Source organism: Dendrobium catenatum, unplaced genomic scaffold (genome assembly GCF_001605985.2).
Source record: "Dendrobium catenatum unplaced genomic scaffold, ASM160598v2 fragScaff_scaffold_672, whole genome shotgun sequence".
Classification (NCBI taxonomy): domain Eukaryota; kingdom Viridiplantae; phylum Streptophyta; class Magnoliopsida; order Asparagales; family Orchidaceae; genus Dendrobium; species Dendrobium catenatum.
The window spans coordinates 33,129-105,217 of NW_021319134.1; the positions used below are offsets into that span (position 1 = coordinate 33,129).

The following is a 72,089-nucleotide window of genomic DNA, read 5'->3' on the forward strand; positions in this document are numbered from 1 at the left end:
TAATTAATAAATATCATATAGATCATATGTATTCTTTATATACTTCTTTAACCTGGCATAAATCCAAATTGATTTTAAGAAATATTAGTATCACATCATAACCTATGCTCAATTATTCTCTCACATAATTTTAATGTATGACACTTTAACTTAATTCTTCTATAATTCATACACTTGTGCATCACCTTTATTATTAAAAATAGAAACCAATACACTCCACTCACCTAGCATCTTTTTAGTTTTCAAAATAATATTAAAAAATTCATTCATCTCTTAAGCATGTCCGCTTCTCTATTGGAATATCATGAGGTTCAAATATTTTTTTTGCACTTCATTTTCTTTAAAGCCTCTCTAACTTCAATTTATTAATACGTCAATAAAAATTAAAAAAGCTCTATTTTCATTTAGGGTGATAAGGTTACTAAAGTCAATTGTCTTTTTATAATATTCATTGAAAAACTTATTGAAAAATCTTATCCACATATGTTGAATATCCTCTTTTGAAAAAAAAAAAGAACTTTTTGGTCTTTATCCTTAATGCATTTCACTTGAACTAAATCCTTACTTCTTCTATCTCTTTCCTTGGCTAACTTATAAATACCTCTTTCTCCCTCCTTAATTATATAAATTGTTAAAAGCTAATTTTTTTCATCGAATATTACTTTATTAGACTCCTTAAGGCACCTTTATATCTTTCCAAAATTTTGAACTTTTACATCTAAACTAATTTTTATAATAAAACTTTTTATTTTTAATCTTTTTTTTTTTTTTGCTCATTTGATCCAACTTCTAACTATTTTTAATATTATGAGCTTTTTTTATATACTCCAAGTATATTTTTATAATATTCTTAATAAAATCAGCTATTTTTTTATAAAATATTAGCTTCCTCATGCACAATCAAAATCTTAAGATCCTAAATCTTACTCTCAAATAGATTTTTAATAGTATTTTTTTAAATACCACCATCTAATCCTATGATATTGTTTTAGTTTATTTTTCTTATTCTATTCATTTATTTTAAAATCTAAAATTAATTAGCGAAGCTGAATACATAACATTTCACTTGTAATGATTTTATAATCTTTATAATCTAAATGATCTATTTTTCTTATAAAAAAATAACTATCATCAAAGAAGTTTAAGCTTCAAAACTTTCGTATGTGATGTGTGGATAAATTTATTTTAATTGGCTCAAAAAAAAAAAAATACAGAAAAACATAAACTACAAATAAAATCTAAATTAAAGATATGTGAACTAAAATAATTTTATACAAATAATTAAGAGACTAATTTAAATTCTCTCTCAATAAAGTTATAGTTTATGATAAAACTCCAGTCCAAATCATTCTCCATACATCTTTCATATGCATTTTTTTAGTTTAGCTCAATTAAAATTCCATTGCCTCAAACTATATAAATAGCACACAACTTAGCTTAGCTTGTTGGATGAAAACTTAGGCTTCCAACTAATAGGTCTTGTGTCCGAGTCTTTGTGTATGAGTTTACCTTAAATGGTCAAATATCAAATAAATAAATAGACTTAAAAAAAAAAAACCTATATCCACACTCAAATTCCCCACAACACATTATTAACATTACCCACCATCCTCTATATTTTTAGATTATGATCCTTCTTCAAATGCCATAAAGAAGTCTTCCTATGTTCATTTAAAAGCTCCATTTACCTTAAAATTATAAGCATATGTCAAAATATCTACTCCAAACTGCATAATCCACATTGTTTAGCCTCCACTGTTAATTTTGTCGTCCATGCTCCAAAAAAGTTTATAACAAAAAAAAAAACTTCTTGACCAAATCTTTATACTGTAGAAAAGAGCTAGCTCTTCACTTAAGCTTCATTTAGAACAATTTTTTTATTATTTCTTAAAATAACTTTTAATATAAAAATTAAAACTTTTGTACTTAAAAATCATCCCGAACAAAGCCTTACAAAAAAAATTTCTACTTTGTTTCCGATATATTTAAATTCAGAAATTCAATAAGGAGACCAATATCCGACTTCAAATCACAACGCAAGCACTTCATACAATAAATCAAAGAAGCACATTTACTGACCAGTATTTTTGCAAAGCCTGAAAGTACATTTACGATTTCAATACTCAGAAGCAGTTGGTTTGCCTTACGGGGAAACAAAGTCCCTCATAAACTCCCAACTCGACGTTAATATCCCAAAGCTTCCATAAAACAAATATAAGACAACTTATAATCTTTCTCACAAGTAATTATCACCACATCATATGCGCCACCTCACCACTGAAACCCACCTTCGGAGAATTCTCTTAAAATGTCAGGTTCTAGATCACCAAGATTCATGTTTTCCAGCGCATCCAGCTTTGCAGTATAGTTATTGTTACTTATACAGGAGTTACTACTTTTGGAAGGAGGCTTCGAAGTGTCGCTCGTAGTAGGGATCATTCCCTTCACATCAGTGGATGTCTCATCTGTGCTGATTTCTGTTCCAATCCTCCCTGGTCCTGTGATCTTAGTTGCTGTAACAGGACCAGAACAACCAACTACATCAGCTGTAACATTACCGTTAACAACAGGTGTGTTCAAGGCCGGCTGTGGAGTTCCTTTGTTCATCATTTCTTGCAGAAGTTGCTGTATCATATGCTGTTGCAAGTGTTGGTTTGCTTGGGACGAAGTTTGGTTTTTGTTGATCTGACACAGATTTGTTGGCAAAGCTTGTTGCTGCGGGTTGTGAAAGCTTTGGCCAGGTGCGCTTGAAGCACCGTTGCCCTGAAATGGTACAGTTGGTGCCTGGTTGAGAAGAGCAAATGAGGCATCGGAGCGCAGATGATTCTGGTCTAAGTTAGCAGAGTTTCTCGATAAATATTGGTAACTATTTAATGGCATTGTAGCCTGCGAAGTGTTGTTTAAGAAGCGGGTTGTTGGGTGAGTATTTCCTGAGTGGTTACCAAACCCAGGACGCCCAGATATGAGTTTATCCTTGTTCTGGTCAATTGGGAGGTTCTGAGCGGCAGCAATTTGTTCTGCCTCATTCATGTTCTGGGATTGGAGCTTAGATGCTGCATGAGAAAAGTTCTTCAGGCTATCTGCAAATGAAAATCTAATATGATTATTGATGCAATGAGATAATAATCAAATAACAATGAGCTTAAATAAGAGAATACAAAGGCTGAATAGGAGATATAGCTTTAATTCTTCCATTTAGAGCTGCATGACATATTCACTTTGCACAACATCTAATCCTGTTATTTTGGTTCACTCATTCCCTTACTAATCCTTTCATTAATTCATTTTACCCATCTAATTGAAATATCTTTTAAACTTATTGCATAATGGAGAAAAAGGATATATGTAGCCGACCGCACATAGTGGAATAAAATCTTGATGTTGTTGTTGTTGTACATTTCCAAACTAACTGAATTATTTTTTAGTCTTCTTCATAGGTTTGATTATATCATATGCCATGCTAACCTTCATAGTTCACCAAACGGTTATCTTAACATTCTCACTTTTTTTAACACTAAAATCAGCCATCAACAACTTTATTACCTAATAGTTAGATCATATAGTATATTCACTCTAATTATAGTATTACAAAAATTATTTATGCCTCATGGCATTCACTTTTGCACCATACTTGGGATGCACTCCATGTAATTATCCAATTTTAACTCTGAAAGTTGTCTTCTGCACATTTAGGTTCAAAATACCGAAAAGCATCAAACTTAGGCTTCGTTTGGGATGACTTTCTTACTGCTTCTTAAAGCAACTTTCTAGTAAAAAAATTAATTTTTTTCTACTACAAAGATGCTTTAAAGCAATAAGAAAGCCGACCCAAACGAAGCCTTGAACATCAATTGATCTCCCAATAACATCAGTTTGCAATTATTAATTTCATATCACCAAATTACAATATACCCTCACGGATATCTCCATTCTTTTACAAGTATAAGCATATCCATGCATAGATGCCTCGTGAAGCAAGAAAGCATGCGAGCAATAACCAAAAAAATATCACCAGCTAAATATTGTAGACATCTGAATAAGGACCAAACCTATGGGTCCCATCTTCTGTGCTTGACTGAAATTAATCAAGTCTTTCATGCTGTTAACAACTTCGGATATCTGCAGATTCCAATGGAAATGTATCAACACCATGTCAAAATAAGTTCAAAATTAATTGACAGTTATGGTAATCATCGGATATGCAATCATGTTTAAAATTTAGTGATAGCTCATCCAAAGAGTTACCTTGTATATTTTCCAACGAAAGATCATAGAAATAACTTAGGCTTCATTTGGGAATGCTTTCTTACTACTTAAAACAGCTTTTTAGTACAAAAATTAAAATTTTTTACTAGAAAGCTTCTTTCCCAAACAAGGCTTTAATCTTGAGCCACCAAAAAATATAAATTTAATAAAAAAAAAAAAAACTGGATGGCTGATGCACCAGTCATACCTGCAAGCATCTAACATATCTTTTGGAAAAGCCTAGATCATTTAGTGATTGCAGTTCAAGATTTCTTGCAAGTTGCCAGCCTGCCGCCACAAACCTAAAGAAAAAGAAATGCCACCATGTACATTAGTCAACCATACTTAAGCAACCACTAGCACTGAAGTTTCTTTTGAGACGGCTATTTTACTGTTTTTTAAAGCAGTTTTTTAATACATAAATTTTAATTTTTTACTATAAAGATGTTTTTAGAAGCACGAAAAAAGTTGTCCCAAACGAAGCCCGAGTCATTAGCATCACTAAGATGTAGAAAGCAATCATTATCATCGTTAGATATAAAAAGCACAACATAATAAGGCAAGGAGTATACACGAGGTTGGTACACTTGCACAATTTGTATTTATGCAACATAATGTGCAAAGCAGCCACAAACAAAATGAGCAATCCAAGTTTCTTGATCGATTTACTAAGCACCAAAGAAACCTGATGCAAAACTCAAGATCTACTTCGTTGAAAACACAAAAAATGTGTCTTACTGTTCATTCTGAAATTCAAATTTTAAAATTTAAATTTGTAACGTTAGTTGTAATTTGTTGGCTGAACCAGCACCTATATTACTACAATGAACGCAATTTCCACGGCAAGATTTGGGTCTTAGATTCAGTTCTATTCAATAGGTTAGTATCAATTATAAGGTTTAAATAGACGTTCATTTGGATGGGTAATACATTATTCTTCTTCTAAGATTCTAATAAAATTAGGCCAAAAACATTATAATTTGAATTAATAGCACGCTTTAAGCAATTTTTTTTTCTTATATAAAAGATGTTGCAAATAGCATAATACTACATCGCATACTTAGATCTACATCAAAAACCCAAGGCCCGGAAATTGCTTTTATCAAAAGAGCTCTAAAAGAAATATCATAGAAGAGAATGTCGAGAAAGAAAGTAAAAATAAAAGCAATTAAAATTTGTTAGACGCATCCAACTGTTGAGGCGGAACAAGTTTCGGCCTTCTTAGGTGGAACATGCTTCCACGTGTTTCCTCTCCATTAAAAAGTTTTGTGGTGTCTTCTTCACAATTTTCCATTACGGTTCCCAAATTTGGTTGAAAAAAACACCTACTTCCTATCAATTTGGATGTGAGAGCCCCTACTTATCAAATTAGTATCAAAGCAATTTCTTGGACGGAAATAGAAGTTTTCCTAGTTGATTTCTGTTGTTTCCTCTCCGATTGTATTGTTTTTGCAGTTTGGAGACCAGATTAGCATCAAAGCTGTTATTTTTGTTATTGGAGCCTAAATCCGAGTACCTATATCAAGAAGAAAGGTAGAGAGTATTGGAATGGGAGATCAGACAAATGAAAATGAAATTTCATCTCTAAACTCAACTTTCATATTTGAAAAGTCAAATTTCAGTCATCAATGAGAAGATGGATGGAAATTTTTCCATCCTTGAGGAGATGTTGAAGAAATTGCTCGAGGGTCAACCCAAAACGGCATCGTTGGAGGAGAGGGAAGCCTCCGACAACAAAGGAAGTGGGACAAACCATAATCATATAAGGCGAAGGGAAGATCATGTGGTAGAGATTCAAGAGGGAGAAGATAGAATGACACCCCCAGATCCTATTCCTAGGGATAAAAGCCAAGTAGAGGGTATGGTGAGAGGCGTGAGGAGGTCGGGCATGAACAAAGCAGTGCTTAATTTCATAGGAGAGATGGAGTTTGAAAGGGGAAAGGCTAATTATGACCAAAGGGGTACTGAATTTGAAAGGAGAGGGATTGATTATGATCCAAGGGGTGCTGAATTTGAAAGGAGAATGTGCGAATTTGATGAAAGGTTTGTATACGAGCATAGAATAGATGATTGAGAAAATTGGGAGAAACCACCTCCTTGGGAAATGAAAAATTATAGAGGAAACAGGGGGAATGCAGGAGATCCGAGGGTTAGGAAGCTAAAGATACCTATTTTTGAAGGAGATGATGCCCGTGGACTTAGAGGGAGTTTAAAGACTGATTATTGGAATGTTTCCGAACCAGCAGAAAAGAGGACTTCTATGAGAAATTCTTCGCCGTGACGTAGGAGGGGATAGTAGTGGAATACCGGGAGTAGTTTGAGCACTTGGCCAGCTGACTTGACTGGCTTACAGAGATTATACTAGAGGAAAACTTTATGAAATGGCTCAAATCAAATATTTTGGCGGCAATTAGATTGATGAGGCCTCGTGATTTGGGAGAGGCTATGGAGCTAGCCTAATTAATGGGAGGATAAGAGGCACCTGGAGAGAGGGGCTAGATGTAGCAACCCAGGAGGTTTATACAGGATGATCATCACCTTTTTGGCATCAAAAGAGCCAACACCGAGTACTCTTTAAGGAGACCTTGAAAGATAAGACTAAGAAAAAGACCTGGGAAAAACTTCAAGAGACTCGCAAAGACGGAGCTACAAAAATAGAGGGCAAAGGGATTCTGAGTAGAGGAATAAACCGGGGCACATATGTAAGAACCGAACTCTTCAATTTCTCACCGTTTGTGATGACGAGGGCGTTGAGTAAAGAGCCATATTTTCACCTTGATACCCTTGGGAGGGGAGTATTGTTAGATGCTTCTGCTAGTTTAATTGGGGGTGGGGCCCATCAGTCCAACAACAAGTAAGAGGAAATTGAAGAGGGGATTAGGAGAGAAATTCAACTTAGGAGGTCTGTTTTGGCATTAACTATATTTTATATATTTTAAATATATAGTTGACCCTAAGGTTAGGTTTTATCTTGTGTTTGCTAAAATTTGGAGAGTTCTTAGGATTTGTTTGGGCTCTAGCCGTCGGCTAAAGATTGGGAGAGTCAGATCCTCCTCTCCAATTGAGGATCCAACTGTATCTTGTCATTTTCTTTCGAATTTCTTGCAATAAAAAGTTTTGTTGTCTTCTTTCCAATTTTCCATAACGATTCGCTGATTTGGTTGAAAAAAGCACCTACTTCCTATCAAAATTATATAAGTTTGCAAGTATATGAAGCAATAACGTGTACTGCTTAATCAAAAGGGGCAAAGACAGGGTCAATGTTGAACGGAGTTGAAACACAACTTCTGATTTTTAGTTGCGGCAGTAACAAACACAATTTTTTGGTTGAAATGAGGCCAAATTTTCCTTTTTTTTTTCTTCAGTACCAGATCCATTATAATCAATAAAGTTTAACTCAGAAATGCATTAGCATGAGATGTCTCACTCACATGTTGCAACTGGCCTGCAGATCTTGAACAGAAAGCCCTGAAGTACCACTTTCATTTACAGCAGCTTGATATTTTTGTGCAACATGCAGCAACTGGTTCACCTGTGGGAATAGCATGACGTGTGATAAGGTACTCATAGATTATTTCTTTCCAGATACTGCAAGTTAAAGGTAATCTGAGCATACCATCTAAAGAAAAGCAATGTCACCTAAAAGTAAAGCCCGAGTGTGAGTAACTATGCAATGAAATTTGCAGATAGAACAAAGCAGTCATGAGGTTTCAATATCATCTCATAGATACACGAATATGTTGAGAGCAAGCAGATACAAAACAAGAGAACCAAGATAATATTAACTGTGATTCAGATAAAATACAAGGATTAAACCACAAAGCAGAACAAAACCAATAAGCATAAGTCATTGACAAAGGAAAAGTAAGAAAAAACACTAACAAGAAGCAATAACTCTACTTAGAATAGTTGTGGAATTCATGCATTGTTGACATTAATAAAAAATAAAGAGACAATCAAAGATGACACAAAGATAAACACTAAACAAAGGATAATAACAGAATTAAAAAAAAATTGAGAACAAAAAACATAGTAAAGGTGCTTCATCAGAAATTCAACGTGAACACTTCACATAAAGTTAACAACAGAAAAATATATAAATAAAAAAATAAATTGAGAACAAAAAACATAGCAAAGAGTTTCAACAGAAATTCAACGTGAACACTTCACATAAAGTGAGAGATAAAAATCAGAAGAAATCTCATCCAGCTATGTGAAAATAAGGAATAAACTAAAATTGTATTCCAGTATATTTACTTTGGGCATATACAGAGGATATAAGAAGATTTGCCCATAACAAGGTAGAAGTATCAATGTTAAAGGCATGGGACGAAAGAATAAAAAAAATTGACAAAATATCCCATTTCAATGAGTTGTGACTTAAATATTCGCAGACCAAAGTTAAGAAAGCATGCAACACCCAACAAAAGTTCATAAAATGTCCCAAATAGACGGAACATGGTTAATGATGATAATGATTCTCTTGAGACTATCATAGATCATTTAATAATTTTGTAAAAATCATTATCATATTTGGCTGTTGTCATGATTAAATAGAGAACAAATTATATCTAGGCCAATGCATAGTTTCTTAGACTTGGAAAAAAAAATAGCCTAGTGCGATGGAAAAGCCCCTTTCAAAATGGCAGCAAATTGTAGATCTAGATTAAAGAACCCTCAACCACCTACATTTTGATAAGAAAGATCCTTACAACAACAACAACAATGTCAAGCTTTATCCCACTACGTGGGTTCAGCTACATGAACCCTTGTTTTCCATTTTTTCCTATCAAGAGTCAAATTCTCATTTAAATCTAATTAAAAAAATATCATTTCTAATATTTCTACCCAAGTCTGTTTAGGTTTACATCTACCTTTCATAACATAAGTCATATCTAATACATCTACTCTCCTAACAGGATCATTGGAAGATCGACATTTTATGTGACCAAACCATCTAAGGCAAATCTGAGTAGTCTTATCTGCTAGTGGAGCTGCTCAAACCTTTTCACTTATATACTTGTTTTGCATTTTTTTATCTAAGTGTAAAATCACTAATTCACTCGAGCATCCTCATCTCTGCAATACTTAACTTAATTTTATACTTCTATTTTAATGGACAATATTCCGAGCCACAAAGCATTGCAAGTTTCACCATCATCTTATAAAATTTTACCTTAAGTTTAAGAGATACTTTTCTATCATACAACAGGCAAGCCCAATGCATTCCTCTAGTTAAACCAGCCAACTTGAATTCTAATAATAATATCTCTATCTATTTCACCATCCCTTTGAACAATAGACCCGAGATATTTCAAATGTGCATTCTTTTTAACGACTTGATCACCCAATATCATAATTCCACCAATAGATCTATTACTTCTAAAATTACACTCCATGTTTTTGGTTTAGATCTACACTTATTATTAAAAATAGGAACTAATACACTTTTTCTCTATTCATCTGACATCTTTTTAGCCTTCAAAATAATATTAAAATTTTTAGCAATCCAAGAAGTAACTTGATCTCATAATCATTTTCACATCTTCATTGAAAAATCATCAGGTCACACTACTCCATACTTCATTTTCTTTAAAGCCTCTCCAACTTCGATTTTATTAATACAACGAAAAAAACAAAAATATTCATTTTCATTTAGGGTGCTAAGGTAACTAAAGTCAATCATATTCTCATAATCTTCATTAAAAATCCATTGTATTCTTACAAAAATATCTACAAAATATCTCATCCATCTATGTCGACTATCATCTTCCAAGAAAATAACATTTTGATCTTCATCCTTAATCAATTAAATTACCAAATACACAAAAGTTCCAATTAATAGGCCTTGCAACTACAAGCAGTCCACTGAGAAAGCTAAAAGACTGTTTTCCTGGCGTGTATCAACCCTTCCTCAAACTTTGAATTGTCATAGCCTTGGGTAACTGGGAACGCCTTTCTAAATGAAAGCTAATATAAGAATCAGATTCAAAAGTCCATGACAAACACCACTACATTTTGTTAAGAAAGATCCTTTTCAACTGAGCAGGAAAAATACCATCTCCTGAACACAAAATAAAAGTGCAACAATTTTATACAAGCCCTACAACAATAAGCAATCTACCAAAAAAACTAGTAAACAGTTGGTTAAATTAAACTTACAAGGATTGACAAAATGCTAACCAACTGCAGAACAAAAAGTAAACTACTGCAGTAAATAGAAGGTACACCAGTATGAAAGACAATTAAAAAATAATAATAACAGGACGCATACCAATCCAAAATTAAAATCATAATCACTCTAAATGTTTTAAAGGGAAAAAAACAGCATAAATAGATATTTCAGTTAAGCATTCAATTATGTTCACAGAAAAACTTTGAAGCTCTAAAAGCATACACAAATGGATAGCATTTTAACATACTTGATTTGCCATCATTCTACGAGGGAAAAGTTCTTCATGGCGTCGAGCACAGAACTCCCAACACAAGATCTGAATCACATAACAAATAGAGAATTATGCAAAATCAGAAAAAAAAAGTCTGGAACAACAGGAAACTTTCTAGAACAATCGGAGACATAGCAACATATTTACAACCTTCAAATCAGGAGTGAAAATTATTCGAAGTTGGCCTTCACGCACAACCCGTATTTGCTCATAGACACTCTCTTGAACAGCTTTTTCATACTCCAAAACCATCATCCCAGATGGAAGCCGTCCTTCACGAGGCATCTCAAGATATAAAAGCTCGTCGATAACCCCATGATCAAATTTAATTTGATTGAGCCTAGGAAGAACTTCATAAGTGGCCTCTGCCTCCATACAAAATAATAAGCAAACAAATAGAAGGGATGGATTTGCATTGGTAAAATAAATTGATTGAAAAAGATGCACAAACATCAATTGAAAATGTAAAGACCAGAAAAGCTAACACAAAATCTAACTGCAAAAGAAAACAAATTAGAAATAATTTTAAGATACAGCACTCGTCAAACAATAGCTACAAAATATTGAGCACTCGTCAGTTCTTTTCTTAGGCAGCATCCATGTCATACATTCATATAGAAAATTGTGCAAAGCAAAATAGGTTGAAGAAATCTGACTAAGGCTTCATTTGCGGCGACTTTTTTACTGCTTCTTAAAGTAGCTTTTTAGTTAAAAATTAATTTTTTTCTACTAGAAAGCTGCTTTAAGAAGCAGCAAAAAAGCCGTCCCAAACGAAGCCTAAATCTTAGGAATTTATCCTCACAAGTGTGTAAACAAAGAATTAAACATGCTCAAGCAGATACATATATGTAACTATGCATTTTCCTGTGCGTATGCTTAATACAGATTCCAGTTGGTAGAGATGGTTGCATGGCATGATAGAAGACCCTTGATTTTCCAATCTAATTCCAGAGAAATTCAAGTATCACAACAGAAATGTCTTTAGTTCTGTGATTTAACAAGAGATAGGGCAGTATACAAACTTAATAAAAGCACCATTACTGTTTTCAGAGAGAAGGAGATGAGCTTAAAGACACAGTTTGAAATATATACAGTGCGAGGAATATTACAATAGTTCACTCAACAATCCATAGTTTACTTTTTGTTTTCCCCGCATTTAGGCTTACTAATCTATTGTCCTTTGATCCAAATAGACCTCTGTTTAAGTTTCAACTAGTATAATTAAATGCAATGTCTTCATCTGTTGAAAATATTAACCAGGTAGGAATGTTTTTCATTAGTTAAAGTAATACCTTTTCTTAAAACTAGTTATGCTAGGGAATATCATATCAAAAGAAAAATTCGTGCAATCTAGCTAATAGAAATTGTGGCCAGAAGTCATCAAAATTTCAGCACAACTAAGCAAACCACACATAAAGCAAGACAAAAATTAAAATAGATGCAAACATACTGACCAAAGCCTTTTCCAGATTTAGAACCACATATGCCACATTGCCATGCATCCTGTGCAAGCTGGAAAAAATTAGTAGAAGCTTGAGGAAAAGTGCCTAAAGGATGAACATAGTGCTATAACTAACCATAGAAGCTTGAGGAAAAGTGCCTAAAGGATGACTGCCAACACCATTATACAATGACAAACACCATCTTTTCTTTGCTTTGGGTGCAAAGTATTCCACAACAAATTTTCTCCAGTAAGTTATAGAATTGTCCTGCAGCAAAGAAAAAAAAAAACAGTAGGCAAATCTCCATTGGGATTACTTAAAAAAGAATTAACAAGTTATGAACTCACAGGAGGTCGATGACTTTGGTGGTACATATATTGCATCAGCCTCCAAGCACACAAACCGCTCTCAGAGGGGCGTCTTGCAGGAGATACTAGCTGCAAAGGGTTCGGCCTAGGCTGTTGGGTTTGTTGGTGCACCTGCATTCGCTGCAATTGCGGTAGTGACTGCAAAATTTGTTGTTGTTGCTGCTGTTGTGCAGCCTGAGCTAACCTCTGCTGATGTATCATGGCCTGAATTTGAGGGCTCTGCTGCCTCTGCAACATTTGTTGGATGACTTGCTGATGATAAGCATCTCCCTGCCTCATGTCCAACCTCGGCCTCTTCTCAGCAGGCAGCATTCCAGATTCATGCATTATTGACTGTGATAAATTGCTGGAATTACCTTGCTTTACCATATGTTCTTGCTGAGGACTGTGTTGAACAATGGATGAACCATCCATGACAGAGGAGCAGGAGATGTTATTGGAAGAGAAGGACAGTGGAGATGCCGGAAGATGTGTATATGACTCATTGTTTATGCTGGAGCTCCTCTGCAACTGTGGCCCCCCAGAGAGGGAGGAATTGGCATCTGTGACAAGAGAGCTTGCCCCCATACTGGGCCCAGATGAGTTTGCAGCACTATTGAGGACTCTATGATTCAGGTCAGCGGAAGTACCAGGCCCAAGCCCAGATAAGATAGCCCCTGAAATGGAGCTAGCGGGTGCAGAGCTCTGCCCATCACCAAGGAAGAAGATGCAAGAGGCTGAGGATGAGGGTGAAGGACCGCCACCTCCAGCAACCCTCAAAGGGGGCACCAAGGGAGAGGGGCTGGAAGCCAGCGAGTGGCTACGCTTTAGATAACCCTCAAGCGCCAGCCCTGCAGAGGAAGGTGGCCCTTCCTGATACCTTGCAACCCCTCAACCAGAACTGGCGCAGGATCAATCTATTAGCTGCGCCAGGCACAACCAACCTATCAGGATGTCAAAGACTGAAGTCCCTCCAAGGATTAAGAAACGACCCTTTGAGAGCCGAAATCACCAAAAGAAATGTGTTTGCAGCATAAAATTGGAGTTAAGATCCTGCAAAACCAGGTTTCCAACAGATCTGCAAATTTCAAATCTGAAACGATTTCAGCACCTAATGTACGAAACTCACGAAAAGGAAGAAATTTTTCCCTTCCGCAGCGCATGATCAAACCCTAATTTCACAAAAGCAACCAACTTTCAACTCTAATATGTAAAATCAGGCAAAATAACCCACCTAAAAACACCTAATTCATCCTTACCGAAAGAGCGAACACAAAAAGAAGAAAAATTCGTTCAACATCTTTCTAGTGAATTTAAACTGGCAGATCGAAGATTCAGATGAGAAAGGTAGATAGGGCTGACCACTTACAGATCAAGATCAAGCCCGTGGAAAGCAATCACGACTAAAAACAATGGACCACGATACCAAGCAGAACACCCTCAAGACGCTATCTTTATGCCTCTCTCCCTCAGTTTTGCTTCTCCCCGCGGCGATCGTCTGCAGCTTCTCAGCATTCGACTGAGGGGGAGATGGAATTTATACATCGCGGGAAGAACGTGCAGGCCAAGGTCAAGTGACCGGCTGAACCGGTCTCCGCATGTGCGTGGCATTCGGCGATGCCGTTCGCAAACTCGGTGGCCACATCGCGCGGCTGGGAGATAGCTAGCCGGCCAGGCGGTAATTGACACTTGGAATGATTTGATTGGCAATAAGACGAGCTCGGAGACTGCGGGAGAACTGGGTCTGTGGCGAGTAAGTTGGTGTACGGCGCCTCGCAGTAATGCACGTGTGATTTGCTAATGTTTTTTTTTACATGGAGAGTGGATTTTTTTTTTGGACTTCCAAGTCTATTCATTCAAATTCATGCACAAATGGCATATAAAAATTTCAAACTCAATTTTTAATTTACAGTCAAAGTCTCAATTAATAGAACAAGATGATTTAGATTTGAGAGCAGAAACTCAATTACATAATAATAAAAATAAGGAACATATATATATTAATTGAGACTCAATAAATTAGGAAAAAATATATTTTTATCGATTTAGAAGTCATCAAAATCAAAATCATTAAAAACTTAGATGAGATTTGAAAAATAAATCTTTGAAAAATTAATTGATGGATGAAAAAACTTCGAATAATCTTTTCTCTCCTTCATCTTTCTTTATTCTTCAGCAAGGCACAACATTGAAATTCAAAATTTTCATTTAAAAAAAATTATTTCAAAAATTCAGGTTATTGCAACAGATATAATGAAGAAAACACCATATTAAAGCTACATATCTTATCTTATTTTCATAATTATACTCGTGATAATATTTTTTTGATATTACATTAAAATGATTGATAGATATAACTGAACTCATACTGGCATTAATATTGATACAACATAACATAACATACTAGCATGTTTATTGAGTAATAGCCCTCTTTATTGATTTTTCTTATAGTTTAATAGTTTATAGATCTCTTTTGACTTTACTGATCATGTTAATTTTATTATTAATTATTGAGATTTTTATTGCTCATATTAAATAATGATTTATATTGATTAGAATGGAATATGTATGCATATTCTTTTGTCTTACTTTGTAAGTAATGATAGAATTTTGATTACTTGTTGGACTTTTATGCTCATTATATGAATTTTTATAATTCCAGGTTAGGGAAGGGTTAGGATAATTTAGAGTGATTTTGACATAGATTCTTAAGTTTCCTTTTAATTTTGTTTGTATTTTTTTTAATTCTTTTGTAATCAAGAGTTTGTGATATAATAGTAATTATATCGATCTCATGGCTATTGTATATTGATTTTGAGAGAATAAATATAATGAAATATTTTAAGGTATATAATTATTATTTTTTTTACTTGATATGTAGATAGATTTATTATTTTGATGATTTATAAAGCTCTAATTAATTAATTAATCAAATTTGATTTTGGGGCATTACAACTATAGTGCCCCCTTAATGTAAAGTTTAAAGGGCGGGGAGGAGAAGGATATTACATTTGGGAATTAGTAGCTTGCCTCTTTGTAAGCAATAAAATATTTAGAGGAGAAAGGAGTGTAGAGCATTTATACTATCGGTTGATATCTAAAATAACTTGTACTCTTGTATTTTATCATTTATGCAAGCAATAAATTTTGTTTTATTTTCTTCACATTTTATGTATGTGTAATTTCATAATTTTGGGTTAATGATATGAATCAAATATTATTACCATTATAAATTCTTGTGCTTTGAATAAGAAATATATATTATCAATATCTCTCAATCTTAATTTAATGTATACAATGATCATATGTATATTTCAAAACTAGTATGATATATTACCTAGACAAAGGAATATTATAATAAATAAGAATACTAGAATGTAATGTTGCATGTCTATACATATGATGTTTAATCTTCTAGGTTCTTTAGAGATAGAATCAATATAGGAAGGTCATAAACCTCTCTTTTGCATCCTTAAAGCTCGATAGAGATTTAGAGATGTGTCTTAGGATTTATAAAATGAGGGCAAAAAATTTTTTTGAGAGGGGGCAAAATGCCAAAAATACCCAAAATATTCCAAACAATCCCTCTAAAATAAAAAAAAATTTTTTTTGAGGGGGGGCACTCAAGTCAATGGGGGTCTGCCCATGTAGACAAAGGAATGTTAGAATAAATAAGAATACTAGAATGGAATGTTGCATGTCTATACATATGATGTTTAATCTTCTAGGTTCTTTAGAGATAGAATCAATATAGGAATGTCATAAACCTCTCTTTTGCATCCATAAAGCTCGATAGAGATTTAGAGATGTGTATGCTCTGATCAATATAACAAAAGTCTTATTAAGAAAACTTTGGTAATTTGCATTCATTAGTCCAAATACTTTTAATATATGGTATCTTATATTTTCTCTTGTAATCCTCTATAGTGACATACAGAAATCAATCCTTATTTTCTTTGGTAGGATAAACATTATAGTTGAAGTAGACATTACTATTTTACTTGTATATTAACAGAATAATTTATCATGGGATTGAAACTCTCTTAACCACTTTATTACTTGATGAATAAGTGCATTTATATTTCTAGTGGGTATTGCATATCAAATAAAATATAGGCATATATTAGCCAAGAGCATAAATCTAATTCATGTGTGCAATGCATCACACAGCCGCATCAATTATTCAAGTTATTTTCAATGTGTATTGATGACTTCATTAATTATTTATAATTCTACTTGATGGATATGATCACCATAGGAGTGAAATGTAACACCTGTTGAATCCATGTATGATTGCACCTATTCTGACCCAACTTGATAAATATAATTTACTAAATTTATATGATTGAACCCTTTTACATGTGTTTAAGAATATTTTCTATGTATATGAGTGTCTAAATATAGTCTAACTTGTTATATGTTATAAATATATAGTTATGGACATTTATGTATTTTTTGGGTGAATTTTCTCCATGTAAATAAAAAAATATATTGGGGTTTTGAAAAATTAGAAAATAATTTCATCCCAAAAAATAAAGCTATAAAAAGCTTCAAAATAGTGTTTTGAATAATCCCTAGTAATATGAAAATTTTGCTCAGTATATGGTTCTGTTGCCTACCATTAAAGCATTCAGTGAAATTCTAAACTTATTTTATTACCATTTATTTTGCTACAATGCAATGATATATATACTTAACTACTTGAATTGTGTGATTCAAAGGAGATATGATATATGGCGGAAGTTTTGTTATGACATTAAGTGCACAAGGAGTCATATGGGTCTAAAAATTTGAATATTTGATATGAGCTAGACATTGGGAGTTATAATGGCCTGTTTTTTGATATGTTAGTATGGGAGTCATTAGAAGCTATTTTCTAATGGGAGGTACAAGGACCGAAGGAAATCTAGTACTTTGTGCTCTGGTATAGAAGTACTTGCTTATTTACTTCCAGTACACAATCTACTTTATTTCAAATATCTCCAATTAATATTATGCTCGATCTATTAAATTTCTTATGAATTCGTTTTTAATAATGTTAAATGCATAATAAAATGAATTATCTGAAAATTTAGAATAGTGGGTGCGATATATTAAGTTTTGTTGGCTCACACCAGGGGTTATACCCTTGCTAAAGCAACATTTTTTTTGCACAACGCCCTGATGCTGCATACTTGAGTGCCCCAGCCCTGTATACCCGAACAACTCGACATCATGTTCTTGGCAACATCGGTGCTGCAAAGTTTACGGGGAAAAATGACAAAGAGCTTAGTGTTGCAGCGATGCTCTAAATTAGGAGCCACAACGTTGTCAGATGGATCAATGATAGATGTTTGAGCGCTGCGGCGCTGTAAATTAGTATTGTAGCGCTTTGAGATGGATTTTAGAGTTTTCATTCTCATTTTCTTAAGGGTGGCGTTCCTTGGTGTTATTTCCTTGATGTTCTCTTTTGTTTTGTGTATGAGAATGGTGTAAGGGAGGAGATCGAGAAGCAAGGAGAGAACTTGAGAGAAGAGAGATATGCAATTTATCCAAATTTTCGTATTTGATTTCTTGGTGTGGTGTGGCTTCATGATTTTTTTCCCGATTTTGAATTTTTTCATGTTAAATCATGGTGTCCTCTTATTTCCGTTGCTTTCTATTTTTTGTGTTGTGTTTGTTATATGGTTTACTTCCACCCCCAACAATTAGAAGTTCTGTGATCTATTTAAATTAATAAAACAATTCTGATTAGTCGCCCAAAACTTAGATCATAGGTTAGTCTATCCCAATTCAACACTATATTACATGTATGTCTCTGGGTCATTTCGGGTTAGATTGTGACATGAAATATCTCTTAAGTCAGTGAAGAGTACAAAGGTATAGAACAAAGACATCTAAAATTTAATGAGCTTTTGAAGATAAAATTTAAAAGTACTCTCTCTCACTTGTGAATCCTAAAAATATGAGAGGAGTCTTTAATAATTTATGTATGTTAGTCATTGGATGAGTTTTTGTTAAATTTTGAAATTATTCTTACAGATGACACAAACATATTATATACTAGAATATTCATGATAGTAGACAAAAATTTTGACATCTTAACTTTCTATGAATATCCATCCCACGTGACTATAAAAAAGAGTTTCATATGATACAAAATTATGGAACTGATTAGTTCGACTATAAATTTAATAAAATAAAATTTATGATAATTCTAAATTTAATCTTAAATGTTTTCATTCTAATATATCTCGAGATTTGTGCTTTGATCAAGTGGATTTTCTAATGTCATATCATTTATTAAGTTCATTATGAGGGATGTCCCTTCATACCCTTGTTTATACCCAAAATGGGTATACAAAATTAACTTGAAATTTATTATATTTATGTGACCCAATAAAAACATGGAGTATCAAATTAAAATTGACCTAAAATTATTTTTTTATAATTTTATTTAGAGTGTGAAAAATATTATTATTTCAAAGCTTTAATATTCAATTGAACTAAAAAATCTTCTAAGAATTGACTTGAATTCAAAGCTTTAATATTCAATTCGAATTTACGTGGCCCCGTATTGGAATTTTCCAATGAGAGAGCTTTGAAAGTATAATGACCTTACAGAGCAGGCATGCGATGGCAAAATCATTATTTTCAAATGAAATGAGAAGAACAGCGAGGCCTGGTGGACTTTGTGACCTTTGGATTTTAGTAAATTTCTTCGTATTATATTTTTTTTATTATAGTTTAAAAAGTTTATGATTATAGAAATATTTTAATGTCTTAATTTAATATGAAAATATATCACATATAGATAAAAAATATCATATGAAAAGTCCATGGTGATGAATATATGATAAATTCGAAATTATTGTTGATGACATGTATTAGTCCTATTGGCGAAGTTGTGCAATGATGCTTTTGGAGAGAATATATGATAAAGTCCATGGGCATATATGTTGGAGACGATGATACGTGCTAACCTTCTAAACAATGGAGTGTGTCGACATTGTTGACAATGATAGGCAATGAAGTTGATAGCGCCAATATTTGTGTCAACATTGTGCATCGGTCTTATACGTGATGACGTGCATCGAAGTTGTTGACGACAATGAGCACTGAAGTTGGTTGGTATTAATGGTATGTATTGATCTTATAAGTAATGACGTGCATCGACATTATTGCTGACAATATGTGATGAAGTCAACAAGTATAGCATTTGTGTTGATGGTGTGTATAAATTTTAATGGCAATAATGACATGTTATGGGTGTCAAAAAATGACCCGACCTGCTAACCCGACCTAAACCCAACTCGAAAAATCCGGGTTCGGGTTGACACATTTAATAAATGGGTTGGGTTCAAGTATGTAATTACGATTTGTTTATTAAATGGGAGAGGTTTGGGTTAACCCGCCAACTAGATTCAAAATAACCTGTTTAAGTTCTTTTTTAATTTTTTTTTATTTGTTGGTATGATTATCTTATTTTTTTAATAATTAATATAAACTCTATTATTTATATATATAATCAGAACGGTTTATTGGGTAGGGTTCGGGCCTGTATTTTTGACCCGTTTATTAAATGAGTCAGGTTTTATATCGGGCAATTTCAGGTCAAACGAAACCCAACATATTGACCCATTTTAACATCCCTATGGTATACATTGACACTATTATCGATAAAAGGAAAAAAATTCAACATTCATTGACCTTTTATTTTGATGATTTACATCCACCTTATAAGTGATGATGTGTATTTATATAGTTGTAGATAAAATGCCATGAAGTTGGCATTTGTGTCAATAGCGATCATCCTTATGGGTAATGTGCGTTGACATTTATGATGATGGAAATCAATGAAGTTAGCAGGTGCCTACGTTTTATGTCGATAATGTGTATCAAACTTATAGGCAATGATACATAAAGCTAAGTCGAGAAGAGATGGTAGTTGGATGATTATGGTCAGGTGATGGTGGTTAGATGGTGATGGTTGAGCAATAGTAGTCCGGACTCGGATGATAATGGTGGTCAAGTGATGAAAGTTGGGAGAAAATGTCAGAAAATGTGAAACCTCTTAAGTAAAAGAAAGCTATGCTCTTAACATTGAGGTGCCTTTTGGTGTAATGGCTAAAATTTTCGTAAGAAACTCCACAGTTAAATGTGCTCATCCCATAACAATTCTGGGCTGGGTGACCTACTGGAAAGTTACACCAACATGGCAAAACTGTGATGCTCTTAAGCCAAAGTAGACACTATCTCGATAATTAAGAGTTTGGGTTGTTACAGAAAATGACGATAAAGTGATGACATATAGATAACGGTGAGCAGGTGACAGTGGTTGTTTGCAACAATCATCAATGTTAAGTATCATGTAGAGCTTTAGACGGCATCAAATCTCAAGCTCTCTTTAATTTCAAGCATGATACAAGATCCCAAACTCCCCCTTTTCATGTAAAGAATGGATTATTTTATAGTTTTTTTAAGTGGTACCTAATAATTTTAGACTAACCCAAAACACTTTATCAAACTTTCGATATTGTTTACCTTGATCATATATCGTAATTTCAACTTTTAAGTGCCTTAATAACCTAAGAATTGAGTGACTTGAGCTAACTGTATTGCTTTCATCGAAATGTTTTGTTTGACTTTGAGTTTGCTTAAATAAGTGTTTGAATATTCCATATTTTGATTTCAAAAATTTCTATTTCAAATATTGCATTAGGATTCAACCTTAATCAGATGGATTTTTTTTTTTTTTTTGTGATGTATCATTTTCCCCATATTTTCTGACATCACGGAAAATATATTAAGGCTTGAAAGTTCACTAAACAAAATTATAATTTTAGAAAATTTATACAGAATGATCAATCATAGAATGCCAAACTAGACCTTCCAATGGGGCCGTAAACTAAATAAAACTTTTTAATCTTGATTCTAGCCTTCCTTGAAGTTTACATGTTAATTAGAGCAAAAGTTATTGAACCCTTTGGCTCTAAATACAGTAAATAGTTCAAATTAGTTTGAAATGAGTTTTAGAGGCACTGCTGTACTATGGAAGTGCCAATTTGAGTATAAAATATTGAAACTGGTGCTAGAGAATCTAAATATTTAGAAAAAGGCATGTTTGGACCTCAAATCAAGCGTGAATTGGCTAGGTCAGTCGGCCAACCTCTATTGTTATCTTCGTATGAGGTACATGGTTATGCGTTCGCTTGGGTGCATTAATGTACGCAATTTTTTCTTAAATGTTTATATGAAATGTTTTACATTAAAGTTTTATTTCTTTTGAATAGGTTGAATTTGAGATATTTGACCTCAATCCATTTGAGAGAGCTATAGTCTTCCCCTTAAAAAAATTTTAATCTATTTGATGCTTCGATTTTCTCCTTTATATGAGTTAAATTATCCTTAAAATTTAGTTTAGCATCTATAAGAGATGATATTTGATGCAATGACATGTCTTTGGCATGATGATGCGGAGATGATGATGAAGAGAGACCTAGGGGTGTCAATTCGGGTCAGCGGGTCGGGTTCGGGTCGAACCCGGAACTAACCCGGCACTGTTCGGGTCAACCCGAACCCGACCCGTTTTTAAAAACGAGTCAGATTTCTAGACCCGAACCCAACCTGATTTGGGTCCGGGTCAACCCGACACGAATGACCCGAATTTGAGCTAAAATTGCTAATTTTTGGGTCAAAATCGGATCAATATTCGATTTTCGAGTCAAAATCGGGTTAAAAACGGGTCAATCTCGGGTTTTCGGGTCAAATATGAGTTTTCATGTCACTTTCGGGTCAATTTCGATTTGCTGGGTCAACCCGACCCGTTTCGGGTTCGGGTTGACCCGAACCCGGATTTTTCCGTGTCGGGTTCGGGTCGGGTTTCGAGTCGTGTCAAAAATTGACACCCCTAGCGAGACCTCTCAAAAATCTTAAAAAAAAAAAATTATGCATATATATTTTCCTATTTTTGAATATGTTTCTTGTTTATTTATGTACTACATAGAATCTTAGTATATATTTTTTAGATGATCATGCATAAGTGCATGCCTTTCCTAAAGATTTTCATCATAAAATTAGATCATTTTGATTTTTAGAAGACATTAAATAGCTAATGTTGTGCGAGACTTAAAATTGCAAGATGCTTGATAAGGCTTTAAGCTATTAGTCCCAACATTACCAAAGTGCTAATGTCATGTAAGGATTAAAACAACAAACACCAATAATGACTCAATAGTATCCAATAATACCTTAAATTATTTACACTTTATAATCGATCTAATAGATCATTGATCCAGGAATATCATTATAGAAATCAAAACCCTCCTCAGTAGTCTATCATCATGAGTAGGGCTATCAAAACCGGATCACGGGTCCAACCCGAAATTGACCCGACATTGTTCAACCCGATCCGTTTTTGCAAACGGGTCGGTTTTCCGAACCCGAACCCGACCCACTTCGGATTTGGGTCAACCTGAACCCGACCCAATTCGGGTATATTTTATTAATTTTTTATTTAATTCAATTTATTTAAATCTAAATCAAATTAAGGTAAGATTTACTTCAATTAATTTAAAATAAATCAAGATTAATTTAATTTGGGCAATAATGTTTATAATTTTTTGAAATATTATTTACTTATTTCATAAAAATCCATTAAAACTCTCATAAATTAATTAAAAACAGGTCATTTGTAAAATCGGGTCAGGTTCGGGTTGTTGGCTTATAAATCAATAATTGCTTGATACGCCAATACACTAGCCTCTCCTTATGCTTAGTTGCTAATCCAATAGGTTGTCGATCTAAGAAGGCTTAAAAGTAATCCCAAACACCTTGCATAGCTTAAAATTGCTGAATCTCATGTATAATTGTATACTACATCTTATATAGCTCATAAACTGGATAGGACCTAACAAAATGGTTAATACTAACATGCAAGATATCTTGATTTCTAGAAGTTTTTTTCCATGTAACTTTTAGTATATTATAAATATAATTATTTTGCACATCTTGACATGATCATATTGATATTTCATAGAATATTTTTATAGTTGATGCATACCCCTCGAAAAAAAATAAGATAAAGATGTATACACAATTAATATATAATTAATGCATGAAGATATGACAAAATGATATACATGCATGTTAAATTTACCTGGCATACCATAAACAGTGGCCGAACATGCATAGTTGACATGACATTTGTGATTTAAATGGTATAAATTAATTGGCTACAATATATATATATATATATATATATATACACACACACACACACTAATTCACATAGTTGTCATGAACAGTTGTTGTGAAATATGTGTTTGCAAAAAAAGCTAACTACTAAATATGATTGAATGAGACTGATTTAGGTTCGCAGAGATATAATATGATACTCTGGCAGGAGGGTAGGTTAACAATCTTTCCTTAAAATAAATATGATACGATGGGAGGCGTTATAGAGAGTGATGATTGCTACGTGAAGCCAAATGACTATGAATGAGACTGATACGATTGATATTGTATAATAGGTTATACTATACAACCATATGACAAATGTGATATGATTGTCCATAATCCAGACTTGCTATTGACACATAAATTTCTGATGTATATATATGATACTACTTCTAACACAACATGAGCTGACTTAATTCTAATGCCGCCTAAACTAATAAATTGATATAAAGAGCATTCCTTATAACGATGCATGATTTCTACATTCATTCTATTATGCATATAATTGACACACCAATATGAAGATTTCACATAATACATGACACTACTATGCATGATAATAATATAATGCCCATAATGACACATGATCATTCTAATAACTATGTTATGTAGATTACAATTATAAATACAAAATACTATCAAATGATTATTGGTTTTCATATATAATAATGATTCTAATATGATATGATCTATAATATTGATACATAAAAGGTAATGATGCATATGAGTATAATAGTATGCATGGCATTGATATATAGGAACATAACATCTATAGTTGATGTATATGATGATTCATCAGAATACATAATGATATGAGTGATATACTTATATCTTAATTGATATAATGATACATACAACATATATACATTGATATACAACTATATATGATTATAAAAAATGATCATTACAATAGGCATGAACACATGATTCTAACTTGATAAATTGACCATACTTGCATACATATGATGTAGGAATATTTTTAAGCATAGAATAATTTTGATTCAGCATAGATTGTGATTTCATTGATACCAGCATGCATATTGATTTCGTTTCTTGCATTGAATACAAGTGTAGGTTACATGTGATATGTTGAGCTGTACAGTTATTCTATTGTTTACATATTTCAAGAAGAAAAAAAGGACAAGTGAAATAGTTAGAGAGAGAGAGAGAGAAGATTGTTGCTGCAAAGGTACTCTTTTACAACAATAAAGATAGATTCTTTTGTAATCATGTGATTTGATGTATTTTATTAAGAGATGAACAACGTATCATGATTATTGTAATACATACTTTGTGTTGAGAATGACTCTAAATGTTTATATTTTGGATTATCGTTAAATTTTGTATATAAATGAATTTTAGTGGCTCTGTATTTAAATGAAACGAAAAAAGAAATTTTGTCGAATAAAAGATTTTGGGAAATTGATCGAACTCGTATCCAACTTAGTGCAACCCATGAGAGTATATGGGTTATATCAAGCCGAGTCGTGATATCTTGATTGATGCCCATGGGCTTAACTTTACTGAGGCTTATATTGTCAACTTGGATAACACCTTTATCCCATCCCATGAACAATCTTTTCTTGGGATATTATTTGATAACTAAAATCAACAATAACATACGCTCTACCCCATCTTTTGTATGATTTGCTTTTGTTTACTAGGACTTTATCAATCACTTAGTGAAGTCATTCTCCCCACCAACAACTACGCTCCACCATCAATATCTTCCACCCAATGCTTGAATCCCTAGTTGGATTCATCAACACATTCTCACATTAACTTTGAAACCATCGACTTCTACTTATAAAGTGTTTTGATTCACGCACTACAACATTCTCTCTATATGAAATTTTCTCATTCCACATGCTAAAGGAAATGAAGATTGGAAAAGTTTTTGTACCTCTTCCATTTTTGGGTGACACGAAAATGAGGCTTCTATGCTACCTAACTCCCACCAATGCAATAACCAAATAATCTTGGCTATCCTCCATTATAAGTACCCCTATACTTGACTTCGTCAAGGTTGCAAGTTTATCCTTGGTGACCATCCCTTGTGTAAGACCCTTTGAGAAGTCTAAACGGGAAGCTAAGAGTTTGTGTTAGCAATGACTATCTCTAGGGATCTTCAACCACCCTCAGACTTGTCAAATTTAACTTACTATAACAAGGCTGCAAGGAGTGTAGATGACTTGTGGTTAGTAACCTCATGAGAAAGGAAACACCTATACACATGCATATATCTTCAAGGTTAAGTGTTACCCTCATCTTCCAGTCATCATTAAGCATCAAACTTTGTGTCTCTTCTCTCTGGTTCATAATTTGTATTGCCTAGAGAAGGTTTGGTACCTTCTCTACCTCCACTACTAGGCTCTTCATAGGCCTTGTAACTTAATCCTAAGTATTAGGTCTCTACCCACTTAAATCATTAGGAAATCGCCATGAAAATACATCCTCTAGTTCGACTGCCACCTCCCAAGCTATCAATCAATGTCATACTAGACGATATTTGACAACAGTTGGCTTCCGATAGAGGTAAATGATCATTCCCAAGATAGATCACATCCCTCGTAGTAAGGTAACATGGTTAAGTACAAAAATGCTTGATGCCATCCTTATCGCCCTATTGACACACCCACTTGATAATTAGTGGGTATCGTTCACTGATGCTCACATCCACTAGCCATAGTTTATGCCCATCTGTATCCACTGACTTTGGCTTAGCGTTGCCCTGTGTTAATTAACAGGATTGATAATATAAAAGTTGTTAGCTTTTGGACCGTCGGTTTTAGACCCACTTGTATGCTCATCAGTTCTAAACTAATATCTTGGTCCACTAGAGAGTCACCAAAACCTTAACAAACAATAATTTGGCTAGCCACCCAACATTATGTAGACTCATTGGCTATTCATCGATGAATCCTTTAATCCGAGCCATCAGATATAAAATGCCCTAGCTTCAAGTACGTCTTTGTAAATCTTGGCCCTTGAATTTACACTGAAATTCAACAGTGCTTATTCAATGTGAAATCATGCATGCTTCATTTTGTGTGGATATAAATATAATACTTTGCTTCGATGCAATTTATTTATCTATTGCATTATTTTTATTGCTTGTATGTATTGCTAGGCTCTTACTAGGACATACATATCTTGCACACTTGTGCCCATAAAGCCAGCATCTCATAATCAAAATAAAGCCCGTTTAACAATGCCCATCGGATAAGAGAAATTTGGTTCTTACCACAAAAGCCTTCATCTGTTAAGTCTTCTCCAGAGTGTAATCATGGCATCCATCGAGTCTTGAGTAACCCGGCAGCCACTTCAAAGAGGCCGTTTGGCGGCGTAACTAATCTCTCGGCAGAAACTAGCGAGGCCAACCACCGGCATCAGGCCCACACGTGCTTTACCCCACTGAAGAGGCGAGGCCGTAATAGAGAGGATTCGAACCCGAGATGAGGATTACTTCTGTGTTTTGATACACATATCATCCCGTGGAATTATTTACTTCTTTTTCTTGCTTTTTGGTGGAACGCAATCATTGCTGAATGCTGAAATACATGCGTACAAGATAACTAACAACTTCAAACCTCGAAGAATGCATATTTATAGTTATCTTGACTCAATTCTGTTCCTTTGAACTTCCAATGATGAAACTTCCCAGAGAAATTACTTCTATAAACTTTAAGAAATGAAGCCTCTTCATTAGTTTTTCTCTGTTAACAAAGGCTGTAGTGATTTCTGGGACTTCCATTTCTTTTATGGCTATCAGTCTTTATTTTTAAGCATTCAACTGCTCTCATACCTTTCATCATCATCATCATCATCATCATCATAAACTAGTTTAAAATTTTGAACTGTGAAATCCCAATTTTTATATTTTAATAACCACAAAATAGATATAAAATTTTTGAGACTGACTGTAATAAAAAAATTAATCACTATATCCTAAAATTGCTCACCTAAAGTTTGAAGCTCCAAAAATAGTGAAATTATTTTGTGCGGACACAGTACGCGTCCAGATGCAAATCAGAGCGCGTCATGTTACCCAGGTGCTGTGTGTCGCGGGTGTGTACCCATTGTGTATCGGGTGACGTGGCGTGCTCTGATCTCCTCTGGATGGTACGGTGTCCACACAAAATAATTTCTCCCAAAAATAAGAAAAGCATTTTCACCTGTGACATTTTAGCCTTGAACGGAAATCTGTTGTGAGACAAATGTACGGGGAGTGAAAATTGGGCTCAACAAGGGGTACATAAACTCTGATTAAACTCAACAACTGAAAGCCCCATACAAGTAAATCAGAACAAATTTACTAGTTACTTATCTGATGCAACAATACAGTCAGGAAACAAGCAATGATCGTCATTAAGATTCTGAATCAGGCAGCTGCTGATTATCATCTTCAGTGCTGTAGTCGGTCTTTGCCCACTTCAAAATGGTGATATTAATAACGTTTTTTGGATTTTTGAAGTGATATTTGCTCGCTACAAGAACTTCTCCAAGCCATATATCAAGTTCTGCAAATTACTTATCATTAGAAGCTGTAATTAATGCATAAAATTAAGCCAAGCAATAATGGGAAAACGTGGGAAGTGTTGATCAGGTCTAAAACAAAATTAGCTTTTGCTTCTTGAAATTTGACTGAGCGAAAAAACTTAATATTTGTATTTTTGGGGGCTTTGAACGGTAAGTTTAAAGAATTAGCGGAGAATTATAAGAAACTTAATATTTGTATTTTTGGGGGCTTTGTTTTTCTCCTCACAAATATTAAGAGTAGTTTTTTTTTATATATAGTTATCATATTCTAAGAAAATGTTGGAGTAGCTCCAATGAAAAATAAGATTAGAGAGGGCTGCCTTAGATCGTTTGGTCACATAAAACAATAGCCTTCTGATGACCCGATTACGAGAGTAGATGTATTAAATTTGGCTTATGTTAAGAAAGGTAGAGGTAGACTTAAAAAAAGATTTGATTAAAAAATATTAAAATTACCTTTATTTATTGAATTTAAATGAGAATTTGACTCTTAACAAGACACAATGGAGAATAAAGATTCAAACCCCACTGGGATAAAGGTTTGTTTTTGTTGTTGTTATTGTATCATATTCTAATAAATATGTTATGAAAAATTCTTTCTTACCAAAGAAATTTAAAAAAAAAAACATCAAACTTATGATAGTCAAACAGAAATGTGACAATGATCTCTAAAATAAAATTATGAAAAAACTGTCCCAAATGCTCCTTTAGACTAGAACACCAAAAATCCTTTATGAAGTAATCTCTAAATTTATGCTTTAAAACTATTAGCTGCGTAAATGGATACTGCTAGAAACAAAGGCCATCGAAGTTGTTGAAAGGTGAAGAATTGCAATCTGTTGCATTGCTATTGCAATTTTAAGATTCAACTATGCAATGCTTAAACTTACAGATGGAGTAGGCCTGGATTCAACAATCTCCACATTACTGTAATGGAAAGAAGCTGAAATTGCAGCTTGCTGGAAGAGCACAGAACCAACAGAGAGTGTAAGAGCAACAAGACAACCCTGTCACATGATGCAAAGCAAATCAGAACAAAGAACTCTGTTAGTTTTGAAAGAGAGAAATGATTTTTTAGTAGCATTTTACAATCTTGGTGACTACACATTCCATATAAGTACATCACATAGCCTTACCATGCTTGCCTTTTCACAGAACGCAGATGGTGCTGAGACCATCTCTAGCTCAAGCTTAGGCACATGAACCATGCTTCTTAAGCCAAAAGCTGCTGCCCGTAGGAAGAAAAAAGTGAACCACGCAGGTTTCAACCTTTGGCTTGAAAAAAAGATTTTATAGACTCTTTATTGAAGAAAAAAGTAATGTAGACTTGCCTGCTTAACATTGTCAAAAACTGTAGAGGGTTCGGTAAAATCTACAACCTCACCTGTTGCCTTTGACTGCCAATTAATCACAAGCAAATGAAAGTCTAGGATAACATTAAGGGGCTGTTTGGTATCGGATTTCTGGTGGGATTTAAGTCGGATTTACGCTAAATCCAGCCAAACGGTTTTTGTGCGCGCGTTAAATCCCGGGATTCCGTAAATCCCGGATTTACGGATTTACGGCTTAAATCCCGGATTTACTAAATCCCTCGGTTCGGTGGATTTAAAGGGATTTAACATTAGAAGCGCGCGAAAGGGAGAAAGTTAACTTCACAGCCAGCGAGCTCCTGTTCTTGCTTTCGATCAAAATGTCGTAACTTCCGATCCGACAAGAATGGAAAGTCGTCGAAGGAGCGAAGTCGAACAGCCACGAAGGAGCCAAAGTAGCGACATGCGCAATATCTACACCTACTGCGAATCAACGAAGCCGAACAGCAACGACGAAAAGAAAAGATGAAAGGCAAAGCCTATGAGAGAGTTCTTGAGCGGAAGGCACAGACAGGAGAACAGACACGGAGACGAAAAGGAAGAGAAGAGATAATTCTGTATAGGACAATTTTTAGAACTAAGCATGATTAAAATCTTCATTACGGGATTAAGCATTATTTTATAAATTTTAAAACTAGGCATAATCGCCCGTCTAACGGACGACTTATATTTAACCTAAGTCGCCCGTTAGACAGGCGACTTTACTTGCAGCTTAAATCGCCGAATGAAACCGCGATTATGCCTACTTTTTATTTATTTTTTTAATTATGCTTATCTTCTTAATTAACTTCCTAATGATACTTATATTGAAAATTTGCCCTTATGTATATTGTTTCCAAAGAGATACAGAAAGAGTTTAAAATTTAAATAGAGTAAAACAGGTAAAGAAGTAAATACAGCGGGTACAGTTTAAGATAAGGTAGTCACTTGCTTACAGCCTAGACGCCTCAAAGTTATTATTGATTAACTTAAGTAATATAATTTAAACAAATAATAATTAAGTTAATTAATTAAATAACTAATAGTAGAATTAGTGCATAAATTATTTATCTAATTTAACTTAATTGATTAATTAATAATATAATTAGTAACTAAATATAATATAATTAGCTTATTTAATATTTTAACTCTCATTTTGGTCCATGTTAGTTTGTAATTTACTTTTTATTGAATTTTCGGTTATTTTATATGAATTAAAATTGGTTTTATTATGTTTTATGTAATGATCTTGATTTCATAAATATCTCATTTAAACTTAAATCCCTAACCGCCATAAATCCTGATATATGTTACCAAACAGTTTCTCAGGATTTAACAAGATTTAACATTTTGAATACCAAACAGTTTTTAGGATTTAACACATTTCGGATTTACTAAATCCGGATTTACAGGATTTATTAAATCCCACTAAAATTAAATCCCACTTGTTGCCAAACAGCCCCTAAGGGGTTTGATATCGGATTTACAGCGGGATTTAAGTCGGATTTACGCTAAATCCAGCCAAACGGTATTTTGCATGACTGTAAATCCGGCAACGACTTAAATCCTGGATTTACGCCCCAAATCCGTATAAATCAGGATAAATCCTAATCCGATTCTTCTGTGGATTTAACGGGATTTACAGTTGAGCGGCGCAGGTACTTGTCTACGCGCAGGTATCATCCCAACTCCGCGGATTTAACTGTTTGAAATGTTACAATATGTTGTCAAATAGTTTCTCAGGATTTAACATCTATCATACCAAACAATTTTCAAGATTTAACAGCCTCAGGATTTATTAAATCCGGATTTACAATATTTACTAAATCCTACTAAATTAAATCTAATTCAATGCCAAACATCCCCTAAGGAGGTTTTTGGTATAGGATTTGATTCAATTTTAGTAGGATTTACTAAATCATGTAAATCCTGATTTAGAAAATCCTAGCTCGTAAATCCTGAAAAATTTTTGGTATAACAAAATTTAAATCCTGTTAAATCCAGAGAAGTTGTTTGACAACACATCGCGACACGGCGCCACAACTGCAAGTCGTGTTAAATCCAAATAGGAATGGGATTAGGGTTTAGACGGATTTATCGGATTTATGTCGTAAATCCGTAAATCCTGGATTTACAGAGCAGGATTTATGGATTTGACGGATTTACAGTGGCGTGAATTGCATTTGGCTGGATTTACGCTAAATCCTACTAAAAATGACGAACAAATCCGATACCAAACACCCCCTAAGAAAACATTCAATTGCATCTCCTTAAGCTAATACCTGTGAAATCGACCCTAATACCATGGTCAGATCATTTAGAATTGGAACTTCCAATGGCTCATCCATACCACTCACCTATAAGGAATAGCTCAGAAACTTGCAGTAATGGTAGAAGAATACATGAGCAAGGCTTCAATCAAGATGGAAAGAAGAGCACAGAGAACCTTTCCTGCATCTTCTCCTATTAATAACTTGTCCACAGCTCCAGATATCTCCGTTCCTCTGGCTCTGGTTACAGCTGCAATGGCAGCCCTACCGATGTTCTTAGTCGCACTATTGATCACGACCTTCTTTCAACAAAATCTCCCAAAAGTAGCATGAAATACCACTAGTGGATTTCAGTACAAGCTTAAACCGCCAATTGGGCCTTATTTGACTAAGAGAGCTTTCAAGTTGTCGAAGCACCTTGATGTTGTTCTGAGGTGGCTGTTTTGAGCAAGAAATGGATGGATTGGTTCGTCGAATCCTCATCCTCAAGTTTGTAGGACGAAACTGGTTGCTTAAAGAAGCCATTATTGAACGCTTGCTGTGCAGTAGGTCAGTGAAGATAGGAATAGTAATGACTGAAGAGCTAAAGGCTCAGGCCTGCAACTCCCCCTAACCTCTCTTTCTCTCACTCTCCCTTTGTCTCTCTCTCACATTAAATTAATTAGTGATGGAACGGCCTTATCTTCTAGCAATTATTAGGTGCGGACACCTAATTAAGAGATGCGTCCGGATTACTGGATACACTGCGTACGCTTTGCTTATACTCAGCATATGTTCTGCTTACACTCTACGTATTTGTAAATACACTGTAAATAAACAGCAAACCTTCACAAATAAATATTTACTGCTTATTTACTTCATATTTACAAAAACGTATTATATATACAGTAAATAAGCAGAGTGTAGGCAGAGCTTAAACATAAAATATACAGTATTCGAATGCATCTCTGCATGCGGTGTCCACACCTAATAATTGCTCAAAAGAGATTGGTGCGTCGGCACGTGACTGGATGGCTTAAGTTTTGATGCAGTCGGTTCCAGCTTTTGGTCTGGTGCAATTCTTCCAACTAAAAAAGCCTTCTTTGATCATATATTGTTGATTTATTGGGTATTCTTTTCTTAAAGAAATTAATACTGTTCTTTTTTCTAGCACATTCGATGCATTTGAGGGAGTTAATACTACTCTCTTCTTTTTTACATTTCAATTATATCACCGACAAAATCACATATATTTTACTTATTTTTGTAAATATAGCCATGTAGGCCGTTTTCTTGATTTATATATATACCAAATTATGTTATGAGAAGTAGAGATTGTACTACAAAAAAGAGGCACAATATTTAAACTAATCCATGAAATCTTGGATTTAGTAAATCTGAGATCCAAGTGTGTAAAGCCACTCGTCATGGACAACTAGCAAATCGTAGCCGAAAGGTCTGGGGTAAGATCTTTGATTGAAGATCCATACTACCTTCATCATTCTGATAACCTCATTATCTCATTGGTTTTACAAATTTTGATTAGGGATAACTAAGCATCTTGGAGTAGAGCCATGGTAATTATTTTATATGCTAAAAATAAGTTTGGGTTCATAGAGGACACTTTAAAGAAACTTGTAGGACTGACTCCAACCTCATGTGTTCTTTGATAAGAAATAATAATGTTATCATTTTTTGGATTCTCAATTTGGCATCCAAGAAAATTTCAACAAGTATTATATTATGCCTTAGACGTGTGGAAGGAACTTAAAGATGGGTTTCAGCAGATTAATGGCCCCAAGATTTTCTAAGTATGACATGAATTGATTAACCTAAAACAAGAACATAATTCTTTCAGCGTTTACTTCACTAAACTCAAAATAATTTGGGAAGAATCGCACAACTTTAGACATATATACACTTATGGTATGTGTTTTTAAAGGGGAATAGAGCAGCTCACTTATAATTATCAAAATGAGTACACCATATCATTCCTCAAGAGATTTAATGAATATGTCACAAAAATAAGAGTGCAAATCCTTTTAATGGATCCTCTCCCCCTGATTAATAAGGTTTTTTATTTGATATCTCAAGAAGAAAACCAACATAGTATTTCCCAAATTAATCTTTTCATACCCCAAATGAAGAGAAGGGTAAAGTATTTGTTGTAAAAACTTCAAATGGCATCAAAGCAAACAACCACAATTATGCTAACAATAATAAATCTGGAGCTACGGACTTTGATCCCTTCTACATTAAAGGGTCTAAGAAGATAACCATTATGTATATTCTGCAATATCCACTGTCACATAAGGAAACGATGTTACAAGATATATGGATATCCACATGGTTATCACAATCGAATGTCTGATGCATCCAAAGAGGCAATACAAACAATTAATCATATTTCAATAAAAGAATTTTATGACCCTCGCTGTGATCTAAAGTTCTTCAAATCATTAAACAATGACTAATAGTTACTAGCAATGATTTCCAACAACATGAGCACCACCATACCAGGTATTGAGACAAACACACAAAATGAACTTTACTTTTTACCAAAGATGTCATCTACAAAATTTTATGTACAATAATACATCTTAATTGAAAGGTCCATAATCTCATGAAAATTAGAGAAAATTAGAGAAGAGAGTACGATAAGAGATTAGCCGAGATAAGTATTCATCTGTATAATATTCATATTCATCATATACAATGTTGTAAAATCATATGAAGGGATTATATGTAAGTTAAAATAAAATTTACATTCTATATTCCCATGATAGGTACAATTACAAATTAGTTTAATCCATTTCATCATATTCATCATTATAAAAATCATCTAGTTATATAGCATAAGTGTATGCAGGTTATGCACTTTTATATTAAGGATAATGCAAAGGCATACCAAAAATGATGAATCATAGCCACTAGATTAGGAGGGTTTAAAAATAGAGCATCAAAGTTAATATTTAGATCAAAAAGAATTTAATCAAAGGAGTTAGGGGAAAACTAATACTCATATAAAAATAAATGACATTTATCAATGATTTAATTAATGGATATGTGTTAAATTTGTCAAGGATCTAAGGCCATGAAAAATATGTGAATCTCAATAACGGTGAAACAATAACAAACAAACAATTATAAATAGATTAAGTTTCTCATGTTTGATATTAGTAGTATGTATCTTACTAGGTTCTTAAATACCAACTAAAGACTTGAATAACACAATAAGTATGTAAATCTCGATTGGGGGTAGATTCCTTATGAAGGGTGGCTAAGATATATTGGGTCCAATCTTATTATCATGACTTTGCAAGATAATAAGGGAATACAAGTCATAATTAGTAGGGGTGTCCAAAGTAATGGATTAATTATGGGTGATTGGACATGTCTCTAAATTTTGAGGACCTTATCAAGATCAATTGTTGTGAACTTAGATTAGCATTAATCTTTTATGGGTTAGCCTATTTTTTTTTTTTTTTTTTTGCTAGTTTTTAATAGGAACTTTAATTATTTTTTTATTATGATTGACAATATAAGTATTTTTCTTATCATAATGAACTACATCTAGGTTATATAAGCAGTCTTCCTAAGAGAATACATGATAAATCAAACAAGATGAAATACATCAATTTTTAGCTTGATAATTGCCTAAGTTTATGTGGATTAACATCTAGTGATCACATATAGGGAGATATTATTTAACCAATTAATATGAAAATGATTAGGATATATCTCTGGTTGAAGGGTTTTCTTAACTAATGCATATGCAAATATGATATTCATTAAATAATAATTATTAATAATAAATATATACCTTATATCATTGTATATGATAAACATATGAAAATATTTTCCTTCAACAATCATCATGATCAAAATTTACAATAAAAATGCATTATATGATAACCAAAATGGAGAAGGTGTATTCATTATCTGAATTGGGGCATGAATCTATCTGCACCTAGTGGCAGAGCCACGATATTTTTTTTGTAGGGGCATAAATTTTCAATTTTAAGATTACCCTCAACCTTTTTCATCTCAGCTTTGACCTGATATTAATAGTTTAAAAAAAAAATTAGTAGAAAATTTTTTTATAAGAAGATAAATTATAGAATAAAAAAATTACAATTAAAAGCACATTATGTTCATATTATTATTACATACCACTTATTATTTTCCTCTTTGAGTTTTTATATCTTGAAATAGTTGTTTAATCATTTCATTATAAATGCTATAAATATTTTTTTCCTCTTTGAATCTTCATATATATTTTGAAATCATTCTTTAATCATTTAATTATCAATGCTATAAAATATATCTTTTTCAATGTGATTATTTGAGCATGTCCTATGTGGAAAGCGGAGTGATGGTTGAAATTAAGCACATATATATTTTCTTCATAAAGGGGTACTCTGTTGCTTTGTTTTCTTGTAAATTATATTGTTTAAGATGATTATGATCATGATGCTCCATTCATCTTGAATTCATGCTCTTTTTTAATCTTGAACATGTATTTTTATTGCATCACTAACAAGTTTGACTTTTGATATTAATAGATGATAGGGGAAAGCTAAATAACTACTAGAAAGTCCTTAATAAATAATCAAGTAAAAGAAGCAATGCTTCTTATTAGTCACTTTGAGAAAAGATGGTGAATATTTTATTAAGGTTAAAAATAAAGACTAAAAGAAAACATGAAAGGAGCTAAGGTTCTTATTTAGCATAGTGGGAGTAGAGGATAAGGATTTACTAACATGAAAATATCATTAGCAAGTTAATAAAAAATTTTAGACTTTGTGGAGTGGATGTTTGATGATAAAGAAGTGTTTATTATCATAAGTTTTGTTCAAAAGATTGAACATGCTCAAAGCATGGAACCCTACATACTCTTCTAAGATCCTTATATATTTAATTGAAGTATATGAGGCTTCATTTCGGTCGGCTTTCTTACTGCTTCTTAAAACAGTTTTTTAATATAAAAATTTTAATTTTTGTACTAAAAAAAGTTTATTTAATAAACAATAAGAAAGACATCACAAATGAAACCTGAGTGATTAAAGCATATTCATATATCTATTATTAAATTTGATCCACATACCAATGCAATTTAAGAAAAAAAAAAGACAATTTAAGAAGACAAACTCTAATTCTCCAAAATCATACATATCTTCTTGAACATCTCTTGCTTGTTAAGAGTTATGATATACTTACTTTCCCAGAGTGTGGACATTAATCTCAAGTTTTTTTTATCAAAGAATTAAGTGAATGTTAGCTTTTAGCATAATTTAGAGCTTTGGTGAGATACTTTTCACCATCATATTGCTTTTGAAGCTTTGCCATTCTTTAATAATAACCTCCACTTGATCGACTCCATTATCAGCATCCCATGAGGCAATATCTTTCCTGATGATATCATTCCTCTCTTAATAAGGACATTAATTATGAAGGCATATATTCAAGAGGTGGTGTTCTCTATTACTTTGAATAAATCTCTAGACTTTTATGAGTTCATAATGAAAATCCTCCAAGCAACTAGGGACTAAAATCATCACTTCCCTTGCAAGTGATCAAGGCATTCCCTTGCAAGTGATCAAGGCATGTGCAAGACATTTCCACTACTCTCTTATTCCTAAAATCAGAGCTCTTAGCTCTATAACAGATTATTAGCTAATCTCTCCCTTCACCTTCCACTACAAAATGATATATAAGGAATTGGCCTACAGTTTTTAAAAAATATTTCCAAGATCATTTGAGATTTTTACATCTCATGTAGCTCTTTGATGAAAATATTCCCTTTAACTATCAAATACTCCTACATTCTCCACAAACTTATTTTTCAAAAGAATTTCTTTTGTGAGATTTAGGTTTCGTTTTGGACAATTTTTTCCTACTGTTTTATAAAACAATTTTTTAGTATAAAAATTTCAAGTTCAAAGAAAAATAGTACTAAAAAACTGCTTCATAAAGCAGAATGAAACAGTAAGAAGCTGTCTCAAATGAAATTTTATACATCCAAAACTCTCCACTGTGTCGATAGATTTACCATTTTGTGTTGGTTATTTAGAATTTTTTACTTCGAAATTAATTAGATGGTTCAAAACATTTGTAAAGTATGTTTTTTCAAATAAAATTTTGAAATACATAACCTTGCCCCTATAAAGTTCAAATGAGTAATTATCAGCCCCAAGGAGCATAAAAAATGTTTACTTCTCTATCAATACTAAAAATCCTTAAAAGAACAATTCTTTTACACAAAGCCCAACAACGATCCGATGAAAGACCGCTGAGTGACTATCCATCCCTCATCCAATAGTTCATAAATATTCAACTCCTCAAATCTTATTTATTTGATCAGCTCGATATCACAATTAATTTGTGGATCGCATCAATTGTTAATTAGATCTAAAGGCCAGCACTTGCTTTACTTGTTTTATTTTAAGTAAACCGTGCATGAAGTATTTCAAATGCAGTTTAATTTGAAGTAAAAGAAAAATTGTGAATTTTTTTGAAATATTTAAAATTTAATATGCATTTCAATTTTAATATATTTGAAAATCATTTCTTTTGGCTGGGTTTGAAATGCACTGTACATGCTCTGTTGTTGCTCCTGCGGCCGTCGCCTGCTGCCGCCACCAGCTCCCCTAGCCCCCCGCTACTAGCCGCCTCCCGCCTGCACCTGCTCTGGCACCCAGATGCTAGCACTATCGCCCGCCACCGCCACTAGCTCTACTAGCCCCTCGCTACTAGCCGCCTCCCGCCCGCACCTCCCCTGGCCCCCAGATGCTAGCACTATCGGTCTATCACCCGCCGCCACCCACTATCTCCATCAGGCAAAATACTAAGCAATATAGACCAATACTTATAACCTGTTTTCATCAACAAAATACAAGCACAATAAAATTTTGAGTTAATATTTTAAACTTCATCATAATAAATACAAATATTTTTAGCTCTGAGAGATAAATCTGGAAAAAAAAAATATATCAAATAATAACTGCTAATATTATATCTTTATATTGCAGAATGCCAAGTCAGTGACATTAAGAAAATAGTACCAACAAAGAAGATTCTTCTCGATGCGTTCGTTGAAATGAATTATGTACATGTGCTATATTCCTACCTATTGATTTAACTCAAAAAATAAAGCTTTAGCTCAGCTCATAAGAAAATCGTTTTTAATGCTCGTCCTCAGCCTATTGGGTTGACTTATTTAATTATAGGCTCCGTTAATTAAACAGCAGATGAAGCAATTAATAATGTACATATCTGCAAAGTCTTCTTAAGCTTTTAGCGCGTGCGCATTTCTCTTCCTGTCCTCCTCCTTCGTGACCTAACTTTTATTTTTTAGAACTCTTTTTTCTTTCTTTAATATTGAGGAAAAATTTTGCAAGTATATGAAATTTTATGGATTTCTTAAGGAGAGTGAAATCCTCACCAGTAGAATAACTTATGAGTATCTTATAGGAGATTGAGGACTTTTTAATGTAGAAACTCTGATGTGGAGAGATGACAGATATTTGAGGAGGAAAATCTATTCAAAACCTTTATTAAAAATTTTACTAAATTAATACATCTCATACAATTGTCAAGATTCACCCATATATATATATATATATATATATATGCATTTACATTATTGTGATTTCTTGTGGAGTAACCTAAACCAAACTTGGACCAATCCTAGGAATCTCCACCTTGGTCCAAGTTTTTAAATCAAAGAACCACATGAGCACCTATTGCGATCTGACTAGCTTCCTGCACTAGCTCCATGAGCAATCCCATCGAACCGAGCCCAATCATGCTTGCAAATGGCCTCCACCGTGCATTCCAATCCACAACTCTAGCTTATTGTCCAGCGCTGCCTCGCCGGTCTTCCTCGGGCACTCATATGCGCTCCAACTTGCGACCTAGCACCACACATGTATGATTTTGAGTCTGTGACCAACCTGTCGCCCTAAGGTTCTTAATTTTGCCTTTCTTGATCCACTGTTCTTAAAATTTTGATTCCTTACCTTCTTCCTTATATGTGCCCGACCCGACGTCATCAAAACCTTCCAATCGAGGTAACAAACCATAACAATGACTCCATCAGGCCGTTCCGGCTTCCCTTTATGAGAAGATCTGTCCGCACCATAGCCGGCCGAAGCCTTGCTCCAGCTCGCAGTGACCTTCTTGGCTCCTACTCCCATCCATAAGGAATCGTGGCTGCTTCTTGCATGCGTTTAGCCAAAAAAGCAAGACTACATGCACGCCTGCCTAAACCTTCAGCCTCCCGCCCACTTGCCTCTTCCCGAGCGTGCCTCCTAGTCACGACACCAAGCCCAACCCCAAATATGCTGCTACCTTGCTTCTCTACAGCTGCACAACTACCTCCCACACGAACAAGCCCGACGCTGGCTTCCCTCTTCGCATGAATAGCCCGCACATCGGACCTAGCCTAGCCCGCTCGTCCGACCTCGGTACCTCCCGTGCCTGAGTCCACCTCATGTGTGTTTCTCACATCTACTTACGCGACCCGACCCTCACCGATTCCTGCTCTGGGTGCATCAATGGAATTGAATCCTCTCTTTCTTGGACAATAACCTTCCTCCACCTTACGATCGCCTCAACGAGGCTCTCATACAAAATTGTTAGGAAATTGTGAGGAATTTGTGTACTCTTCTTGAGCTTTCTTGCAAGAGAGAGAGAGAGAAAGAGAGAGAGAGAGAGAGAGAGAGAGGGGGGGGAGGAGAGATGACAGATATTTGAGGAGGTGGAGAATCTATCCTAAAGTTTTATTAAATTTTTTCCCAAATTAAAAAATCTTATACAATGCTTATATATATGCATTTACATTGTTGTGATGTCTTGTGGAATAACCTAAACTAAACTTGAACCAATCCTAACAATTATCTAGTAAGATGTTTTTTTCTTATAAAATGAGAGATTGATGACTAGGAAGTTGGTAATCAGTCTTGGTAGAGATGATAGATGTTAAGATGATAACCTTAATGGAGATGATGAGTGCACCTTGGAGAAAATGGCATGTGTTTGCTTTCGTAGTAATGTTGGGCATTGATCTGGGTGATGATGAAGAGCAATAGTATTGATGGTGAAAATGGGACTTCGTCACTGGCGGATGTAGTGTGGGGGCACGGGGCCCACTGACTTTGATATGAACATCTAATACATACTATTTATGATGTTTTAACTATAGGATAAATCAAATAAATTTTTAACTTTTTCATCCCAATAGAAATCCTTCCCGTAGCTGCAAGCAATTGCAGAACTCAGAGTTTCGGACCATCCATCATCGCGCAAGCTCGATCCGCTTGGAAGAGAGAAGTCCAAACGTCGCACAGTTGCCCTCGCGGCCTCGCCTTGTGTCACTTCCGGCTTCCAATGTTGAACGGCCATACTTAATTCGATGGTCCCTGACCCCTTTCCCACCCCGCTCGGGGACCGGCCATGTAGAGGTGAGGCAGCATTGTTCTCTGTCCGAATAAGAGCAGAAGAATCAGCTATTCTATGAGGTTATAAAAAAATGTAAATATATATCTAAATCTTGAGATATATAAACAGAGGAAGAGTCTTGATCTTTGCAATTTAAAGAGGAAGCTCTTCTTATTTCTGCTTTTGATATCGAGCATGAGATCTACAGTTTTAGCTGAACATGCCTGAGATTGCTTGCTAACCAATTAATTTATGTTGCTTGTACTCGCAGTTATTTGTTTACTGCAACATTTATACTTCTTATCATTGGCCTTTATGGCATATTACCTTTCTTGAATGATTTTCTTCTCCTAATTTCTGGTTTAGGAGAAGAAATTGATATATGCTTCTTTAGTTTTTTTTTTTTTTCTGTTGAACTAATTTATGATGGCTAAGTTTCGTAAATTATGATCAAATTATTAATATTATTTTTATTCAATTTTTTATGGATATATAATTCAAAAGAAAAGCTGAAGTAGATGATAGAAAAAAATTATGTGAAAAAAATAATACACAAATCAAATAAAGTCGTGCAGAAACAAATTTTGCTAATGCGGTTCTCAAACCCAGATGAAAAATGTTGAGGATTTTTTAATTACTTTAATGATTTGCGTCCACACGTGAAAAAAATCCTAGCTCCGCCCCTGAATGTTGTCATTGATGACGGATATCCATCGTCATGGCAGCCATGAGCATTGAACTTGGCATTAATGGCAGACATCAACCATGCTGGCAATGATGAGAGTTGATATTGCTGTTGAAAACAAACATTAGTCTTATTAGCAATAATAGATGTTGTTGGGAAATTCTTGATGAGTGGAGCTTCTTGATCTTTCTAGGATGAGAAGGAGAGGGATTTTGGAGGAAAGCAAAACTAGGCTTTATTCAAATTTTCATATATAATACATATATATATTACATTGGTGTGATGTCTCGAGGAATAACATTAGCCTAAAGCTGGACCAAAACCTAACAATATTCACGTTGATCCAGATTTTATAATAAAAGAAAACATATGTCCAAAAAGAACAGTCAAGAAAAAAAAGATCTTTGCACTCTTGTTTGAGACAACAAATATCCGTCTTGGTGATGTTGGTAAATATCAACATTGATATTGATGATGTTTGTCATTTGTATTGTTGATAATTCTTAAAAAATATGAAAAAAAAATGATTTATTTGTATAATATCATTCAGCATTAAAAAATTATTTCTATTCAAATATGAATGCGCAAACTATTCTACAATTGTCCTCAAATTATAAATTTATGAAGATTGTGCGCAAAAAATATATTTTTCTCTCTCTCATATTTCGTATTACTTAAAATTATAATATGGTAAATAAAGAAATCACTAATAAGCCATCAAACAATGACATAAAAAAATCCGTAAATGATAAGTAATAAGTTTGATGTCTCCAAAAAAATGTCACTCTAACAACACCAGTCATATGGTAAAATGAATTGGAAATTTATGAAATTAAATTCATGAATATTTGAACTCTAATTTTAATAAATTTATAATAGAATTATATATATTTATGAGATGAACTCATTGGTCTCAAAAATGATTTAATCTAATTTCAAATGATCTCAAATTTAGCATATAAAATATAGATGAAAATTTTGATATATTAATTAGAAGAGCAAACTTTCACCAAAATTTGTGTGCTTATAATAAAATCATTCAGCTAGATGAGACGTAACTAAGGAACCCAAGATCATTCATTTTGAGGATATTAATGTTATGTGTGGAATCTGATTGTGGTGATCAATCGAGTTGTTATGTTCTCTCAGACCTCGAGTTTGTCATGCTTGCTGGAGTGCATCGCACCCGAAATTTTTTTTTCGTACAACGCCCCAATGTTGCGTACTTGAGCGCCCCACGGCTCATGAGTTTTTCCCTATTTTGAATTTTTCCAAGTTAAATCCTATTGCCCTTTATTTTTTCAGCTTCTTTTATTTTCTTGCTTGTTTCGTCACTGTGGTATTTACTCCTCGGGCCTCATCCCCAATAGCCCAACAATTAAGTACTCAAATATTGAATGAATAATCTATGAGTAAGGGAATCAATATATATCATTCAATTTAGTATTTTGGATTCTAGACAAATTTACTAAAATGCTTATCTCAAATAATGTTAGAAAATAAAGAGCACCATTTAGGGGCTATTTGGTTGGGAAACATTAGGATGCAAAGTACTCCAACTGTAGGGGTATTATATAATTTTGGTATCCGGTTGTATGAAAATTGAATTCAAAGTAAAATAAAATAAATATAGTATAAACCATTCTAATTCATTTTTTGAGATAAAGCGAACTCGCTCAATTTTGAACAAGAATGTTTTGCAGCTCAAGCAAGCTCGTTTGATCGTCGACAACCACAGGTCACCCCTGGTTAATGATCACCACCATCGTCAGTTGTCAGCCACCATCGCCCACAGCCACCACCACTGCCTAAGCCGATCACAACCACTGCCACCCTTCGGCCACCACCGCAGCCACTCGTCGGCCACCACCGTCACCCACTAGTAATGGCCGTCATTTTTAAATTATATCCTACGCTCATTTTTACTTCAAACTAAACAAAAAAATCATTCATTTGAATTTATTTTACACTCATCCAAACAACTTCAAAATATTACTTTTACACTATATTTCTCATACATTATATTTCTTTTACAGTGCATTTCTTTTTTAACCAACCAAAAAGTCTCTTATTGACGAACTTTTATTCGGTCCGGTGAACGTACGCTCCTCTACGTTCGGCCACCAATATTTTAGCGCCACGTAGCATGAAGAAAAGTCGCCGACCCGACCCGCTGTTTTTTGGGTTCTCGCACGTGCGTTTTTTTAAATCCTTGACGAGCCGAACAAAATCCCATCACCTTTTGGATATATTTCAAATACCTAGCAATACCGAGCAAATACCAAGTTGTACCTAGTTTTTTCTAGCAATACCGAGCAAATACCGAGCAAATACCTAGCAATACCGAGCAAATATTGAGTTGTACCGAGTTTTTTCTAGCAATACCGAGCAAATCCCTAGCAATACCGAGCAAATCCCTAGCAATACCGAGCAAATCCTGAGCAAATACTGAGTTGTAAAAAACTCGGTACAACTCGGTATTTGAATGGTATTGGTCTTCACAGAGCGGTATTTCTCATTTGCAAAGCAATACCTAGCAAATACCGAGCAAATACCGAGCAATACCGAGAAAATCGCGAACATAGCATTCCCGGGTTCAGCTCCGGGTCAAGTCGTCGGGCCGCGAGGTTTAGAGTAAGAGCACGTGGTGACATGTTATTGGCGGCCGAACGTAGTTCTACGTCCGGTCAGAGGACGTAATAATTGTTCCTTATTGACACTTAGACACTAACTTTTCATGCTACAATTTAGACTTTCATCTAAAAACCCTGTTGTCTAAAATTATGTATATACTATGCGCTTAAATTTATGATTAAATTTGTTAGAAGTGCTAAGAAAAAAAATTAAAGCACCAAGTGCCTATCAATGGCGGTTTAGATATGCTTTTCCTTTATATTTATATCACAGCAGCGATTGCGACATCGAACCGGCTTAGAGACTTGATGTGATTAAGAATTTAAGATACGTATAATTAAAATAATTAATTATTGCATCAAATGATGCGCCACTTAAATCTAAATGAACTCTGAAAGAGATATTGAATGCTCAATAGTGCATCAATCACTTATAAAAGCCAATAGAGGTTGAAAAGGCGTAAAGTTAATTAAGGTTTTTGATGGATTAATTCTGATTTGGCTTTTATGAATGAATGATAGTGGGCCCAGGAAAAAATATTTGAATCAGTGTTACCGTGCATTGTGTACTGTTTACGTGGCAATCATTTGATCATCAAACCTCATTACAAGGAGAGATTATGAGGTGCGGAGTGCGGACGGGGAGAATTGTCCGCACAAGTATTGGGTATCTAGCAATACCCGCACTTGGTATCGCTGGGTACCGCTAGGTACCAAGTGCTTGTTCGGACAATTCGCACTCCGCATCTAATAATTTTTCCATTATACAAGGCCAGAGTGAAACTGTATAGTACTGAGAGGAGGCAATTGCCCTCCTAAAAATATTAAAACTCTTAGCATAGTAAAAATTATTTGTAATCTACATATGAATTTTATTTTTTGTCCACAGTCGACCTTTTTTTCACGCAATTTATCCCTTCAAGAATTGAAAAGTCTCTTGACCTCCCGCTATTTTCATCCAATTACTTCTAACACTAATAAACAAATCTGTGAAAAGAGATTATGTTAAAAATAAATTATTTTTGCATATTTATATATTTTTTATTTTTATTTTTTATAAATTTATCACTTGCCCCTTAGTCCCTATAATAATATGAGAGATTATTACTTACTGAGTCCTTGCCAAACTTTTTTCAGGACTTCAATCATTTTTTTCTATATATAAAAGAGAAAAACAAATCCACTTATTTTCACCTCATTGGAATTCAATTTTTTTCATTACCAGAAGTAATCCAGGAGTGAGAGTGAGGACAAATAAGGGTTCAAGCAATACGAAAGAGGCTAATTTGATTGTTTAGAATTTAGAAAATAAAAAAAAATATTATTAGAATTCTTATATGGTTGTGTAATTAAATAAATAACAAAGAATTTTAAATTCCATAGATAACTCAAATTAATTTTGAATTCAGCTACAAAATGATGGAAATTGGAACCGTCAATTTCTAAAAAAAATAAAAAATCTTCATCTTTGAGAGACCAAAATGGCCCTAAGTGGTGGAATATAAGGCACACAATTAAGATTTGATCAAGTTAGCTTTCAACATTAGATATTAAATAGCAATTAAATATTAGTTTTTTTTTTCAAACTTTATTTTTTTTTTAATTTTGATAAAAAATTTTTGACATTTCTTTCGAAGAAGCTGATTCATACGTTTGCAAGAATCGTCTTGATCAGGTACAAATCTCGAAACATATATGAGTTGGTAACTTTCAAAATTAAATTTGTGACCATTTGAATTTCAATTTCAACAAATTTATAATCAAATTGAACGTCTCACAGAGATGAATCCAACAATGCTAAAATTGGTTCAATTTGACCTCAGTTGGGTCCTAGAAGCATATTTAAGGTTCAAAACATTAATTGGAAGGCCAAATGATATCAAAATAGAACATGCTTATAATCAAATCGAGCGGCTCGACGAGACGAATCCAATTAGCCTAATACCATTTAATTCTGGCATCATCAAGGCAGTTAAATGATTGATGAATGTTCTATGATAAAAAGAATCAATATGGGTCGTTTGAAAGAGCACTCCGAATTTACCCTTAACATTCATCATATTTACAAGGCATGTCACTCACAAAATTTATAAATAAACTCTTCTTCCCACATGAAATTGGGGGCTGGAACCTTTGTAAGTTTGAACTCTTTTGCTGGAGATTGGAGAGAGCTCTAAGGCTTCAAGGATCCTAATGTTCACCTTAGGCACCACTGCCGGCAAACTTGCTTGACCGCGGCCGGACCACAGCCGACCTTCACTGAATCACCGCCGATCCATTGATCAATACTAAACCTCTGCCCTACCATTGTTGTTGAACCTTCATCTAGTAACTATTGCGGGCCTTCCTCTGACCGTCGTCACATGTTGATTACTATCCCTTCGACCTCCATTGCTTGTCGATTAAAATTCCTCTAACATCCATTGCCCACCGACTACAGTCCCTTCGACCCCCCATCTCCTGTTAACTACGGTCCCTCTGAACACCGTGGTCCGACTACAATCCTATTGGCCAAAAGAACAGGCCAACACTCTCTTGAGAATAGCTCTCATATCATTGGATTCATTCAACCCCAATAATGTAATATACGTACTCTATATGATGTATATTTGTTACATTATGCCAATGCCTTCCTCTGACGAAATAGCCTCATTTGTAATCAACAACAAGCACTAGTGGATTCATTTTAAGTAGGTCAGCCCTGTGGTTTTTCCCTTTTTTTAGGATTTTTCATATAAAAATCTTAATGTCTCTTATGACTCTTGCACCCCTCTCTCTCTTAAGACATTGAGCTTTTTATCTCTCTACCGCTGCGAATGTTCCATGACGCAATAATAAATTATTTAGTTAAGATTAAAATTATATATTTTATAAAGTAATGCTAATTTAAATATAAATTTTAAGTTGTAGCGTGGCCTTACCCTATCAATAGAGCAGTTGAGCCGTCGCTAAAACCCTTACCAAATCCTCATATATTTTCTTAGCTCAAATAATTTTACCATAATCTCTCTCTCTCTCTCTCTCTCTCTCTCTCTCTCTCTCTCTCTCATTTTCCGGCATTGCTGGACGTTAGGCTGAAGTGAACAATACATTGAATTTGAAAGGGAAAGACAGCCTTCCGATCTTTAAGAGATTATCACAAGTTAATTACTTCACTAATCGCTTTCTCATATTTTTATTTAAAAATTATTATATGAAAATCTTCTAATGTATTTTACATCAAAATAAATTTCTTTTTATAATAAATGTTTTTGATTTTATAATTCACATATTATATCATAACGAAAGCATTAATAAATATATCTGTATTATTGATTAACATAATTAAATTATTAGATTTTTATAAATATAAATTTTTTAAAAATATTGTAAATTTATGAAAATTTAATTATTAATTTAATAATTAAATATATTTAATAAACATAATAAATGACGTGACATGAAGTATTATTCCTTTTTATTTGTATTTATCATTATTTGTTATGAAAAAAAAAATTTCCTCGTGCGTTTTATCTTCAGCAATTCGGGCAAATTATTGGGTTCGGCACTGGACGTGTTCGGAGCCCAATAAAAATGCGCCACATCACCTCCTACTTGGTACTGATCTTGGTAATGAGCAGTACCAAGTAGTACTGAGCTCGATACTACTGAGCTCAGTACCAAGTTCAATACTACTCGGTACTCAATATTTCACAATACCGAACTCAATACTGTTTAGTACTGTGAAATACCGAATATAAATGGTATCCGAACGCACTAATCTCTCCAGCATTTGGCATTGCTGTTGGCCGGTGACTTGTCCTAACATAGTGTGTTACACTATCCCTTTCAGCCCTTTACGAGCGAGGTGTACGGCGGATTTCAAGCCCACGTCGGTAGGAACAGTGTGTCGGTGCGCGTCGGGTTGGACTACTAAAATCACACCTAAATTTTCACCCGCCATCCTAATGCTTTTTCAGGTGGGACCGAGTCGGTAAGTTTCTGGGTGAAGAAAACCTGGCTTTCATTTCTTGCCTGCTACGTTTGTCTGGTTCAGGACCTACGGTGCTATGAAAAGTGAGAGCTGTCGGTTTCTAAAGATTCGTGCAGCGAGGTTCATTCACGCACGCAATCTGGAAATACTACGAATCTCTTCGGCTTACCTGTGTTGAGCTGTAAGAGCATATTTTACGACAGCTGGACTAAACGAAAATTACGAACTTGTCCTCGTTCTGCCTATTGAACCTTATGATCTTTGGGGTGTTTTAACGAGTAAATGTACAATTATTTATGGAGGTTTTTATTATTTATTGGATAAGAATTTTAGCTATTAATTACGGGAATTGAGTTTGAAATTTATATATATATATGAGATGTGTGTATGATTTTATCTTTTTTTTTACATTTAGGTAAAATATATCAGACTCATACACACATTGCATATACAAAATTCGAACCCAAGATTTCTTGATTTGTAGTCTAAGCGCTCAAAACCAATAGACCAATATTTTGTGTGTGTATGATTTTATCTTAATTAGCTCAAAAGTATCAAAAAAATTATGAAATAAATATTAGCTTAAAATCAACTCCAAATTATATGTAGGGTTTGACTTGGCATTTTAGCTTAAATTGTTTATAATGTGAGTCGATGGAAACAATTTAATCATTTTAAAAATAGACATTTTTGTACATGTGCAATTGATTTCGAGCTTGGTCAAACTAAGGCATGCCTAGCTTGGAATCAGTCCAAATAAAAATTTGGCTTGTGGCTAAAGCCATTTGGCTCAATCCAGAGCCAAAAATTGATTTAGGATTCGTTTGGAATAACTTCATTAATATTTTCTAACGTAGTTCTATAATACAAAAAAAATATTGAAATAGAAAAATTTCTATTAGAAAACTACGTTAAAAAGAAGTAAGAAAGTTTCTTTGAAAAAACAGTAAGAAAATTGTCACAAATTAAAATTTAATGTGTGATATTTGAAGATTGGAGTCATGCTTCAAACCTTCCGCACCAACATGGGTAGATCCCCATTGATCTCAGGGTGGGCAAATGCCCACCCTAAAAAAAAATAATATATTAGCGGGGTAATTTTTGATATTTTTCCCCCTCAAAACGACTTTTTTCCCCTAATATTATCATCATAAGCATCGTTGCCCATACCGCAAGTTCGCATTTCAGATCCTCTTTCGCAATTAGCGCATTTGACGTTCAATATGTCGCTGCCTCGCTACCGTCTTGCAGCCGTCTTTTTTCCAGCCGCATTCGACGTTCAAGAGGTTGCTCGGAGTTCGCACTTCGCCGGCTCTTCACAGTTCGCACTTCACCGACTAGTTTGAAGAGGTCCCTACTATTCCACTTGCTCTATTTCTTGATTCTATGTTTTCCTTACCTGTATATTGAAAAATTGCTAGTATGCCATTTGAAAACTGAGAAGTTTGGTTAGATTTCTGTTTGGTTTCAAGTTGGATTTAACTCAAGTAGGATTTCGTTAATCCTGCAAATTCAGATTTTTAAATCTCAAGAGGATTAAAACTTGAAAATTGTTTGACATGTCAACTGTTAAATTCTTGATGAATCGCCTTGCTTATATTTTCTGAGATGTTCATTGCACTTCTTTTTTGTTAGATTTTTTTCTGTTTGGTTACAAATTGGATTTTATATCTTGTATTTTACCTAAAATTAAATTAGAATAATGCATTCATGTTAAAGCCTTAAACCGCAATTTAAATATATGAAAAATCAAATAGCTGTAATTGGAAGATAAATTATGTAATTTCTATTAAAAATTGAAGATAAATATTGTTGCGTCCTGGAGTATTCGCGGCGGTAGAGAAATATAAAGTTTAACGTCTTAGCATTGCACGAAAATTCGGCACGCAATCAGATAAGAGAGAGGGTGCGTCATTCACTAGAGATACCAAATTTTTTACGTGGAAAACCCCTGAAAAAAGGAGACAAAACCACAAGGCCTGTCCCAGTATAAATGAATCCACTAAGGATGTAAGACCAATCCGATGTTGTATGTCAGAGCACTTTGCTCGATGATGTTAACCTGTGTGGAAGAGGGTGTGTGAGAATCCACCAAGGATGTAATACCTATATGAGGATGTATGTCAGAGCACTTTGCTCAATGATGTTAACCTGTGTGGCAGAGGTCGAATCGACTCCCCTTGGGATCGATTTTGCCTTGATTGGGAGGGGGCGAATGTCGCATGTATCCCGAATTAAAGGTAATAATAATCCATCTTTAGACCATTACTACCTTTTTGAGGTCAAGATTAAGTCCTTGCCCAAAAAGTAAAAGTCTAGATATGGACTGTATAAAGCTTGTAATTGATTGGAAGTATCCTTACTATTGATGAAATTTTTCTGAAATATCATCTTGATATTGAAAGCATTAGAGGATCTTTTTTATCATGGATGGAGTCAAAGTTACCCCCTCAGTCCGCATCTAATTCTTATGAAATTAATACAATAATGAGTGATATCAAAAAGTTGACTTGAATGACATTCTGATATTGGAGCCAAATTAGCCCCAAGTTGGGAACCACGTTCCCACAGACGACGCCAAACTGTTGAGTCTTGGAGTATTCGCGGCGGTAGAGATATATAAAGTTTAATGTCTTAGCGTTGTACGAAAATCCGACACGCAATCTGATAAGAGAGTGGGTGCGTCATTCACTAGAGACACCAAGTTTTTTACGTGGAAAACCTCTGAAAAAAGGGGAAAAAACCACGTGGCATGGCCCAGTATAAATGAATCCACTAGTATTGTAGTTGATTACAAATGAGGTCCTTCCTCAGGGGAAGGCCTTAGCTTGATGTACATATTATAGAGTACATTACATAGTGAGAATACAAAGCATGAATATTGATATGATAGTTTGGTCTAAAGGACTGTAGTCAGTGTGTGATATAAGTCGGAAGGATCGTAGTCGGCGGGTGACGGAGGTCGAAAGGACTGTCATCGGCGGGCAATGTAAGTCAGAAGGATTTTAGTTGGCGAGCAACATAAGTCTGAAGAACCGTAGTCGGTAGACGACGGAGGTCGGAAGGACTGTAATAGGCGGGCGACGTAAGTCTGAAGGACCGTAGTCAGCGGGCGGTAGAGGTCAGAAGGATTGTAGTCTTACGACGGATGTCAGAAAGACAGAGTCTAGTAGAAGTCCATCAATGGGCAGAAATTCAACATCAGATAGATGTCTGGTGAAAGTCCAACAATTGGCAGAATTCCATCGTCATGTAGAAATTTGGCGAAGAGCGGAGGTCCGACGTCGTGTAGAAGTCAGACGTTAGTTGGTGGCCGAGGAGAACTCCGACGTTAGATGATATTCGGGGAGAACTCCGATGTTACTTGGAGTTCTGGTGAAACTCCGACATTACTTGGAAATAGGGCGGAATTCCCATGTCACTTTGAGGTCGGGCATAATTCCAGCGTCGAGCAGAACTCTGGCATTGTTCGGAAGTCCGGCAGAATTCTGGCGTCGGACAGAACTCTAGCGGTGGTTGAGGAGGAGTTATTCCCTCATATCCTTCTCTTCTCCTTCACTTCTTCTTCCTTCTTCTTGATTCTTGCTTGGGTCTCCCTCTCAAGAGAAATGAGGGGTCTATTTATAGATTTTCTGGAGTTGCATGACCCGTAAATAGATGAGAGATCAGGGGCAAATATGGAGTGGTTCGGATGAACGGCGGATATTGAATCCTTCGATCATTAACCATTTATCAGTCATTTGAAGGTCTTAATGACTTCAAAATTCGGCAATCTTGGGATTCATCTCGTCGAGCCGCTCGATTCGACTATAAGCTTGTCAAGTTTGGAGACCGTTTGGTAACTCAAATTATGGTACAAACTTTCCAACAATGCTTCAGGTCCTTGATTTGGACTCATTTGGGCTCGGATTGAGTTGAATTTGGTGTCGTTGGTTTTGTATTTCTAAGACGCTCAGTTTGACTGTAAGTTTACCTAAATCAGAGTTCAGGTGATCCTGGATTTAATTTTTGAAGTTTCCGGCTTATGTTGATTAATTTTTTTCGAGGATATATCAAAGATATATCCTTAAAGATAAATGATAAAAATTTCCTCATTTAAATTTCATAGCATTATGTTGATTATTTTTTTTTTAAATTATAAATATTTATAAGTTATTTTTTTTTTATAGAATAAATAAAATAAAAGTAGCATGGTGAAAGCAAAACCAACTATTGTTTAATAGGTCAACAATATCATATGATTTGTAAAATAATTTAAACAAACTTGATTATATATTTGTATGTGTACTAATTAAAGCTCATAACTATTAAAATATAATTTGGTTTTTACCCAACTGCCTCAAGATTTTCTTTCATTGGTCTCACTCATCCCTTTATATTAAAACATAAATTTTTTTATCATGCAGGGCTACCTTCAATTGTGGTGGTCTATGATAATGTCAAAGGTTGATAGCTAGTGGTGAATCTTAACAATTAAAGGGTGATGAACATTTGTGTAAATCACCAAGAGGAATTAGATGATGAACAATAAGTGTAAACATTGGTCAATGGTGGATGCCAAACAATAAGTGGCAATGGATGTTAAGTATTCGTGTCGGTCAACGACATACATCAGATGAGAGGTGGCAATGGACATCATGAGTTAGCATTGGTCAACTAAGGGAGTTGGATGATGATTGATAATGATAATATGTTGTAATATATGAGGGTGGAGATAGTTGGCTCCATCCATCTCCTAATAGCAATGAAAACTAGACAGCTGAGAAAGTGTAAAGGAAGTATATATTGGTAGAGCACTAAAGACAAAAGAGTGGAGAATCCAAATATTGTTGAGTTTTTTTTTTTTTTTAATTCTAGAATTTCTCTCTTAAAAAATCTCTCTCAATTGTGTATAAATAAGAGCTATTTATACACTTTGGATTTTAGCAAGCTAAAGAACTTAACAAAGTTTAACATACAACCATAATAACGTAAAATAAATAAACACGCTTTATACCAAATTTAGACGAAGACATAGATTTTCTAATTCCTAAGGAGCATATGCAAATATGATTGGAGCTGTCTTTGAGTCGGACAACATTTCAGATGAAACTCGAACTCATATTACAAGTCTTGCCAGTCCTCAACATTGAAGAACTGTATAGGGTTGCCATCAGCAGTCTATATTTGGTGGGAAATGACCACCATCTCTATGGTGTTTCATCTCATGGTACCATATCTATAATAAATGAAAACTGACAAGGTGACAATTCTCTTTTCGAAATCTAATTTCAAGAGATTTCCATTCAGCGGCATTTAAGAAACTTCTTGTCATGTAAAGTTTTATGCTTATTAACTTAGTATGCATATTCTAAAAGCAATCATCATCATCTTCTGAACATTATTCATGTACGCAATACCTAAATATCTCATTCTGCCTTATGCTCCAACAGAGTGTCACTTGATCGTGATATATAAGCATGCATTTTTTACCTTGCATTATCAAACATTTCTTTGTTGGGAATATCTTTAAGTTTCTCAATACATGGCCAAATTATTATGAATAACTGAAGTAATAACTCAATAAATATACTTCATGTGTCTTCTATGCACCCTTTAAATAATAGAGATTAAAGATATCAAATCTTAACTTGCAACCATATAACACATTATGACTTGATTTAACCTTACAACTTAATAGGCCATCTGATGGGATAGGCTATTGCAAGCTACATGAAATGTCAGTGCACATTAAATGAGAAATTATAAGGAACTTATGCTTTGAATGTCACAGGCTATCTGAGGAATCTAATATCCACAACAACTACACATTAATTGCTTGTTACAGAGAAATCCAATGTCCAAAATAATTACACATTCAAATCATATTTTAATAAATCTTTTACAAATATAACAAAGCGTAAACATAATTATAAATATAGATTTGTTGCATTATGGAATATTCATGATATCATATAAGAGAAATGGTGCAATATTTATAAGAGTCACCAAAATTTTTACATGAAAAACTCCGAAAAGGGTAAAAACCATGATGCCTAGCCCAATTTGAATGAATCCAATAATATTTGCAGTCGATTAAAAATGAGGCTCTTCCTAGGGGGAGAGCCTTGGCTTGATGTAATAAATATACATCATATAAAATGCATTACATGATGGGACTTAAAAGAAACACTACTGATATGTTTATTTGGTCGGTAGAACCATAGTTGACGAGCGACGGAAGTCGGAAAGACTATTTTCTAGCGACGGAGGTCGGAAGGATCGTATTCAGAGGATCGTAGTCGGCGGTCGATGGAGGTCGAAAGGACCGTTTTATGGCGACTGAGGTCGAAAGGACCGTAGCCTAGCAGAAGTCCGACGTCGGTTAGAAATCTAGTGACGAGCGGAAGTTAGGTATCAGGTAGAAGTCTGACGAAAGTATGACGACGGATAGAAGTCTGGCGATGGTTAGAATTCTGGCGACGAGTGGAAGTTCAGTTTCAAGCAGAAGTATGGTGAAGAGCGGAAGTCCGGCGTCAAGTAGAAATCGGGAGATGGGCGGAAGTACAATATTGGGTAGAAGTCTGGTGATGGATATAAGTTTGGTGATGGGTGAAAGTTTGGTGACAGGTGAAAGTTTGGCGTCGGGTAGAAGTTCAATGAAAGTTTGGCGATTGGTAGAAGTTTGGCGGTTGGTAGAAATCCGACGATGTATAGTAGTCCAACGACGGGTGAAAGTTCAGCGTCAGGTGAAAGTTCAGCATTGGTTAGAATTCCAACAAAAGTCCGACGATGGGTTAGAAGTCCGATAAAAGTCCATAAACATGTAGAAGTTTGATGATGGGTGGAAGTCTGGTGTCAGATAGAAATTAAGCGACACGCGGAAGTCTGGTGTCGAATAAAAGTCCAACGAAAGTCCAGCAACGAGTAGAAGTCCGACGACTGACGGAAGTCCGCATTTTGCCGAAAGAAGTCCATCAATGGGTAGAAGTTAGATGACGGGCGGAGAGAAATCCAACAACTATCAAAAATTCGATGTTGGTCAGCAGCCAGGTGGTGGTCGAGGAGTATGTTGACAAGAGAATTATTCTTCTCTTCTTGGTTGCCACCCCCCCCCCCCCCCCCCGAAGGTGGGTTTATTTATAGTTTTTTGAGAGTGACATGACCAAAAATAGGAGGAAGATCAAAGGTAAATTAGGAGTGGTTTGAATGGATGGCCGATGTTGAATCCCTTGATCACGACCGTTTACTGAATATCTTAATGATACTAGAATTTGACGATCTTGAGCTCATTGGATTCATCTCGATTCGACTACAAGCAGGTCACATTTGGAAATTGTTTGGTAATCCAAATTATGGATTGAACCTCCAAATGCGCTTCAAGTGTTTGATTTGGACTCATTTGGGCTTGGATTGAGTCGAATTTGGTGTCGTTGGGTTCGCCTTTTGGAGACGTTCAGCTCGATTATAAGTTTGTTGAAATCAGAGTTCATATTATTTTTTATTTAATTTTTGAAGCTTCCCACTTAATTTTACCTCAAAATTCGTGTCTGATAAAGATAATTTTTGGATGATATATCAAGATTACCCTTTTAAAAAAAAATTATATAAGTCTCCGGTTCAAAGGGTGACTTACCTTAAATAGAAAGTAGCCCATTTAACGGGCGACTTTAGCGAGTTTTATTTTATTTTTTTTATTTTCAGATGATTAATACTTAATTAAATCTTAAATGCTGTTTAGTTAAAAAAAACGACATGTTAATTTAACTTATTTTACTTAACATTATTTAATTCCAAAACAAACATGCCCAAAAGCACGATCTCATAGTCAATCCAATATAGCTGTGTGGGCTTGCTTATTCATTTTCAATGAATTAGTTTATTTACAAAATAAAATACCACAAATTTATTACACTAAATATATAAATTAACAGAATCATTTTTCTTGGAAAATACAACATTGAAAGTGGGGCATCTCCGATATTTGTAATTGTTTGAAAACTAACAATTAATCATCAATGATTGCCAACAATTACAATAATAAAAATAAATTAATTTAACTATAATAAAATTGAATGGTATAATAGTTATTCATCAATAAAATGTGTCACATCCATTAATCATCAAATCATATATGTTAAAAATTATTTTGTGCGTACATCGATCGTTATTTGGGGGCTAATCAAAGTACGCCAAATCACCTCTTTTTACTGTATGCCGCAGCTGTGTACCCATCATTTATATATGATGTAGCGCTCTATGATTTGGCAAATTATTGCGTTCGGTGTCCAGATTCGTCCAGACACCAATCCGGTGTCGCCACATCACCAAAATACACTGGGACCCAGTGTATTTGAGTGACATGGCTTCATCAGATTGGATGTCCGAACATCCGGTGACCCAACGCAATAATTCGCCCTACTGTATCGGCACGAAATATCCAGAAATGTATAAGTAATTAGAAATATGATTTTTTTATGGAGATTATCCCGAATCTTAAAGCAAGTTCTTCAGAAATATTCAATGCTTTAAAAACCGGACCGGACCGGCCGGTCCGACCGGTTCAACCGTGAACCGGTCCAAAGGCCGGTTCGGTTCAATCCGAAAACCGGCTTATCTTCAAACCGGCCGGTTTTGTCCAAAATGCTGCCGCGGTCGCTGCCGTGCCGCGCTCGCCCACTGCCGCGTGCTGCCGCGGTCGGGTTCTCTGCTTCGCGGGTCGGGTCGGGTCAACCCGGCAACCCGCCGGGTCGGGTTCGGGTTCGGATTTTCGACCCGTTTCTCTACTCGGGTCGGGTTAGGGTTGACCCGTTTTCCACCCGGGTCAGTTCGGGTTCGACCCGAACCCGACCCGTGACTCGAAATTGACACCCCTGATGGAAGCTTCAGTTGTAGTGAGCTGGCAAAATAAAGCAATTCATTCGCCCACCCACTCTGACGGCACCTAACAGAGCTTCCAAGTTCCAAAACCAGTCATTTCTAAGAAATGATTCGCATAAATAAATTAAACTACTTTTGTAAGCATTTTATTGTAAAGGGTTTATTTGCATATAATTTTTTTATATATTTATATTTATCTAAATTTAAAATTATATAAAAGTATTTTTTTATAATAAATAATAAAAATATTTGCTGATGGAGGTCTACCATTACTGATGGTTGGTGGTGTATCTCTACTTGGGGTTTTTTTTTTCCTTTCATTTTTCATATTTTATAAATAATAATATTTTCATCCTTCCTCTCTCGGCTATTTTGTCGCGCTCGGCTCGCGGCCAGCATTCACGGGCCGTCGGCGGCTCTCTTTCAATATCTCGTAGAACTCTCCAGTTCTTCTGTACCGGCGGTTTTTCTCCCCTACAGTCGGGTACAATCCCCGTTAGGATTTGGAAATCTGCGGCTTTTGCTCCGGAGTCCGGCGATCCACCCACTGGAATTTTTTACGGCTTGTTGATTTATTAGCGCCGGATCTGATCTGGGATTTTGTAAGATGATGCGTATGAGGACAGCGGCGGCTGTGGCGGCGGAGACTGGGCCGGTGAAAGCGTTTGTACCTATGAAGGATTCCCCGGCGACGATTCCGGTGAACGAACAGGCGAAGTGGGAGGTTCGCCCGTGCGGCATGCTTGTGCAGAAACGGAGCTCGGAAGACTCTGCCGTCGCGGCGCCTGTGCCAACCTTCCGCCTGCGTGTCAAGCATGGCTCTATCTACCATGAGATCTACATTAGCTCTCAGGCTACCTTCGGTAATTAGCAATTCCTTTTCTTTTTTCTGATAAAGATAAGAAAATATTCGCTCTTTTAAGTTACAATGAGAAAGCTCACGGCTTTGGTCTTGGGGAAGCAGGGGATCTGAAGAAACTGCTTGCGGAGCGAACAGGTTTGCATCCGCAGGACCAGAAGATACTGTTTAAGGACAAGGAACGAGATTCCGCCGCCTACCTTGATATGTCTGGTGTTAAAGACCGATCAAAAATGGTGGTCGTCGAGGATCCGGCGGCCCAGGCCAAACGCGTTCTGGAGATGCGACGCGCCGCCAAGATGGAAAAGGCCGAAAAGTCAATCTCCGAGATCAGCCTCGAGGTCGACAAACTAGCTTCCCAGGTTCGTACTCTCGTCGAACACCTCATGTGCATTATCTAGTCATCCTAATTTTTTTAAGGCGTTCAAATCATGACGGCGAATTCTTTTCCTTGATCTCATCGCAGGTGTCGGCGCTGGAAGTCGTAATTTCGAAAGGAGGGAAGGTTTCGGAGAATGAATTGCTGAGACTCATCGAGCTGCTGATGAACGAGCTGCTCAAATTGGATGGCGTAGTCGCCGACGGCGATGCCAAGTTCCAGAGAAGAATGCAGGTATCAATTCAAAAACCATTCTTTTGACGATTTCCCATCAGATTCTCATTTGTCCTATTTTGCTATCTCCAATGTACTGATTCCTGTGAATCAGGTCAGAAGGGTTCAAAAATACGTGGAGAGGCTGGACGTGATTAAGCTTAAGAATGCGATGCCCAAAGCGTATAACGGAGAAGCTCCGGTAACGGCGCCCCTGCAGCAACGGCAAAAAAAGCAATCGTCCCCATCCCCGCAGCCGCCGTCGGTAATCGTAACAACAAAGTGGGAGACTTTTGACTCCCTCTTCTCACCCCGGGCCTCTGCATCTACCTCCACCACCACAACTGCTTCCTCCACCGCCGCTTCTTCCGCCGCGCCCACCCCAAGGTTCGACTGGGAGTTGTTTTGATTGCAGAATAGATCAGATTGTAGGAAAAAAGTTTACATGCGAGCTGTACGCCGACGGTCACCTCTTTATAATTCAGATTTGTAGATCAAAGATGAGACTTTGGCCGTCGCTGATGATTGTGCTTGGTCGTTGTCCTCTTCGTAGTTCTTTCTTTGTGTTTCTTCTCTCTTCCTTCCACCTTTTTCACCTTTCTTAAAACCATTGTTGTTATTCTTTACATATTTGAATGTGCAGATCTTGTGATAATGAAGGGCCTGGGTTAATATTACTATTTCAGATAATGATCACCTTGTAAAAATAAATTGGGTTTATATAATAAATCAATGATATGAAGCTTCAAGTGCAATCTTTTTGTGTCCAATGATTGCAGCGACACCTCATCTCATCTCATCTCATCTTTTGCTTTTTGTATAGTAGCCGTTGTCGTGGATTTAGCTTGGAGAAATGGCTTCTTTTTTAGCCTCTAAGTATGCTAATGATCTAGGCTTGAAACCAGAGTGCAAGGGATGTTTGAGATCTTTTGTAGCTTTGAAGGGACGATGCTTTACTTGATTCTTATCCAACCATGTGGGGTGGGAGAGAGGAGAGAGAGTATGAATTGCAGAGTTGGATTGGCAACGAATACGAAAAGGATGTGAATGGTTTGGGTAGAGTGGGCAAAAGCCTAATGATTTTAGTTTATAGGGATTCTATAGTTTACCTGATTAATTTATTCAAGCATGAATTTTTTAACACTTTTTAAATTAAAAAAAAATTCATAAATTTTGAATATTTTCAGATATCATCCATACTCTATTATTAGCATATTGACAGCTGAAACAATGTATTTTAATGTGATGAAATGTAATTAAAATCATATGAATCTTTATATTTTTGAGTCATGAACTTTCGTGTTTGTTCCGGTCTAAGGGGGGCAATCAAGCTCTCTCTTCTTTATTACATGATCTACATAGGTCGTGTTGGTCATGTAACGTAGGGCCACAAATGCCCTATAGCCATTGTTCAATCACTCGACATATAATTTGTAAATTCTTTTCGTTGAAAAGAGTCATGTCTTAGGATTGCAACGAGATGCTCTTGGTTACATGCAATTCATAAGTACTTAGGATCCGCCATTTGTAGTGTTAGGGCTTAGGATGCTTTCGATAAGAAGAATATTGTCATATTCTTGGTCTGAAAAACGGTACACCCTAGCAATAAAAAAAAAAATTGATGAAAAGATTCAAAAAATTTGTGCTCACAATGAAAAAATCATACACAAATAATAAACATAGAAAATTATAAAGATTTTATTATATTAATATACATCATAATAAGAGTATATCAATGAAATTGGAATAAAAATAATTTAAAAAAAAAAATTGAAGTAAGAACTATAGAAATAAAACTGCCCAAACACAAAGGAAATATAAATATACAACTATAAAATCTTAAATTTTCAAATGAGATCTTATTGTTGATAAGCTTGCTCTTGTTTTGATGGTCCACCAAGTACTCAATTAAAACATACCATGAAAAAAGTTTACAATGAGTGAATTTCATAATTCAAACACAACAAATATATATATATATATATATATATATATTATATTAAAATATAATTGCAAAGTATTGGGGCATTGGATATGAATAATATAAAGAGTTAGAATAACTCTATAACGGTAGGAAATCAATGTCATCCTATAACAAGGTTACAATAATGCTACAATATGTAATGAATCTTATCACATGTCCTAAAATAATTTCTAATTAATATCGTGATGCAATATTCAATGCATTAACAACTATAATTAACGCAATTCTATTCTAACACATCAATATGCATCTATATAAGTTATAATCATGCCTCCCAAGTGATGACTGATTAGTCCTGAGATCTAATAAAAGGATTGAAATACTAAACCTATAATTATTACTCAACCACAATATAATCGACCACAACTATTATGAAACTCTAAATAATAAAAGCAGTTCAACACAAATTTTATTTCAGCAAAATCTATATACATTAATCCAATTTCAGAAATTCTATACATCAAAATAATTAAACACTCGATTATAAAGATAGTTCCTTTTCATTCAGTTATTGTGGAATGCACCTTATACTTCCGAGTCTTTACCTTTTCACGAAATATAAAAAATAATATAAAGATCATAACAAGCCCAGTAGACATCTTTTACCAACTCATCACAAACATCAATATCCAATTTAAAACATTAAATGGGATTATAAATTAAAAACACAATAATTTGTAAAGAATGAATAAAGTAATAGCAAAACATGATTTTATAGGGTTTTAGTTTATATACTTAATTTCAGATGCATCATAGAGAATCTATATACACCACAGAACACTTGTCACAAGAGATTCATTTGCAGTTGCCTTTCATATTTAATTAGGATTCGTATAAAAAATTAAAACAATGACTTACATTTAATTTAGAATATTATACTTAATTTATTAAACCATTAGCATATGCAATGTGCATATGTCCTGATGTGTGCTTATAACTCCACTTTCAGTACTTATGTCTCCCTTTAACCTCCTACACATGCATATATCAAGTGGGGTCATAATTGAAATAAATCAGTACCACAATCTCCTACACCCACTTTAAGTAAGTGGGGCCAAAAGTCCTCCCACATCCACACTAGGCAAATGGGGTCATAATATAGCATATATGATCCTTGTAACATATCAGAGAGTGCACTTTTTTACATATTAGAACATCTTTAATGTCATGTTATGAACAGTGAAAATGCAAACACAACAATACTTAAATTATGATTTTAATTGAATACTAAGATAATGCATGAATTATTAGTAAAAAGCCACATTAAATGTATAACATTATATCTATTAAATTTTTCTTATTCAATTTTTAATTTCAGAAGGATATTCATATGAACATTTTAATCTTTTTATATAACTATTGCAAATGCTAGAAAAGCCTCGATCAAGTTATATACTCATAAATTAAGTAGGTCAAAACAACATGTATAAAATTAATTTCATATAGTCAGAATATTCAAAATAAAATGTATAACGCTATATCAAAAGTTATACATTAAGAACTTCAAATAATACGAGAAAAATGCATTATATTCATGAAACCACTAGAATTGAAATTAGATATAGGAGTTCATAAGTCTACCTTATGCTCTACATTATCATGAATATGCCCGATGGACAAATCTTGAGCTTCGACTCCCAAATATTTTTTCTTTCCTTCTCTCTCCTCTTCTCCTCTCCCCTCTCCTCGTCTCTTCTTCAGCAAAGGGATAGGGGTGAGGGCTATCAGCTATCAAAAATAGTTTTAGATATTTTAATATTTAAAAATAGCAACTTGGCCTGACACTATAGTGGACGACTCAGTGTCACAATCTTGACCCGAATCTTCTAGATTCTCCCTGAATCATTCAAACAGAGAGCTTGAAGCTGCGGCAGTGCCACCCAACAATGCAGTGTATGCTTAATTAGTTTCCCCACTCGAGAACTAAATGTAATAGCACTGATAATCTAGGCACAATAGCGCTCACATGAAAATTTTGATAACTATAATTTCACTTCTCCTTCCAAGTTTTGACTTATAGCTTTTTTAAACACTCTAGGACATATAATCACACATTAAATCAAATTTAAATAAATATTGCATTTAATTAGCCTTAATTACATATATTTATTGACATTTGGTATTACATCATCCCCTCCTTACAGAAAATATCATCATCGACATTTCAATACATGGTACAATTAGAATAGTTCATGATATAATTGCCTCATTTTCACTACTTTTTTCCAGAATCGACTACAAGTAGATTTCCCGATCTTCTCAATTTAGCTTGCTATCCTTTTCAAATATGCTCACTCCATTCACCTTATATATATACAAAATCATATATATATATGAAAGTCCACAAACTTGTGCCTAAGGTCAATTTATTTTCTCTACATGTCATGAGCTATTTCTAACATTTTCTTGATCGATCTAATTTTCTTTATAGCATTGTGCATCAGCTTATAACCTATCAACATTCTTTCTCCTACTTTAGTCCAATACAACTTAGCTCTACACCTTTTCAATACAAAGTTTTATAGGGAGTCTTACAAATACTTACCTGAAAGTTGTTATTATAAGCAAACATACAGGTATATAGATAGTCTTCTCAATTTTCAACCAAAATCCAAAACACAGTCTAAATAAATCTTATAACACCTGAATTACTCTCTCAAATTGCCCATCTATCTAGGGGTTAAAAGTCATTCTAAAATTCAATCTCATTCCCAAACCTTCATAAACGCTCTTCCACAACTTTGAGGTAAACCAACCATCATGATAAAAAATGATAACCTTGAAAATTCCATGTAATATGATAATCTCATTCACGTAAAACTAAGCTAACTTATCTATAGAATATATTTACCTTATTAAAAAAATGACCAGACTTGATCAATCTACCCACAATTGCCTACAACATCACGACCTTTCCCAAAGCTGAGAAAACCTATAACAAAATTCATAGTGATCGCCTCTCATTTCTATTTAAGCATTTACTATGGTTGCAATAATACACTAGGCCTCTGATGCTTAAATTTCATGATTTGATATGCTTCTCACTTAGAAAAACAAAATTTGTCACTTTTTGCTTCAACTCAGACCACTAGAATATATACTTAAGATTATAATATATCTTATTATTATCTGGATAATTGATATATCTAGAATAACGAGCTTCATATAGAATATTCTTTCGTAGATCACCACTATCTAGGATATACTACTTACCATTAAAAAAGATCACATCCTGATCATTTACTTGTAACTCATATCTCCTCTCAGTCTGGATCAAATCTATCAACTGCACATATTCTTTATCTACCTACCGAGCTATTTTTTATGTTATGCAATGAGGGTTGAACTCTTATTTGGGAAGTGATTCTAATTGACATATCAAATGAATGTACCCTCGCTAATTTGAATCTTTTCATTTCTCTAATCAATGCTTGCTTAAAAGTAATAATCAAATTGGTCGTCACTCCTACTGACTTTCAGCTCAAAGTATTAGCAATGACATTCTTATATTCATCACAAGGTCTATATTTATGTCGATCAACATCTTGCTGATATACTCCACAGGGCGGGTATGGCTGATTATAAGCCCATTTCTTCTCCAATCCCCTCCTAATTCATATAAGATCCAACAGTTCCTATGCATGTCTTACAGTTCATGCTGCAGATGACTTCCGCCATTTGGTTGGATCCCTTAAATACTTAACAATTACTCGCCCGAACATTGCGTATATAGTTAATAAACTATGTCAACATATGCATAGTCCACATGAGGATGATTTTAAAGTCCTAAAACATCTACTTCGTTATATTAAAGGTACGTACTCTCTTTTTTGGTTTGCCTATTTCTGCTAGCACTCTTTGTTTGTATGCTCATTCAGATTCTGATTGGGCTGGCGATCCTCTCAATCATAAATCTACCGCTGGATAATGAATATTTCTCGGCAGCAATCTCATTTCCTGGCAGGTGAAGAAATAAAAAAACTATAACTCGCTCATCTACCGAAGCAAAATACTATGCACTGCAGCCATGGGCGGAGGGAGAGGGGGGCAAGGGGGGGCACGTGCCCCCCCTAAAAAAATTGAATTTTTTTTTTTAAATCTCAAGACAAAATCAAGTTGGAAACTTCGAGAGTTAAATCGGAGACCATATGAACTCCGATTTTAGTAAACTTATAGTCGAACTGAACGTCTCGAAAATACGAACCCAACAACACCAAATTCAACTCAATCTGAACCCAAATGACTCCAAATCAAAGACCTGAAGCATATTCGGAAGGTTCAAACCATAATTTGTATTACCAAACGATTTCCAAACATGACATTCTTATAGTCGAATCAAGCGGCTAGACAAGACAAATCCAACGAACCCAAGATTGCTGAATTTTGATATCACTAAGACATTTAAATGTTCAATAAATGGTCCATGATCAAGATTGATCATCCATTCAAATCAGTCCCAATTTAATTTCCAATTTATTTACATTTTTTCTTGATTGATATTATCTTAATCCTATATTGATTCGTTCTTAAAGAGATTTTATGATTTTTTTTGTTTGCAATGAGATTTTTAATATCACATATTTAGTTAATATATTAAACATGTTCTAGCAGAAATCAAGTGATTTGATGATTGAAGTCATTTTGTGAAGGAAAAAAATAAACTAATTTACTACCAAAGTTTTATCATTTTTAATACTGATTATATTGTCTTAAGCCTAAATGTAAAAGTTGAAGAGAAAAAAAAAATTAGGCCCCCCCCTAGATATATTTTCTGGCTCCGCCACTGACTGCAGCTACCGCCATTATCTGGCTTCGTTGGCTTCTCCAAGTGTTTCGAATTCCTCCCTCCACACCTACGGTTCTGCACTGTGATAATATCTCATCTATTGCACTTGCAAACAATCTATTTTTCACACTTGGACTAAACATATTGAAATCAATTTCCAATTTCCATTTTGTCCATGAATGTATTAAGAACAAGGGGCTAACAATTTCACATGTGCATACAACTGATCAGCTAGCTGACTTTTTGTACTAAATCCTTGCCTATTCCTCGGTTTCAAGTTTTGTGAAACAAGCTTAACATTTTAGAAGCCAACGTTAGCTTGTTGGGAGGTGATAAACAAGCTAATGTATCTCTATCAATCCGTGCTTAACTTCACATGCCCATTACTCCTATACAGCAAAGCACACCTTCCTAATTATAAAAACTGCTTAATCTTCCTTTGTTTGTAACCACTTTAATCTTCACCATTGAAGTCCTCTTCATGTATTTGCTTTTATATTGTTAGACGAAATGTAAGGAAGACGAGGGAATAGTAAACAAGAAAAAGACATCTTCTGGCTTGCTACTCCTTTACTCTGTAAGCTCGCTGTTAGCATTAGGCTTTTTCAGTTGGTATAAATAGGTCTTATTTATACACATTTGAGAGAGATTTTTGAAGAGAGAAATTCTATAATTTAAAATTCTAAACCATATTTGGATCCTCCACTCTTTTGTCTTTAGTGCTCTACCAATATAGACTTCCTTTACACTTCCTCACTTGTCTAGTTTTCACTGCTAGAAGGAGATGGATGGAGCCAACTATCTCCACCCTCATGACGACCTATTATCATTATCACTCATCATCCAACGACCTCCTTCGACAAATGTTAACTCGTGATGTCCATTGCCACCTCCCATCTGATGCATGTCGTTTACCAACACCAACACTTAACATTCATTGCCACTTATTATATGTTATCCACCATAGACCAATGTTTACACTTGTTCATCATCTAATTCCCCTTTGACGGACACAAATGCTCATTATCGTTTGTTTGTTAAGGTTCACCACTAACGATCAACCATCGACAATATCATAAAACATCACAATTGAAGATAGCGCCACATGATAAAAAATTTTATGTTTCAATCACAGGAGATGGGTGAGCCCTCGCGAAAAAAAATATTGAGGTCATTAGATAAAAACCAAATAATATTTTAGTACTTAAGAGCTTTAAATGGTATACATACAAATATATAATCAAGTATGTTTAATTTATTTTCTTTATTTTATGCAAAAATAACTTAGAATTATTTATAATTTTTTCTCTCCCATAGAAAAAAAGATGTCAATAATAATTTACCAATGAAAATAAAATTATGTAAGAATATGCTAATATAATTTTCGTTAGAAAGAACTTAAATATCTTTATATTTATATTAAAATTAAAACTCATAAATAACATCATAAATAATAATAATAATCTTAATAAAACTTAAAAAATGTTAAATCCCATTTATGCAGAATATCATTACACCCTTAAAGGGCTCAACTCGGAGGACTTGCACTATTGATCGTCCTCATTTTTAAATTTTAACTTTTCCATGTACAATGCTGTTCTTTTTTCCCCCACCGGTTGTTTCCTGCCACAAGTCCTCAAATAGCTGAACGGTATAGTTTTTGGTCGAATTTGTCGGTGGGCTTTCTTCTTCAGTAGGGGTGTCAATTTTGGGTCACGTGTCAGTCATGCGAGCGGCGAAGTGACGCGACGAGGGATGCGACGCGGTCACGCGAGCGGGCAGCGGGTCAGCCGGGCAGCGCAGCGGGGGGCAAGGCAGCTTGGTCACGCGGGGGCAGCTCGTCATTGGATCAATCCGGGTTATTTTCGGGTTTTCGGGTCAACCTGACCCGATTTTTGAAACGGTTCGAAAACTTTAACCCAAACCCGACCCGTTTCGGGTTCGGGTTGACCCGGATCCGAAATTTATATGTCAAGTTCAAGTTGAATTTTCGGGCTGTGTCAAATATTGACCATACACGTATAAAATAGTTCCCATTATATATCTCTTTACCAGTCGCCGCGTGGCCTATTTTGTCTAAGCCCCACGTGGCAAGCTTTCGTTGGTGCGGGTTGTGGTGAAGTGCCTTTGCATTTCTCCGGTAACGCCAAAATACATTCAAATTTTGTAATTCCAACGGTCGGATGGCCTGCCATGCACTCCACGACGTCCGTCTGATCCCCCACCTTGCGCTTCGCTTTACCCAGCCATCGAACTGCGAGAAAAGGACGAAAATATAAACAAACAAGCACAAGCATTTCGAGACTTCGATTCAAGAAACATAGCTTTCTGCGATTTTGAATCAAAATATTTTTGAATTGAAGCTGGAAGAGAAGAGACAGAGGGAGCGAGAAAGAAATGTAAGACTGAATCGACTGCTTCGCTTCTGTTCGATACATTCGTTTTTTTAACCTGTTCTTTTCCACCTCCTATCATCTTGTGGGTTCAAAGCTCATAATACTCGCTTCTTTTCTTATTGCAGACCTTTTTCCATTAATGCATGAGAGCATTATTATCTCTGCATCTTCCGGTTCTAATAAAGTCCGAAGCTTGGTCTCTTGCAGCACTCTTCGCCGCCGCAGTTCTTCTGCTCCTCTTCAGACCCAGAAAAACAGAGCTCGAGGGAGGAGCCGCTGGAACGCCGAGTCTCCCCGAGGCCTTTTTTTCCGGTCACGCTTCTAGCTCAAGCGAAGAGATATCGACAGGTACTTAACGAACACCTTCACTTTTACTTTTGATTTTTCTAGTTTTTAGAATCTGCCTTAGAACCCACTCGTCTTTCCTCTCGCCTTTTCTTCTCTCTTCGAAGCCAAGCTTCCCCTTTTGGTCTCTATCGTATTGATTTCTGGGGCCGGCAAGTATTTCTACCGGTGGGGAAACCGGCGGCGAAACGGCGAGGTTGTCAATATCATTTCACTTACTTTCGAGCACGATCTCTTCACTCGTACACCTTGCGCTAGGTCTGAAACTTAAGCCACGAGGGCATTAGCAAAATGATCAGGAAATTAATCTGAATAATTATTTCGTGGGCCTTCCTTGTTTTGGTTCTGACAGAGAAAGTTACTAGCTTTCTGTTGTTTATTTGAAATGATTTTTTAAGCACTACTTCTCCCAATATTTTTTTTTTCCAAATAATAGAACCAAATCAGACTTAATTTTCCATTATTACTCCTCTGAGTTTCACATTGATGAGTAAACCAACACCGATAAAGTTAAGGCTCAGTGATATCTACAATAGCCAATTTTGTTAATGAAGACCTTAACTTTTTTTAACCTTCATTGACTAAGGTTATTTTTTCTTGATCATGATGATTTGGGCCAGTTGGTAGAGAAAAAAAACATCACTGTTATGTAGATTCATTTTCAAATAATATAATGGATGCATATGATGCAGTTATATATGCGTTCCCTTCCAATACATTTTGAATTGTTAGAGTTGTCTTTTTTTTTTTTTATCTCCCTACTATTGAATGTTGAGATATTTGTGGAAATAGAGAGACAATTTATCCATGATGAAATATATATAATAATAAATCAAAAGTAGCTCATAAGAGATGACATTTTTATGTGAAAATCTGAAATGGAAAAAAATACAGGGGTTAAATTAGTTAAAATGATTCCATCACTATATATCATAAATTATACATGATACATTTACCCATAATTTAGGAATTGTTGTCTATTAAACATAAATTGTGAAATCGGTGGAAGTTAGATGAGCCTTGAAGTGTTAAAGTTATCTTCAAGAGATCGTTGGTAATCTATTTAATCATTCTCCTTAGAGGAGGGGAGATTAAATACGAAAATGTCATGTGACAACTTCGGGTGTTAGAGTTAATGCATAGATAGGCATTGAAATCATTGGTGATGACATACATTAATATTTGCATCAATATCGTGCATCAATTTTGTTGGCAATTACGAACATTAAGTTTGATGTCGATGAGACTCAATGGTCTTAGTGATGATGGTGTGCATCGGTCTTAGTGCAATGGTGTGCCTTAGCATTATTATCAACAATATGCATTAGCCTTTTTAGTGATAGCAAAACATAATCATTGTTGTTCATGGTGAGGATCAACCTTATTAGAAATGGTTGTGTCAAAGTCTTTGGCGATGGTTAGGTGATAATAGAAGGTGACGCTAGTCATGAGATTATGGCAGTATGATAATAGTTAGTCAACAGTGGTGTGATAATAATGGTTAAGTGACGATGGACTGGCAACATTATTCGATCAATGTTGGTTGGACAACAAATCAAAGTTATTTAAGACTATAGCTAAGTGATAGTAGTCTGATGATGACAATATGGTAATGGTGATCGGACAATAATAGTAGGCCCAAAAATGATTAGACAATTGTGATCATAATCAAGCAACTTTAATTAGGTAATAATTGAGCTACTAAAGTTGAGCGACGATAGCTTTATCCAACTATATAAATTATTTTTTGTCAGTACATGCATATGAAATGAAGTGTGAGCATATCTTTGTCAAAGCGTTTATGAAACTTATAATAATTTCCAATTTTTTAAATTCATTCTTCAGTATTTTCACCATTGTACCTTGGAATAGTAATTCGTAGCGGTTTAAATGAGGCACTTCCCATGAGGTCTTTCATATTACCCCTCAGCGAGAGGAGAAATTATTCTGTGCAGTAGCCACATCAGTGGTACCGAGCCGCGGTACCGAGCACGAAGAGGTGACATTGAGCATTATGGTTGGTCTCCGGATAGAATTTGGCGTCCGCACAGAATAATTTTTCCAATGTGGGAGCATGCTCAGGTGGATTCGGCGGTATTGGTGTCGATGGGTTCTTGTTTTGTTGATTATACCCTTTTTCCCTTCATTATTCATCCCCATCATAAATTGAGCAGAATTTGGACAGCACACTACTCCAAATACTTTAGCAATTAAGCAAATGAACATTTTCCACTTATTATTTTAACAAACTACGGAAAATCAATAAGACCATGATCATTTATAATTAATTCGTAGACGCTCCCTACGTTAACTCACTACATGAAAGTTAGCTGTTTTCGGTGGATTTTACAGTGGAATAATGTTCGTCCAAAATTACCGAAGGATTTACGATGAAAATTTTCGTAGAAAAATTTGGATTACTTTGCGGCGGATTTCCGCCTCCTGCTACAAATTTGCGGTGGAAATTCCACCAAATATTCGTAAATATTTGCAGCGGAATATTTGTTGCGAATATTTACTTTAAATTTGCATGGGTTAGCTCGGATTCATGGGTTGGCTGGGTGGGCTGTGGCATTGATGCAGGTGGGCTGGTGAGCTTGTAGTAATTTGGAGCGAAAATTCTGCCATAAATCCGCTACAAAATAATGAAAACGTTGCTTTTGGAGCTCAAAATATGTTGTAAATCCACTGCAAAATATTTAAGATGGATTCTATTTTTCTAACATGACTTTTAGTGTCCGAATATATTCTGCTCGAAAAATACTCACTTTCCTATAGTGACCGGAGATTTGCTTTTCTGCTATTCCCGCTTGGCTCAATAATGTACATATCCAAATTGTGCCTTTCACTGCTCTTTGCATTGATTTTGGCACTATTCTGATCATTATTATGATGGCAAGCTCTCTATCCAGCTTATTTGGCACTGTTTGAATTGAATTTTTCTCTTAGTATGACAATACTCATAAATTAATAAAAATCATTACGTAATATTAAATTTGATAAAATTTAATTATAAATTATTTTGTTACTTATTGCAAAACTTAAACATTTATGTGATAGTAATATTTTATTATATTAACTTAGTCTTTGTCAACCTTGAATAATTAACTTAATTATAAAAACGTATGATAGCACCTCAATTGCTAATTAATTTGTAACTTACTAAACTAAATAAAATTCCATCTATTTGGTCTAATAAAATAAAAAATAATATCAATTTGCTTAAATTAATACCTTTTTAATTAACTAATATTAAATATTAAGTTTTATTTAAGTGTTTTTCATTACTATATTAATATTTATTCGATTGAATATTAATAGTTTTGATTAATAAATTTTTTTATCTATTCAAATTAAACAACTTAAATTATAATTAGTATAAATATCTTAATTAATCATTAGTGGTTATTTGTAAACTAATATTAGTGGTTATTTGTAAACTAATTAACCATAATGCTGTGCTTCTTGCATGAGGAAGCTCTTCTTGATCTTGGATGAGAGAAAGAAGGGAGGAGTGGAGCTATACGAACCTCTAATTCCTTTTATGCCATAATCTTCAAGGAGGTAACCTATGCATACATTTACATATTGTGTGATAACTTACGAATCAACCTAATCTAAAACTGGACTAATATACAACAATGTCCACCTTAGTTCGATTTTACAATAAAAGAATCACATGTGTGCCTGTTGCGATCTGAC

At 34.8% G+C, this 72,089-nt stretch overlaps 3 protein-coding genes across 3 annotated transcripts; 1 reads left to right on the plus strand and 2 right to left on the minus strand.

The window, feature by feature from the left end:
- Positions 1-2,020: 2,020 nt before the first annotated feature.
- Positions 2,021-14,336, minus strand: LOC110100963 (probable transcriptional regulator SLK3). Its single transcript, XM_020828688.2, has 10 exons — positions 14,024-14,336; positions 12,481-13,370; positions 12,269-12,400; positions 12,146-12,194; positions 10,842-11,056; positions 10,668-10,736; positions 7,677-7,777; positions 4,454-4,547; positions 4,050-4,119; positions 2,021-3,080 (listed from the first exon to the last, which is right to left on the minus strand). The coding sequence occupies exons 1-10, from the start codon at positions 14,334-14,336 to the stop codon at positions 2,272-2,274; spliced, it is 2,742 nt and encodes a 913-aa protein (XP_020684347.1). The 3' UTR covers positions 2,021-2,271.
- Positions 14,337-27,718: 13,382 nt separating this feature from the next.
- Positions 27,719-32,571, minus strand: LOC110100950 (dihydrodipicolinate reductase-like protein CRR1, chloroplastic). The gene is made up of 7 exons (XM_020828677.2): positions 32,273-32,571; positions 32,032-32,154; positions 31,868-31,942; positions 29,564-29,633; positions 29,373-29,464; positions 29,127-29,243; positions 27,719-28,217 (listed from the first exon to the last, which is right to left on the minus strand). The coding sequence occupies exons 1-7, from the start codon at positions 32,378-32,380 to the stop codon at positions 28,185-28,187; spliced, it is 618 nt and encodes a 205-aa protein (XP_020684336.1). The 5' UTR covers positions 32,381-32,571; the 3' UTR covers positions 27,719-28,184.
- Positions 32,572-57,857: 25,286 nt separating this feature from the next.
- On the plus strand, positions 57,858-59,631 carry LOC110100967 (BAG family molecular chaperone regulator 2). Its single transcript, XM_020828692.2, has 4 exons — positions 57,858-58,288; positions 58,390-58,646; positions 58,751-58,897; positions 58,992-59,631. The coding sequence occupies exons 1-4, from the start codon at positions 58,033-58,035 to the stop codon at positions 59,283-59,285; spliced, it is 954 nt and encodes a 317-aa protein (XP_020684351.1). The 5' UTR covers positions 57,858-58,032; the 3' UTR covers positions 59,286-59,631.
- Positions 59,632-72,089: the final 12,458 nt, after the last annotated feature.

Excerpts from the sequence above, each read along its gene's own strand:
- LOC110100963 (XM_020828688.2), bottom strand. The coding sequence starts at position 14,336 with ATGAATAGACTTGGAAGTCCAAAAAAAAAATCCACTCTCCATGTAAAA. Across the intron at positions 12,195-12,268 it reads CTTTTCCTCAAGCTTCTATG|GATGCATGGCAATGTGGCAT; the intron begins GTTAGTTATAGC and ends CAGCTTGCACAG. Across the intron at positions 7,778-10,667 it reads GTAGAATGATGGCAAATCAA|GTGAACCAGTTGCTGCATGT; the intron begins GTATGTTAAAAT and ends CTATTCCCACAG.
- LOC110100967 (XM_020828692.2), top strand. The coding sequence starts at position 58,033 with ATGATGCGTATGAGGACAGCGGCGGCTGTGGCGGCGGAGACTGGGCCG. Across the intron at positions 58,289-58,389 it reads TAGCTCTCAGGCTACCTTCG|GGGATCTGAAGAAACTGCTT; the intron begins GTAATTAGCAAT and ends TTGGGGAAGCAG. Across the intron at positions 58,898-58,991 it reads AGTTCCAGAGAAGAATGCAG|GTCAGAAGGGTTCAAAAATA; the intron begins GTATCAATTCAA and ends CCTGTGAATCAG.
- LOC110100950 (XM_020828677.2), bottom strand. The coding sequence starts at position 32,380 with ATGGCTTCTTTAAGCAACCAGTTTCGTCCTACAAACTTGAGGATGAGG. Across the intron at positions 29,634-31,867 it reads TATTAGGGTCGATTTCACAG|TCAAAGGCAACAGGTGAGGT; the intron begins GTATTAGCTTAA and ends ATTAATTGGCAG. Across the intron at positions 28,218-29,126 it reads AATCCAGGCCTACTCCATCT|AACTTGATATATGGCTTGGA; the intron begins GTAAGTTTAAGC and ends AGTAATTTGCAG.